Genomic DNA, 60,000 nt, shown 5'->3' with positions numbered 1-60,000 from the left:
ATTCATTTTTCATTTCATTTCAAGCTAGAAGTTTCAGTTTTCTGAACTATTTCTTACATTCTTCATATTTATATATGTATGTATGTGTGTATGTGTGTATATGTACGCATGTATGTGTATATATATATATATATATATATATATATATATATATATATATATATATATATATATATATATATATATATATATATATATATATATATATTTTATCCCTAGGGATAGGGGTGAAAGAATACTTCCCACGCATTCCTCGCGTGTCGTAGAAGGCGACTAGAGGGGACGGGAGCGGGGGGCCAGAAATCCTCCCCTCCTTGTATTTTTTAACTTTCTAAAATGGGAAACAGAAGAAGGAGTCACGCGGGGAGTGTTCATCCTCCTCGAATGCTCAGACTGGGGTGTCTAAATGTGTGTGGATGTAACCAAGATGTAAAAAAAAAGAGAGATACGTAGCATGTTTGAGGAAAGGAACCTGGATGTTTTGGCTCTGAGTAAAACGAAGCTGAAGGGTAAAGGGGAAGAGTGGTTTGGGAATGTCTTGGGAGTAAAGTCAGGGGTTAGTGAGAGGACAAGAGCAAGGGAAGGAGTAGCAGTACTCTTGAAACGGGAGTTGTGGGAGTATGTGATAGAATGTAAGAAAGTAAATTCTCGATTAATATGGGTAAAACTGAAAGTTGATGGAGAGAGATGGGTGATTATTGGTGCATATGCACCTGGGCATGAGAAGAAAGATCATGAGAGGCAAGTGTTTTGGGAGCAGCTGAATGAGTGTGTTAGTGGTTTTGATGCACGAGACCGGGTTATAGTGATGGGTGATTTGAATGCAAAGGTGAGTAATGTGGCAGTTGAGGGAATAATTGGTATACATGGGGTGTTCAGTGTTGTAAATGGAAATGGTGAAGAGCTTGTAGATTTATGTGCTGAAAAAGGACTGGTGATTGGGAATACCTGGTTTAAAAAGCGAGATATACATAAGTATACGTATGTAAGTAGGAGAGATGGCCAGAGAGCGTTATTGGATTATGTGTTAATTGACAGGCGCGCGAAAGAGAGACTTTTGGGTGTTAATGTGCTGAGAGGTGCAACTGGAGGGATGTCTGATCATTATCTTGTGGAGGCTAAGGTGAAGATTTGTATGTGTTTTCAGAAAAGAAGAGTGAATGTTGGGGTGAAGAGGGTGGTGAGAGTAAGTGAGCTTGGGAAGGAGACTTGTGTGAGGAAGTACCAGGAGAGACTGAGTACAGAATGGAAAAAGGTGAGATCAATGGAAGTAAGGGGAGTGGGGGAGGAATGGGATGTATTTAGGGAATCAGTGATGGATTGCACAAAAGATGCTTGTGGCATGAGAAGAGTTTGGGAAAATGAAACACGAAAAGTTCCCAAGTGCACTTTCGTGTAATAGTCACATTATCTGGGGAGACACAAGAGAGAAATATAACATTCAGTTGATATATATCGAAGATACGAAGCTAGGACGCCATTTGGTAAACATGTGATTGTCCAAAAAATAAAACGAGCGTTCATAAACTCATCATTTTACAAATCTTATCAACAATAAAGTTATCTAATTTGTACAGACCATCACTAATATTATGATTATAATTCTTTGTGTATTTGATAATAGAAGATTCAATGATATTTCTCTTGGTAATAGAGTTAGAGTTAACAACTGAGATGGCGTTACTCCAGTCAATACAATGATCATAGTTTTTAACATGATTAAACAAGGCATTTGATTCTTGTCCCGTTTTTATACTATATCTATGTTGCTTAACTATAACAGAAAGATCCTTACCGGTCTGACCAACATGAAATTTATCACAGTTTCCACAAGGAACTTTATAGATGCAACCAAGAGAATTTTCTGGTGAATTCCTGATTAAGATATTCTTTATAGTATTATTATTGCTAAAGGCAACATTTACATTGAAGGATTTAAGCAACGTGGGAAGCAAAGTGAAATTATTATTAAAAGGGAGAACTAAAAGATTCTTGGTGTCGATGGGAGGTTTGGGCTCAACTCTATAAAATGATTTCTTTGCTAACTTAAGGGATTCATCAATGAAAGATCTAGGGTACTTTAACTTAGATCTGATAGAATATATCTTCTCAAACTCATCATCAATAAACTCTGGACTGCAAATTCGTAATGCCCTTAGGAACATAGATTGAAATGAGGATAATTTAACTCTGTCATGTTGAGATGAGTAATAATGGATATATGAGCATACATTGGTGGGTTGTCTGTATATGCTAAACTTAAACTAATTTCCTTGTCTGTGGATCATGCAATCTAAAAAGGGTAGCATACCATTATTTTCATTTTCTACAGTAAATTTGATGGAAGGTACTAAATTCTTAAGTAAAGGGAGAAATATTTGTAAATTTTCATTTGTTGGCGAAACACAAACAACATCATCTACATACCTAAACCAAATTGCATTAGATGGTAAGATATCCTTTAGTAATTTTGTTTCAAAAATTTCATATAAAGATTACTTAGTACAGGTGACAGAGGGTTACACATTGCCATACCAAATTTTTGAGCATAATAATCTCCATTAAATTGAAATATACAGTCTTTTATACACAATTTTTTCAGTTCAATGAAATTAGACTTTGAAACAGGTAAATGAATATCATCTAAGACATCAAATAAATATTCTAAAAGGTCATCAACCGGAGCTTTAGTGAAAAATGAGGAAACATCAAAGCTAACTAGTTTGAAATCAAAATTAATATTGATATTGTTTAGCTTGTTGACTAAATCTACATTGTTCATGATATTAGAATTTGATACCTTACCCACTAAAGGGCTTAATAAGGAAACTAACCATTTTGATAATTTATATGTGATGGAGCCTACTGAACTCACTATAGGTCTTGCTGGAAAATTTTGGTTATGTGTTTTGATAAGTCCATGCATATATGGCAATGAAGGGGACAAAGATGACAAATTTTTGATAAGAGAAATGTTACCTTTCAACAACAACTTTATTTCTGTGTTGAAGTGAGAATTAACTGCTTCTAAGGGATTTTTACTAAGTTTAGAATATGTTGTCTTATCATTTAGAAAATCATTCATTTTAGATAAATAGTTACTTTTGTCTAAAATCACAACAGGGTTAGCCTTATCTGCTTTAGTAATATGTATATCCTTCTCTTTTTTAAGGTGTTAATATCTCTTATGAATCTTTTAGGGCAATTAGCTTCCACTGCTTTTGACAAACTGGTATACACTAAACCCTTGCAAAGATTAATATCATCATTACTTAAATTACTGTATTTTTCTAAATTACAAAAGGACTTTGTGACATCAACACAGCCGGCTTCTCTGTTAGAGCACACAAAGCTTAAACAATAGCCTAATGCACACAAGGAATCTTTATCTAGTTGTTTATTAGACAGGTTTACCACAAAAGATGGGTTTGTGTTCTTGGTCCAGTCGCTGTTTTCAATAAGATGGTCCAACTTACGATTTAGTGACACTTGTAGCCTATTGCGTTCTTTCCTTAATTCATCATAGCAGTAGCGAAAGAGAAGAGAGAGGCATTTGGACAATTTTTGCAGGGAAAAAATGCAAATGAGTGGGAGATGTATAAAAGAAAGAGGCAGGAGGTCAAGAGAAAGGTGCAAGAGGTGAAAAAGAGGGCAAATGAGAGTTGGGGTGGGAGAGTATCATTAAATTTTAGGGAGAATAAAATGATGTTTTGGAAGGAGATAAATAAAGTGCGTAAGACAAGGGAGCAAATGGGAACTTCAGTGAAGGGGGCTAAAGGGGAGGTGATAACAAGTAGTGGTGATGTGAGAAGGGTATGGCGTGAGTATTTTGAAGGTTTCTTGAATGTGTTTGATGATATAGTGGCAGATATGGGGTGTTTTGGTCGAGGTGGTGTGCAAAGTGAGAGGGTTACGGAAAATGAGTTAGTAAACAGACAAGAGGTACTAAAGGCTTTACGGAAGATGAAAGCCGGCAAGGCAGCAGGTTTGGATGGTATTGCAGTGGAATTTATTAAAAAAGGGGTGACCTGTACTGTTGACTGGCTGTTAAGGTTATTTAATGTATGTATGATTCATGGTGAGGTGCATGAGGATTGGCGGAATGCTTACATAGTGCCATTGTACAAAGGCAAAGGGGATAAGAGTAAGTGCTCAAATTACAGACGTATAAGTTTGTTGAGTATTCCTGGGAAATGATATGGGAGGGTATTGATTGAGAGGGTGAAGGCATGTGCAGAGCATCAGACTGGGAAAGAGCAGTGTTGTTTCAGAAGTGGTAGAGGATGTGTAGATCAGGTGTTTGCTTTGAAGAATGTATGTGAGAAATACTTAGAAAAGCAAATGGATTTGTATGTAGCATTTATGGATCTGAAGAAGGCATATGATAGAGTTGATAGAGATGCTGTGTGGAAGGTATTAAGAATATATGGTGTGGGAGGCAAGTTGTTAGAAGCAGTTTTTATCGAGGATGTAAGGCATGTGTACGTGTAGGAAGAGATGAAAGTGATTGGTTCTCAGTGAATGTAGGTTTGAGGCAGGCGTGTGTGATGTCTCCATGGTTGTTTAATTTGTTTATGGATGGGGTTGTTAGGGAGGTGAATGCAAGAGTTTTGGAAAGAGGTGCAAGTATGCAGTCTGTTGTGGATGAGAGAGCTTGGGAGAGCTGATGATACAGCGCTGGTGGCCGATTCATGTGAGGAACTGCAGAAGCTGGTATCTGAGTTTGGTAAAGTGTGTGAAAGAAGAAAGTTAAGAGTAAATGTGAATAAGAGCAAGGTTATTAGGTACAATAGGGTTGACGGTCAAGTAAATTAGGAGGTAAGTTTGAATGGAGAAAAACTGGACGAAGTAAAGTGTTTTAGATATCTGGGAGTGGATCTGGCAGCGGATGGAACCATGGAAGAAGAAGTGATTCATAGAGTGGGGGAAGGGGGTGAAAATTCTGGGAGCCATGAAGAATGTTTGGAAGTCGAGAACATTATCTCTGAAAGCAAATATTTTTATGTTTGAAGGAACAGTGGTCTCAACAATGTTGTATGTCTGCGAGGCGTGCGCTACGGATAGAGTTGTGCGCAGGAGGGTGGATGTGCTGGAAATGAGATGTTTGAGGACAATGTGTGGTGTGAGGTGGTTTGATCGAGTAAGTAATGTTAGGGTAAGAGAGATGTGTGGAAATAAAAGAGTGTGGTTGAGAGCGCAGAGGAGGGTGTTTTGAAATGGTTTTGTCACATGGAGAGAATGAGTGAGGAAAGATTGACCAAGAGGATATATGTGTCAGAGGTGGAGGGAACGAGTAGAAGTTAGAGACCAAATTGGAGGATGGAGTGAAAAAGATTTTGAGTGATCGGGGAATGAACATGCAGGAGGGTGAAAGGCGTGCAAGGAATAGAGTGAATTGGAACGATGTGGTATACCGGGGTGGACGTGCTGTTAATGGATTGAACTAGGGCATGTGAAGCGTCATGGGTAAACCATGGAAAGTTCTGTGGGGCCGGGATGTGGAAAGGGAGCTGTAGTTTCGGTGCATTATTACATGACAGCTAGAGACTGAGTGTGAACGAATGGGGCCTTTGTTGTTCTTCTCCTAGCGCTACCTCGCACACATGAGGGGGAGAAGGGGTTGTTATTCCATGTGTGGCGGGGTGACGATGGGAATAAATAAAGGCAGACAGTATGAATTATGTACATATATATATATATATATATATATATATATATATATATATATATATATATATATATATATATATATATATATATATATATATATATATATATATATATATATATATATTATCCCTGGGGATGGGGAGCAAAAATACTTCCCACGTATTCCCTGCGTGTCGTAGAAGGCGACTAAAAGGGGAGGGAGCGGGGGACTGGAAATCCTCCCCTCTCATTTTTTTTTCATTTAATTAAATAACCTTACCAACCAGTCAACAATACAGTCACCCCCATTTTTTAATAAATTCCACTGCAATCCCATCCAAACCAGCTGCCTTGCCGGCTTTCATCTTCCGCAAAGCTTTTACTACCTCTTCTCTGTTTACCAAATCATTTTCCCTAACCCTCGCACTTTGCACACCACCTCGACCAAAACACCCTATATCTGCCACTCTATCATCAAACACATTAAACAAACATTCAAAATACTCACTCCATCTCCTTCTCACATCACCACTACTTGTTATCACCTCCCCATTTCCGCCCTTCACTGAAGTTCCCATTTGCTCCCTTGTCTTACGCACTTTATTTACCTCCTTCCAGAACATCTTTTTATTCTCCTTAAAATTTAATGATACTCTCTCCACCCCAACTCTCATTTGCCATTTTTTTCACCTCTTGCACCTTTCTCTTGACCTCCTGTCTCTTTCTTTTATACGTCTCCCACACAATTGCATTTTTTCCCTGCAAAAATCGTCCAAATGCCTCTCTCTTCTCTTTCACTAATACTCTTACTTCTTCATCCCACCTTTCACTACCCTTTCTAATCAACCCACCTCCCACTCTTCTTATGCCACAAGCATCTTTTGCGCAATCCATCGCTGATTCCCTAAATACATCCCATTCCTCCCCCACTCCCCTTACCTCCATTGTCTGTCACCTTTTTCCATTCTGTACTCAGTCTCTCCTGGTACTTCCTCACACAAGTCTCCTTCCCAAGGTCACTTACTCTCACCACCCTCTTCACCCCAACATACATATATATATATATATATATATATATATATATATATATATATATATATATATATATATATATATATATATATATATATATATATATATATATATATTTTTTTTTCTTTTTTTTTTGCCGCTGTCTCCCACGTTTGCGAGGTAGCGCAAGGAAACAGACATATATATATATATATATATATATATATATATATATATATATATATATATATATATATATATATATAAATATATATATATATATATATAATATATATATATATATATATATATATATATATATATATATATATATATATATATATATATATATATATATATATATATATATATATATATTTGCAGGGAAAAATTGAAATTGAGTGGGAGATGTATAAAAGAAAGAGACAGGAGGTCAAGAGAAAGGTGCAAGAGGTGATAAAAATGGCAAATGAGGGTTGGGGTGAGAGAGTATCATTAAATTTTAAGGAGAATAAAAAGATGTTCTGGAAGGAGGTAAATAAAGTGCGTAAGACAAGGGAGCAAATGGGAACTTCAGTGAAGGGCGCAAATGGGGAGGTGATAACAAGTAGTGGTGATGTGAGAAGGAGATGGAGTGACTATTTTGAAGGTTTGTCGAATGTGTTTGATGATAGAGTGGCAGATATAGGGTGTTTTGGTCGAGGTGGTGTGCAAAGTGAGAGGGTTAGGGAAAATGACTTGGTAAACAGAGAAGAGGTAGTAAAAGCTTTGCGGAAGATGAAAGCAGGCAAGGCAGCAGGTTTGGATGGTATTTCAGTGGAATTTATTAAAAAAGGGAGTGACTGTATTGTTGACTGGTTGGTAAGGTTATTTAATGTATGTATGACTCATGGTGAGGTGCCTGAGGATTGGCGGAATGCGTGCATAGTACCATTGTACAAAGGCAAAGGGGATAAGAGTGAGTGCTCAAATTACAGAGGTATAAGTTTGTTGAGTATTCCTGGTAAATCATATGGGAGGATATTGATTGATAGGGTGAAAGCATGTACAGAGCATCAGATTGGGGAAGTGCAGTGTGGTTTCAGAAATGGTAGAGGATATGTGGATCAGGTGTTTGCTTTGAAGAATGTATGTGAGAAATAATTAGAAAAGCAAATGGATATGTATGTAGCATTTATGGATCTGGAGAAGGCATATGATAGAGTTGATAGAGATGCTCTGTGGAAGGTATTAAGAATATATGGTGTGGGAGGCAAGTTGTTAGAAGCAGTGAAAAGTTCTTATCGAGGATGTAAGGCATGTGTACGTGTAGGAAGAGAGGAAAGTGATTTGTTCCCAGTGAATGTAGGTTTGCGGCTGGTGTGTGTGATGTCTCCATGGTTGTTTAATTTGTTTATGGATGGGGTTGTTAGGGAGGTGAATGCAAGAGTTTTCGAAAGAGGGGCAAGTATGAAGTCTGTTGGGGATGAGAGAGCTTGGGAATTGAGTCAGTTGTTGTTCGCTGATGATACAGCGCTGGTGGCTGATTCATGTGAGAAACTGCAGAAGCTGGTGACTGAGTTTGGTAAAGTGTGTGAAAGAAGAAAGTTAAGAATAAATGTGAATAAGAGCAAGGAAATTAGGTACAGTAGGGTTGACGGGTCAAGTCAATTGGGAGGTGAGTTTGAATGGAGAAAAACTGGAGGAAGTGAAGTGTTTTAGATATCTGGGAGTGGATCTGGCAGCGGATGGAACCATGGAAGCGGAAGTGGATCATAGGGTGGGGGAGTGGGCGAAAATCCAGGGAGCCTTGAAGAATGTGTGGAAGTCGAGAACATTAACTCGGAGAGCAAAAATGGGTATGTTTGAAGGAATAGTGGTTCCAACAATGTTGTATGGTTGCGAGGCGTGGACTATGGATAGAGTTGTGCGTAGGAGGATGGATGTGCTGGAAATGAGATGTTTGAGGACAATATGTGGTGTGAGGTGGTTTGATCGAGTAAGTAACGTAAGGGTAAGAGAGATGTGTGGAAATAAAAAGAGTGTGGTTGAGAGAGCAGAAGAGGGTGTTTTGAAATGGTTTGGTCACATGGAGAGAATGAGTGAGGAAAGATTGACCAAGAGAATATATGTGTCGGAGGTGGAGGGAACGAGGAGAAGAGGGAGACCAAATTGGAGGTGGAAAGATGGAGTGAAAAAGATTTTGTGTGATCGGGGCCTGAACATGCAGGAGGGTGAAAGGAGGGCAAGGAATAGAGTAAATTGGAACGATGTGGTATACCGGGGTTGACGTGCTGTCAGTGGATTGAATCAGGGCATGTGAAGCGTCTGGGGTAAACCATGGAAAGCTGTGTAGGTATGTATATTTGCGTTTGTGGACGTATGTATATACATGTGTATGGGGTGTGTTGGGCCATTTCTTTCGTCTCTTTCCTTGCGCTACCTCGCAAACGCGGGAGACAGCGACAAAAAAAAAAATATATATATATATTTATATGTATTTATATTTATATATATATATATATATATATATATATATATATATATATATATATATATACATATATATATATATATATATATATATATATATATATATATATATATATATATATATATATATTTATTTTATATTTTTTTATTATGTATATATATATATATATATATATATATATATATATATATATATATATATATATATATATATATATATATATATATATATATATATATATATATATATATATATATATATATATATATATATATATATATATATATATATATATATATATATATGTATATATATATATATATATATATATATATATATATATATATATATATATATATATGTATATATATATATATATATATATATATATATATATATATATATATATTATTTTTATCATTATACTCTGTCGCGGGAGACAGCGACACTTTTCACTGCTTCTAACAACTTTCCTCCCACACCATATATTCTTAATTCCTTCCACAGAGCATCTCTATCAACTCTATCATATGCCTTCTCCAGATCCATAAATGCTACATACAAATCCATTTGCTTTTCTAAGTATTTCTCACATACATTCTTCAAATCAAACACCTGATCCACACATCCTCTACCACTTCTGAAACCACACTGCTCTTCCCCAGTCTGATGCTCTGTACATGCCTTCACCCTCTCAATCAATACCCTCCCATATAATTTACCAGGAATACTCAACAAACTTATACCTCTGTAATTTGAGCACTCACTCTTATCCCCTTTGCCTTTGTACAATGGCACTATGCACGCATTCCGCCAATCCTCAGGCACCTCACCATGAGTCATACATACATTAAATAACCTTACCAACCAGTCAACAATACAGTCAGCCCCTTTTTTAATAAATCCCACTGCAATACCATCCAAACCTGCTGCCTTGCCGGCTTTCATCTTCCGCAAAGCTTTCACTACCTCTTCTCTGTTTACCAAATCATTTTCCCTAACCCTCTCACTTTGCACACCACCTCGACCAAAACACCCTATATCTGCCACACTATCATCAAACACATTCAACAAATCTTCAAAATACTCACTCCATCTCCTTCTCACATCAACACTACTTGTTATCACCTCCCCATTTCCGCCCTTCACTGAAGTTCCCATTTGCTCCCTTGTCTTACGCACTTTATTTACCTCCTTCCAGAACATCTTTTTATTCTCCCTAAAATTTAATGATACTCTCTCAACCCAACTCTCATTTGCCCTTTTTTTCACCTCTTGCACCTTTCTCTTGACCTCCTGTCTCTTTCTTTTATACATCTCCCACTCAGTTGCATTTTTTCCCTGCAAAAATCGTCCAAATGCCTCTCTCTTCTCTTTCACTAATACTCTTACTTCTTCATCCCACCACTCACTACCCTTTCTAATCAACCCACCTCCCACTCTTCTCATGCCACAAGCATCTTTTGCGTAATCCATTACTGATTCCCTTAATACATCCCATTCTTCCCCCACTCCCCTTACTTCCATTGTTCTCACCTTTTTCCATTCTGTACTCAGTCTCTCCTGGTACTTCCTCACACAGGTCTCCTTCCCAAGCTCACTTACTCTCACCACCCTCTTCACCCCAACATTCACTCTTCTTTTCTGAAAACCCATACAAATCTTCACCTTAGCGTCCACAAGATAATGATCAGACATCCCTCCAGTTGCACCTCTCATCACATTAACATCCAAAAGTCTCTCTTTCGCACGCCTGTCAATTAACACGTAATCCAATAACGCTCTCTGGCCATCTCTCCTACTTACATAAGTATACTTATGTATATCTCGCTTTTTAAACCAGGTATTCCCAATCATCAGTCCTTTTTCAGCACATAAATCTACAAGCTCTTCACCATTTCCATTTACAACACTGAACACCCCATGTATACCAATTATTCCCTCAACTGCCACATTACTCACCTTTGCATTCAAATCACCCATCACTATAACCCGGTCTCGTGCATCAAAACCACTAACACACTTATTCAGCTGCTCCCAAAACACTTGCCTGTCGTGATCTTTCTTCTCATGCCCGGGTGCATATGCACCAATAATCACCCACCTCTCTCCATCAACTTTCAGTTTTACCCATATTAATCGAGAATTTACTTTCTTACATTCTATCACATACTCCCACAACTCCTGTTTCAGGAGTATTGCTACTCCTTCCCTTGCTCTTGTCCTCTCACTAACCCCTGACTTTACTTCCCAGACATTCCCAAACCACTCTTCCCCTTTACCCTTGAGCTTCGTTTCACTCAGAGCCAAAACATCCAGGTTCCTTTCCTCAAACATACTACCTATCTCTCCTTTTTTCACATCTTGGTTACATCCACACACATTTAGGCACCCCACTCTGAGCCTTCGAGGAGGATGAGCACTCCCCGCGTGACTCCTTCTTCTGTTTCCCATTTTAGAAAGTTAATACAAGGAGTGGAGGATTTCTGGCCCCCCGCTCCCGTCCCCTCTAGTCGCTTTCTACGACACGCGAGGAATACGTGGGAAGTATTCTTTCACCCCTATCCCCAGGGATAATATACATATATATATACATATACACATACACACACATACACATACATACGCACATATACACACACACACACACATACATATATATACATATGAAAAATGTAAGAAACAATTTAGAAAACTGAAACTTCTAGCTTGAAATGAATGAAAAAATGAATGTCACATAATAGTTCAACCTCTGGCTATGGAAAAAGGAAATGCATAATTTATTTACACAAACGTCAATAGCAGTTCTCATCAATTTAACCACTGTATCAATAAGCTTTAATGTCTAAGCTACATTTTTCTCCAATTTCACTATTTTCTTGTCAAAACACCATGTATGAAAACCATTGCAACACAAACCTCACCAGGTGGTAGAGTTTCCCGCAGTGTATCGAGACAGACTTCCCCAGAACTTTTTTTTAAAGGGGAAGTAAATGTTTATAGTTGTGTTACTGGAGTAATAGTTTTCATACATATATATATATATATATATATATATATATATATATATATATATATATATATATATATATATATATATATATATATATATATATATATATATATATATATATATATATATATATATTATCCCTGGGGATAGGGGAGCAAGAGTACTTCCCACGTATTCCCTGCGTGTCGTAGAAGGCGACTAAAAGGGGAGGGAGCGGGGGGCTGGAAATCCTCCCCTCTCATTTTTTTTTTTAATTTTCCAAAAGAAGGAACAGAGAATTGGGCCAGGTGAGGGTAGTCCCTCAAAGGCCCAGTCATCTGTTTTTAACGCTACCTCGCTAATGCGGGAAATGGCGAATAGTTTGAAAGAAAGAAAGAATATATATATATGTATATATATATATATATATATATATATATATATATATATATATATATATATATATATATATATATATATATATATATATATATATATATATATATATATATATATATATATATATATATATATTATATATATATATATATATATATATATATATATATATATATATATATATATATATATATATATATATATATATATATATATATATATATATATATATATATATATATATATATATATATATATATATATATATATATATATATATATATATATATATATATATATATATATATACGCCCATACACGCACATATCCACAAGCATATAGTTTCATATACATATATACATCCGTACTCGCTTGCCTTCATCCATTCCTGGCTTTACCCCGCTACGCAGGAAACATCATCGCTCCCCATCAGTGAGGTAGTGCTAGGGAAACAGACAAAATACAGTCCAGATTCCTTTTCTCTGTCTCTAGCTGTCATGTGTAATGTACCGAAACCCTAGCAATCCATATCCAACCCCCACAGACCTTTCCTTGGTTTACCCAAGACGTGTTACATCTCCTGGCTCAGTCCATTGACAGCACTTCGTCCACAGTATACCACATCGTTCTAATTCACTCCATTTCTTGCACGCCTATGAACCTCTTCTATGTTCTGGTCCGATATCTCAAAAACCTTTTCGCTTCATCGTTTCTCCTTAAATTTGGTCTCCTGCTTCTCCTTGTTCCCTCCACCTTTGACACATATATCCTCTTTGTCGCTCTTTCCTCACTCATTTTCTCCATATGTCTAAACCATTTGAAAATACCGGCTTATGCTTGTTTAACGACACTCATTTTATTTCCTCACACCTCTCGTAACCTTTCATTACTCACTTGATCAAAACACATCACACCACATATTGTCCTCTAGCATTTAATTTCCGGCACATCCACCCTCCTCCTTACAACCATATAGTATTGTTGGAACCACTGTTCCTTCAAACATACCCATTTTTGCTCTCCGGGGCAACGCTCTCTCCTTCCACACCTTTCATCGCTCCCAGAAACTTCGCCCCCTCCCTCACCCTGTAACTCACTTACGCTTAAATGGTTTCATTCGCTGCTATGTCCACTCCCAAATATCTAAAACACTTCACTTCCTTCAATTTTTCTCCTATTAATCTTACATCCCAACAAATTATCCCTAAACCCTACTGAACCTAATAACTCTCCTCTTATTCACATTTACTCTCAAGTTTCTCCTCTCATACACTTTTCCAAACACAATCATCAAGTTCTTCAGTTTCTCACTCGAATCAACCTCCAGAGTTGTATCATCGGCGAACAGCAACTGACTCTTCCCAGGCCCTCTCATTCCCAATAGATTGCATACTCGCGCCTCTCTCCAGAACCCTTGCATTTACCTCCCTAACCACCCCATCCATAAAAAAATTAAACAACCATGGGGACATCATACACCCCTGCCGCAGACCGACTTTCACTGGGAACCAATGACTATCCTAACGTATGTACACATACGTTACATCCTTCGTGAAACTTTCACTGCTTCTAACAACTTACCCCTCACGCCATATATTCTTAAGACCTTCCATAAAACATCTCTATCAACTCTATCATATGCCTTCTCCTGATCCATAAATGCTACATACAAATCCATCTGTTTTTGTAAGTATTTCTCACACACATTTTTCAAAGCAAACACTTGATCCACATATCCTCTACCACGTTTGAAACCACACTGCTCTTCCCCAATCTGATGCTCTGTACATGGCCTCACACTCAATCAATGTCCTCCCATACAATTTCACAGGAATACTCAACAAACTTATACCTCTCTACTAGTTTGAACTCTCACGTATATCCACTTTCACTTTTTACAATGGTTCTATATGTGCAGTCCGCCAATCCTCAGGCACTTTACCATGATCCATACATACAATGAATATCCTTACCAACCAATCAGCGACACAGTCATCCCCTTTCTTAATAAATTCTACTGCAACACCATCCAAACCCGCCGCCTTGCCGGATTTCATCCTCCGCAAAGCTTCCACTACCTTTCCTTTCTTAACCAAACTATCCTCCCTGATCCTCTCACTTGGCAAACCACTCCGACCATAACACTCTACAACAAACCTTCAAAACACTCACTCCATCTTCTCTTTTCATCACTGCCTCTTATTACTTACCCCTTTGCCCCTCTTCACCGATGTTCCCCTTTGTTCTCTTGCCTTACTCACGTTATTTACCTCCTAAAACATCTTTTATTCTCCCAAAAGTTAAGTGATACAATCTCTCCCCAACTCTCATTTGCCCGATTTTTCAACCTTGTACCTTCCTCTTGACCTGCCGCTTTCCCTTATACATCTCTCAGTCACTGCTCTCCTTCCTTGTAAGTATCGTCCAAACACCTCTGTTTTCTCTTTCACGAACAACTTTATTCTTCATCCATCCACTCACTACCCTTTCTAATCCGCCCACCTCCCACCTTTCTCATGCCACATGCATCTTTTGCACATGCCACCTAAATAGATCCCATTCCTCACCCACTCCCATCACACTAGCTCACACTTTTTACCATTTACCATTCTACACTCAATCTCTTCACACAAGCCTCCCTTTTCAAGCTCACTTACTCTCATCACTCTCTTCTCTCTAACATTCTCTCTTCTTTTTTGAAAACCTCTGCAAATCTTCACCTTCGCCTCCACAAGATAGTGATCAGACATCCCTCCCGCTGCCCCTCTCAACACATTTGCGTCCAAAATTCTCTCTTTTACACGCCATCAATTAACAAGTAATCTGATTATGCCCTTTCAGCATATCTCCTACTCGCAAAGGTATAGTTATGTCTACCTCTCTTTCTAAACCAGGTATAGAACTACCTGACGCTTATATGATCAGGTTTAAGAGTGATGCAGTATTATGTGACCATCCATCGCCAGTATCATCATTGCTGTTAAATATCTTGGAGGTTAACTCCATGAAAATACCTGGGGAGGAAGAGAACCTCATCTCACGGGGTGTAACGATGCATTTCATACACTTGATATCCCTGAGGGATGATAAAGGGAAAGCCAAAGAATTATGGAGGCCTGGACGGATATTGATTTAGGCTACAATTGTATTTTATGCATGATGGAAGTGAGCGAGGGAGGAAAAGAGGAAGGGAGTGTGAGAGATAGAGTACCAAATATCAACTTCTTAAAACTATATTGCAAATTTTCTTATTTCAAAAAGTCTTAAATTACTGGCAGCACCCTTTATCCACAGAAAGAATATGCACTTCTCTTATCATAACAAAGGATGTAGTTTGAGAAGATGAAACGCCTTGGATAAACCTGAGGTATGTCAGCTAATGTACATTGCTCCACCGTGGGCATATTTCTTGATAACATTTCCAGGGCGTCATAAATGCCATTACACTCTTCCCATCCGAACGCACATGCAATATCCCATACGTTTCTTGACGCAATAGAAAGCTCCCTTGTGCAAACAGCATACAGCATATTTGATATGTTTTTATGGACACTTGAATACGGAGGCAGCAGCTGTGGTGGTTGCTGTTCTCAGTGTTAAGATCTCTCAACCCAGGCACATCTACATGCAACAACGCACTCCAGAGCTGCATATGATAGTATGAAGCAATAGTTACTGGGATTATTATTTTTCTTTCCTTGGGTTTCTTTGCCTTACCTATTGACGTTTTCTTTGTATCACCAATATATCAGTTGGGGTGAAAGAGGGAAGGACTTTATCTTTTTTGCAATGTTGACCTAAACTTTGCGTATCTTACTTTTGAAAATATGATTTTACGATACAAGTTCATGCAAGTGACTTTGTGTTCTTTATATCATCCTAGAAAATCATCTATTAGACTAATGATTCGAATGTCATGTTCATTGTGGTAACAATCTGGAGTGACTCATTTTTCCGTTGAGATACGAATATCTATCAATGATGATATAACTCTTGAAATGGTATAAAATTGTTAACGATTTTCGTACTTACACTGAAATCCAATAACCTATTCTGATACCGTTACTCAGTTTGGAATAATGATATCTTAAAAGTATCTACATACAACATTTTCTATGCGTTTAGAGTATCAACCTTGAAATACTCTAACGTAAAGCCGAAATTAAATGAAACCATTCCATATAGTTCACGCACGCAAGGTAATATTTACTGAGGGTGTGGAACAACTGCCAGCATCACCAGGTATTATTATGAATATTTCTTTCCTGACTTACATACACTGATGTCTTGCCTGGACTGGCATAACCACTCATCTCAGATACTGTCACCGTTGTCTCACTCATGCTAGTGTTCTGGTGTTTTCTGTCCTACAACGCCAACTACTTGGCCTTCAATTTCAAAACATTACTGTAACACACAGTCGTCGGAATGCGACACACGAGACACAAAAATCCTAACAAAGGAATTTCAGATATACTGTCGCTGTCATCAGACCCCCATAGCATGACACACTCACAGCTGGACTGCTTCAAATATCAAAAAGTAATCCTGACATACACAGTTATAGGGAAATGACCCATGAGCTCAGAGCGATTAAATGGGGATCTTCAGATATTCTGGCCGCTGTGATCAGAACCCTTACAACTCATAATGATTTCTGTGTTAAAGACACGTCAGAAATTCCTTCTGCATTATTACAAGAAAACCTCATAGATTCCGATGATGAAATGAAGAGGACCATAAACATCAGAAATTAAATCGAAAGAAGAGCAGAGAATAGGTTTGATAGCTAGAAAACTCATATGAGAGGAGGAGGAGAGATTACATAAGATACACAGAGTAGAGGGACAATACCTAGAGGGAAAAAATTCGGAGAAAAATCCTTAAGAGACGTTGAAGAATCATTGGCGTCGTGAATACCTCTTTATACGACACAAGATATGGTTCAGCGTTTACGATCCAAACAGAAGTGACATACAAGACTAAGGAAGAATTTGCTTGGCCAGAGATCTCTCTGTTCTTCTTACTGACTGTCTGACATGACAATACTATCATGATATGTACTTGTTTCTACCTTAGACAAAGCAGAGAGACACGACACATAAACAATAGTTTGAACTTGAACAGATTCCTGCCAGTGTTGGTAGATGGGACCACCCCATCCAGGACCTGGTGACACTTCCGACAACCACAGCGATCTGAATATTATAAGTGATATGTTCATGTTCCTCTGTCACACTCGCTGTCGCTCATGTACAAGCGTTGCGAGGATTGTAACTATCAGTGGGAAATGTAAATAACGTATATGTAAATCTCTATTAAGATTTAAACTGCATTTTTCTCCTGTTTACTTACCCTTTTTTGTTAGTAGTTATTGAAAACAAGTTTAGGTCCATGATCCACAAAGAGTTGATGATCGTGCATCCAACACAAAAGAATGAGAATAACTCTGTTCATCAATAAAAGATACATTACAATGGCGCAGCATTATTCTATTCGTCCTGTTAGTGTGAGTGTTGAAATAGGTTCAAACAACTAGACGAAAAAATATGGTTGAGTTAAGAGTGAAGTTTTATAGCTTTCGGGAAAAAATCAAGGACAAAAGAAAATCGTTTGTCACATTTTTTTCCAAATAAGAATTGATTTTTCGATTGCGCTTTAAAAAAGCTAAAAGAAAGTATACTACACATAAATGTAATGATATTCCCAATATTGTTAATAATACAGAAATCCTGATGGATAACTTTATAAATATATGCTTGAGGCATCGGAATTAATTGTGAAGCTGTTTAATCTAGCAGATATGATCATCCTCCTGCCTTCCATTTTCAAATTGATATTAACTCTTTCTTGTCCTCACAAGTATTGCGTTGAGAAAGAGAGAGGAAAAAAGGGACTGTGTATTGCTGACCAGCGGCGATAGACACAATGTAATTATAAAAGCATGCCTAAGAATAAGAATATAGACATTATGGGACCCACGTATATTGGCACTAAATATTACCAATGAGCATTTTCTGACTGGGTAATGTTTATATAGCAGTGTTGGTCTACCCTTTGGTGCTACTTCTTCATCCGTTACCGTTGTTCAACTCTCTCATTACAGATGTATCTTTCGCTTGCCTCTCTGTCAAAGTCCTGTGACTGGCTGATGTGACCTTACCTGACCTGTTCATTATTTCATTCCGATCCCTTGCCCACCCGAAGCTTTGAAGTTTGACACCGGTCCCAGTTCATTTCCTTCTCAGCCATCGACTTTTCCTTTGCTACCTTCTACCTACTCGTTATTGTACGTCGCTCCATACCCTTACCTCCTCCCTCTATTTTTTTTTTCTACCTCACCCTTTGCTCTCTTACTGTATATTTAACATCCTGTTTCTCCCTGTATATTTTCCCATCCCATCAGTTCACTTTTTCATAAATAAGTTTTCATAATTGCTGTCCTCGTTGTTTATCACTGAATATCATTATTCTTTTAGCATCTGAAGCACCTGTGTAGCATAATCTCTAATATCTTTTCTTCCTTTTCTTTCAACTGTTCCCTCGAACACCACTGAGATATAGTAGGGGTCCAGTGCTGTGGCTACAGTGATAAGTGGGTGCAATGCCTGGTAGGTGGAGCGTACTCACTCAAACGTGGGTTCCATCAAACACACTTCCTTCGCTCCCATCTTCCATCCAAATCATCCTTATGAATTTTAAATGAGAGGTGTAGATATATAGATATATCTAATCGTATCTGAATAGTTTTGTCTTTTAAGCTGGTGATCATTGGTTGCCTCGCATGGGTTATGCAAATACTCTGAGGACAGGCCTCGTAAAAACATATAGTTACACATTCTCTCACTCTCTGTCTCAATAACATTATATATATATATATATATATATATATATATATATATATATATATATATATATATATATATATATATATATATATATATATATATATATATATATATATATATATATATATATATATATATATATATATATATATATATATATATATATATATATATATATATATATATATATATATATATATATATATATATATATATATATATATATATATATATATATATATATATATATATATATATATAAATATATATATATATATATATATATATATATATATATATATATATATATATATATATATATATATATATATATATACATATATATATATGTTTATATATATATATATATATATTTTTTTTTTTCCTTTGTCGCTGTCTCCCGCGTTTGCGAGGTAGCGGAAGGAAACAGACGAAAGAAATGGCCCAACCCACCCCCATACACAATGTATACACACACAAGTCCACACACACAAATATACATACCTACACAGCTTTCCATGGTTCACCCCAGACGCTTCACATGCCCTGATTCAATCCACTGACAGCACGTTAACCCCGGTATACCACATCGATCCAATTCACTCTATTCCTTGCATGTTCAGGCCCCGATCACACAAAATCTTTTTCACTCCATCTTTCCACCTCTAATTTGGTCTCCCACTTCTCGTTCCCTCCAACCCCGACACATATATCGTCTTGGTTAATCTTTCCTCACTCATTCTCTCCATGTGCCCAAACCATTTCAAAACACCCTCTTCTGCTTCTCAACCACGCTCTTTTTATTTCCACATATCTCTCTTACTCCTACGTTATTTACTCGATCAAACCACCTCACACCACGCATTGCCCTCAAACATCTCATATCCAGCACATCCATCCTCCTGCGCACAACTCTATCCATAGCCCCCGCCTCGCAACCATACAACATTGTTGGAACCACTATTCCTTCAAACATACCCATTTTTGCTTTCCGAGATAATGTTCTCGACTTCCACACATTCTTCAAGTCTCCCAGAATTTTCGCCCCCTCCCCCACCCTATGACCTACTTCCGCTTCCATGGTTACATCCGCTGCCAGATCCACTCCCACATATCTAAAACACTTTACTTCCTCCAGTTTTTCTCCATTCAAACTTACCTCCCAATTGACTTGACCCTCAACCCTACTGTACCTAATTACCTTGCTCTTATTCACATTTACTCTTAACTTTCTTCTTTCACACACTTTACCAAACTCAGTCACCAGCTTCTGCAGTTTCTCACATGAATCAGCCACCAGCGCTGTATCATCAGCGAACAACAACTGACTCACTTCCCAAGCTCTCTCATCCACAACAGACTTCATACTTGCCCCTCTTTCCAAAAGTCTTGCATTTACCTTACTAACAACCCCATCCATAAACAAATTAAACAACCATGGAGACATCACACACCCCTGCCGCAAACCTACATTCACTGAGAACCAATCACTTTCCTCTCTTCCTACACGTACACATGCCTTACATCCTCGATAAAAACTTTTCACTGCTTATAACAACTTTCCTCCCACACCATATATTCTTAATACCTTCCATAGAGCATCTCTACCAACTCTATCATATGCCTTCTCCAGATCCATAAATGCTACATACAAATCCATTTCCTTTTCTAAGTATTTCTCACATACATTCTTCAAAGCAAACACCTGATCCACACATCCTCTACCACTTCTGAAACCACACTGCTCTTCCCAAATCTGATGCTCTGTACATGCCTTCACCCTCTCAATCAATACCCTCCCATATAATTTACCAGGAATACTCAACAAACTTATACCTCTGTAATTTGAGCACTCACTCTTATCCCCTTTGCCTTTGTACAATGGCACTATGCACGCATTCCGCCAATCCTCAGGCACCTCACCATGAGTCATATTTACATTAAATAATCTTACCAACCAGTCAATAATACAGTCACCCCCTTTTTTGATAAATTCCACTGCAATACCATCCAAACCTGCTGCCTTGCCGGCTCTCATCTTCCGCAAAGCTTTTACTACCTCTTCTCTGTTTACCAAATCATTTTCCCTAACCCTCTCACTTTGCAAACCACCTCGACCAAAACACCCTATATCTGCCACTCTATCATCAATATATATATATATCAATATATATTTTTTTATTATACTTTGTCGCTGTCTCCCGCGTTTGCGAGGTAGCGCAAGGAAACAGACGAAAGAAATGGCCCAACCCCCCCCCCCATACACATGTATATACATACGTCCACACACGCAAATATACATACCTACACAGCTCTCCATGGTTTACCCCAGACGCTTGACATGCCTTGATTCAATCCACTGACAACACGTCAACCCCGGTATACCACATCGCTCCAATTCACTCTATTCCTTGCCCTCCTTTCACCCTCCTGCATGTTCAGGCCCCGATCACACAAAATCTTTTTCACTCATCTTTCCACCTCCAATTTGGTCTCCCTCTTGTCCTCGTTCCCTCCACCTCCGACACATATATCCTCTTGGTCAATCTTTCCTCACTCATTCTCTCCATGTGCCCAAACCACTTCAAAACACCCTCTTCTGCTCTCTCAACCACGCTCTTTTTATTTCCACACATCTCTCTTACCCTTACGTTACTCACTCGATCAAACCACCTCACACCACACATTGTCCTCAAACATCTCATTTCCAGCACATCCATCCTCCTGCGCACATCTCTATCCATAGCCCACGCCTCGCAACCATACAACATTGTTGGAACCACTATTCCTTCAAACATACCCATTTTTGCTTTCCGAGATAATGTTCTCGACTTCCACACATTTTCAAGGCTCCCAAAATTTTCGCCCCCTCCCCCACCCTATGATCCACTTCCGCTTCCATGGTTCCATCCGCTGACAGATCCACTCCCAGATATCTAAAACACTTCACTTCCTCCAGTTTTTCTCCATTCAAACTCACCTCCCAATTGACTTGACCCTCACCCCTACTGTACCTAATAACCTTGCTCTTATTCACATTTACTCTTAACTTTCTTCTTCCACACACTTTACCAAACTCAGTCACCAGCTTCTGCAGTGTCTCACATGAATCAGCCACCAGCGCTGTATCATCAGCGAAGAACAACTGACTCACTTCCCAAGCTCTCTCATCCCCAACAGACTTCATACTTGCCCCTCTTTCCAGGACTCTTGCATTTACCTCCCTAACAACCCCATCCATAAACAAATTAAACAACCATGGAGACATCACACACCCCTGCCGCAAACCTACATTCACTGAGAACCAATCACTTTCCTCTCTTCCTACACGTACACATGCCTTACATCCTCGATAAAAACTTTTCACTGCTTCTAACAACTTGCCTCCCACACCATATATTCTTAATACCTTCCACAGAGCATCTCTATCAACTCTATATATATATATATATATATATATATATATATATATATTTTTTTTATTTTTTTTTTTTATTATACTTTGTAGCTGTCTCCCGCGTTTGCGAGGTAGCGCAAGGAAACAGACGAAAGAAATGGCCCAACCCCCCCCCCATACACATGTATATACATACGTCCACACACGCAAATATACATACCTACACAGCTTTCCATGGCGCTTCACATGCATTGATTCAATCCACTGACAGCACGTCAACCCCGGTATACCACATCGCTCCAATTCACTCTATTCCTTGCCCTCCTTTCACCCTCCTGCATGTTCAGGCCCCGATCACACAAAATATTTTTCACTCCATCTTTCCACCTCCAATTTGCTCTCCCTCTTCTCCTTGTTCCCTCCACCTCCGACACATATATCCTCTTGGTCAATCTTTCCTCACTCATCCTCTCCATGTGCCCAAACCACTTCAAAACACCCTCTTCTGCTCTCTCAACCACGCTCTTTTTATTTCCACACATCTCTCTTACCCTTACGTTAATCACTCGATCAAACCACCTCACACCACACATTGTCCTCAAACATCTCATTTCCAGCACATCCATCCTCCTGCGCACAACTCTATCCATAGCCCACGCCTCGCAACCATACAACATTGTTGGAACCACTATTCCTTCAAACATACCCATTTTTGCTTTCCGAGATAATGTTCTCGACTTCCACACATTCTTCAAGGCCCCCAGAATTTTCGCCCCCTCCCCCACCCTATGATCCACTTCCGCTTCCATGGTTCCATCCGCTGCCAGATCCACTCCCAGATATCTAAAACACTTCACTTCCTCCAGTTTTTCTCCATTCAAACTCACCTCCCAATTGACTTGACCCTCAACCCTACTGGACCTAATAACCTTGCTCTTATTCACATTTACTCTTAACTTTCTTCTTCCACACACTTTACCAAACTCAGTCTCCAGTTTCTGCAGTTTCTCACATGAATCAGCCACCAGCGCTGTATCATCAGCGAACAACAACTGACTCACTTCCCAAGCTCTCTCATCCCCAACAGACTTCATACTTGCCCCTCTTTCCAAAACTCTTGCATTTACCTCCCTAACAACCCCATCCATAAACAAATTAAACAACCATGGAGACATCACACACCCCTGCCGCAAACCTACATTCACTGAGAACCAATCACTTTCCTCTCTTCCTACACGTACACATGCCTTACATCATCGATAAAAACTTTTCACTGCTTCTAACAACTTTCCTCCCACACCACATATTCTTAATACCTTCCACAGAGCATCTCTATCAACTCTATCATATGCCTTCTCCAGATCCATAAATGCTACATACAAATCCATTTGCTTTTCTAAGTATTTCTCACATACATTCTTCAAAGCAAACACCTGATCCACACATCCTCTACCACTTCTGAAACCACACTGCTCTTCCCCAATCTGATGCTCTGTACATGCCTTCACCCTCTCAATCAATACCCTCCCTATTAATTTACCAGGAATACTCAACAAACTTATACCTCTGTAATTTGAGCACTCACTCTTATCCCCTTTGCCTTTGTACAATGGCACTATGCACGCATTCCGCCAATCCTCAGGCACCTCACCATGAGTCATACATACATTAAATAACCTTACCAACCAGTCAACAATACAGTCACCCCCTTTTTTAATAAATTCCACTGCAATACCATCCAAACCTGCTGCCTTGCCGGCTTTCATCTTCCGCAAAGCTTTCACTACCTCTTCTCTGTTTACCAAATCATTTTCCCTAACCCTCTCACTTTGCACACCACCTCGACCAAAACACCCTATATCTGCCACTCTATCATCAAACACATTCAGCAAACCTTCAAAATACTCACTCCATCTCCTTCTCACATCACCACTACTTGTTATCACCTCCCCATTTGCGCCCTTCACTGAAGTTCCCATTTGCTCCCTTGTCTTACGCACTTTATTTACCTCTTTCCAGAACATCTTTTTATTCTCCCTAAAATTTAATGATACTCTCTCACCCCAACTCTCATTTGCCCTTTTTTTCACCTCTTGCACCTTTCTCTTGACCTCCTGTCTCTTTCTTTTATACATCTCCCACTCAATTGCATTTTTTCCCTGCAAAAATCGTCCAAATGCCTCTCTCTTCTCTTTCACTAATACTCTTACTTCTTCATCCCACCACTCACTACCCTTTCTAATCAACCCACCTCCCACTCTTCTCATGCCACAAGCATCTTTTGCGCAATCCATCACTGATTCCCTAAATACATCCCATTCCTCCCCCACTCCCCTTGCTTCCATTGTTCTCACCTTTTTCCATTCTGTACTCAGTCTCTCCTGGTACTTCCTCACACAGGTCTCCTTCTCAAGCTCACTTACTCTCACCACCCTCTTCACCCCAACATACACTCTTCTTTTCTGAAAACCCATACAAATCTTCACCTTAGCCTCCACAAGATAATGATCAGACATCCCTCCAGTTGCACCTCTCAGCACATTAACATCCAAAAGTCTCTCTTTCGCACGCCTGTCAATTAACACGTAATCCAATAACGCTCTCTGGCCATCTCTCCTACTTACATAAGTATACTTATGTATATCTCGCTTTTTAAACCAGGTATTCCCAATCATCAGTCCTTTTTCAGCACATAAATCTACAAGCTCTTCACCATTTATATATATATATATATATATATATATATATATATATATATATATATATTTATTTATTTATTTTGCTTTGTCGCTGTCTCCCGCATTTGCGAGGTAGCGCAAGGAAGCAGAAGAAAGAAATGGCCCAACCCACCCCCATACACATGTATATACACACACGTCCACACACGCAAATATACATACCTATACATCTCAATGTACACATATATATACACACACAGACACATACATATATACCCATGCACACAATTCACACTGTCTGCCTTTATTCATTCCCATCGCCACCTTGCCACACATGGAATACCATCCCCCTCCCCCCTTATGTGTGCGAGGTAGTCGCTAGAAAAAGATAACAAAGGCCCCATTCGTTCACACTCAGTCTCCAGCTGTCATGCAACAATACCCGAAACCACAGCTCCCTTTCCACATCCAAGCCCCACACAACTTTCCATGGTTTACCCCAGACGCTTCACATGCCCTGATTCAATCCACTGACAGCAAGTCAACCCCGGTATACCACATCGATCCAATTCACTCTATTCCTTGCCCGCCATTCACCCTCCTGCATGTTCAGGCCCCGATCACTCAAAATCTTTTTCACTCCATCTTTCCACCTCCAATTTGGTCTCCCACTTCTCCTCGTTCCCTCCACCTCCGACATATATATCCTCTTGGTCAATCTTTCCTCACTCATTCTCTCCAATTGCCCAAACCATTTCAAAACACCCTCTTCTGCTCTCTCAACCACACTCTTTTTATTTCCACACATCTCTCTTACCCTTACATTACTTACTCGATCAAACCACCTCACACCACACATTGTCCTCAAACATCTCATTTTCAGTACATCCACCCTCCTGCGCACAACTCTATCCATAGCCCACGCCTCGCAACCATACAACATTGTTGGAAAGTTTTGGAAAGAGGGGCAAGTATGAAATCTGTTGAGGATGAGAGAGCTTTTTTTTTTTTTTTTTTTCCCAAGAGAAGGAACAGAGAGGGGGGCCGGGTGAGGATGTTCCCTCAGAGGCCCAGTCCTCTGTTCTTGGCGCTACCTCGCTGATGCGGGAAATGGCGAATAGTATGAAAAAAAAAAAGAAAAAAAATATATATATATATATACATACATATATATATATATATATATATATATATATATATATATATATATTTTTTTTTTTGTCGCTGTCTCCCGCGTTTGCGAGGTAGCGCAAGGAAACAGACGAAAGAAATGGCCCAACAGCCCCCCCCCCCCATACACATGTATATACATACGTCCACACACGCAAATATACATACCTACACAGCTTTCCATGGTTTTTTTTTTTTTTTTTTTTTTTTTTTTTTTTTTTTGTAATTTTCCAAAAGAAGGAACAGAGAAGGGGGCCAGGTGAGGATATTCCCTCAGTGGCCCAGTTCTCTGTTCTTAACGCTACCTCGCTAACGCGGGAAATGGCGAATAGTTTGAAAAAAAAAAAAAAAAAAATATATATATATATATATATATATATATATATATATATATATATACATATATATATATATATATATATATATATATATATATATATATATATATATATATATATATATATATATATATATATATATATGTATATATATATATATATATATATATATATATATATATATATATATATATATATATATATATATATATATATATATATATATATATATATATATATATATATATATATATATATATATATATATATATATATATATATATATATATATATATATATATATATATATATATATATATATATATATATATATATATATATATATATATATATATATATATATATATATATATATATATATATATATATATTATGACACTGTCTCTCGCATTAGTGAGGTAGCGCAAGGAAACAGACGAAACAATGGGCCAACCCACCCCCATACACATGTATTATGTGTATATATATGTGTATGTGGGTGGGTTGGGCCATGGTTTCTTCTGTTTCCTTGCGCTACCTCACTAATGCGAGAGACTCTGTCATAGTATAATATATAATATATACATATATAATATATACATACACGTCCACACACGCACATATACATACCTATACATCTCGACGTATACATATATATACACACACAGACATATATATATATACACATGTACATAATTCATGCTGTCTGCCCTTATTCACTCCCGTCGCCACCCCGTCAATATGAAATGACAACAACCTCCACCACGCATGTGTGCGAGGTAGCGCTATCAAAAGACAACAAAGGCCACATTCGTTCACACTCAGTCTCTAGCTGTCATGTATAATGCACCGAAACCACAGCTCCCTTTCCACAACCTGACCCACAAAACTTTCCATGGTTTACCCCAGACGCTTCACATGCCCTGGTTCAATCCACTGACAGCACGTCGACCCCGGTATACAACATCGTTCCATTTCACTCTATTTTCTGCACGCCTTTCACCCTCCTGCACGTTCAGGCCCCGATCGCTCATGATCTTATTCACTCCATCTTTCCACCTCCAATTTCGTCTCCCGCTTTCCTTCTTCCCTTCACCTTTGTCAATCCACCATGTGACCAAACCATTTCAAAACAATCTCTTCTGCTCTCTCACCCACACTCTTTTAATACAACACATCTCTCTTACCCTTTCAATAGTTATTCGATCAAACCACCTCACACGACATATTGTCCTCAAACATCTCAATTCCAACATATCTACCCTCCTCCGCACAACCCTACCTATAGCCTACGCCTCGAACCATATAACATTGTTGGAACCACTATTCCTTCAAACATATCCATTTTTGCTTTCCCAGATACTGTTCTCGCCTTCCACACATTTTTCAACGCTCCTAAAACTTTCGCCCCCTTCCCCACCATGAGACTCATTTCCGCTTCCAAGGTTCCATCCACTGCCAAATCCACTCCCAGATGTCTAAAACACTTTATTACCTCCAGTTTTTCTCCATTCAAACTTGCCTCCCAATTTACTTGTCCCTCAACCCTACTGTACCATATGATATTCCTTTTATTCACATTTATTTTCAGCTTTCTTTTTCACACACTTTACCAAACTCAGTCATCCACTTCTCCAGTTTCTCACCCGTATCAGCCACCAGGGTTGTATCATCAACAAACAACAACTGACTCACTTGCCAAGCCCTCTCATTAACAACAGACTGCATACTTGCCCCTCTCTCCAAAACTCTTGCATTCACCTCCCTTACAACCCCATCCATAAACATATTAAACAACCATTGAGACATCACGCAACCTTACCGCAAACCGATATTCCCTGAGAACTAATCACTTTCCTCTCTGCCTACTCGCACACATGCCTTACGTCCGCGATAAATACTTTTCACTGTTTTTACCAACTTACCTCCCATACCATAAATTCACAATGCCTTTCACAGAGCATCTCTATCAACTCCATCATATGCCTTCTCCAGATTCATAAATGCTACATATAGATCCATTTGTTTTTCTAAGTATTTCTCACATGCATTCTTTAAAGCAAGCACCTTTTCCACACATCCTCTACCACTTCTGGAACCACACTGCTCTTCCCCAGTCTGATGCACTGTACATGTCTTTACCCTCTCAATTAATATCCTCCCATACAATTTCACAAGAATAGTCAATAAACTTATACCTCTGTAATTTGAACACTCACCTTTATCCTCTTTGCCTTTGTACAATGGACTATGCAAGCATTCCGCCAATCCTCAGGCACTTCGCCATGAGCCATACATACATTAAATATCCTTACCAGCCAGTCAACGACACAGTCACCTATTTTTTGATAGATTCCACTGCATTACCATCCACACCCGCTGCCTTGTAGGCTTTCATTTTTCGCAAAGCTTTCACCACTTCTCTGTTTACAAAATCATTCTCCACAACCCTCTCTCTTTGCACACCACTTGGACCAAAACAACCTATATCTACCACTCTAACATCTAACATATTCAAGAATCCTTCAAAATACTCATTCCATCTCCTTCTCATATCAGCACTACTTGTTATTACCTCTCCATTAGCCCCCTTCACCGATGTTCACATTTGTTCTCTTCTCTTACGCACTATATTTACCTCCTTCCAAAACATCTTTTTATTCTCCCTAAAATGTAATGATAATCTCTCACTCCAACTCTCATTCTCCCTCTTTTTTCACCTCTAGCAACGTTCTCTTGACCTCCTTCCTCTTTCCTTTGTACATCTCCCAGTCTTTTGCACTATCTCGCTGTAAAAATCGTCCAAATGTCTCTCTCTTCTCTTTCACTAATAATCTTACTTCTTCATCCTACCACCCACTACCCATTCTAATTTGCCCACCTCTCACGCTTCACATGCCACAAGCATCTTTTGCCCAAACCATCACTGCTTCCCTAAATACACCACATTCCTTCCCCAATTCCATTACGTACTTTGCTCTCACCATTTTCCATTCTGTACTCAGTCTCTCCTAGTACTTCCCCACACAAGTCTCCTTCTCAAGCTCACTTACTCTCACCACTCTCTTCACCCCAACATTCTCACTTCTTTTCTGAAAACCTCTAAAAATCTTCACCTTCGCCTCCACAAGAAAATGATCAGACATCCCTCCAGTTGCACCTTTCACCACATTAACATCCAAAAGTCTCTCTTTCACACGCTTTTCACTTAACATGCAATCCAATAACGCTTTCTGGCCATCTCTCTTACTTACGTACTAATACTTATGTATAAGTCTATTATTAAACCAAGTATTCCCAATCAAGAGTCCTTTTTCAGCACAGAAATCTAAAAGCTCGACCATTTTCACTTACAGCACTGAAAACCCCATGTACACCGAATATTCCCTCAACTGCTACATTACGCACCTTTGCATTCAAATCACCGATCATTATAACCCGAATTCGTGCATCAAAACTTCTAAAACAGTCACTCAGCTGCTCCTAAAACACTTGCCTCTCATGATCTTTCTTCTATGCCCAGGTGCATGGCCACTAATAATCACCCGTCTCTCTCAATCCATTTTCAGTTTTAACCATATCAATCTCGAGTCTACTTTCTTATAGTATATCATATACTCCCACAACTCCTGTTTCAGTAGTCCTACTACTTCCTATGCTCTTGTTCTCTCACCAACCCCTGACTTTACTCCCAAAACATTCCCAAACCACTCTTCCCCTTTCCCCTTGAGCTTCGTCTCACTCGGAGCAAAAACATCCAGGCTACTTACCTGAAACATAATACATCTCTCTCCATTTTATTCATCTTGGTTACATTCACATACATTTAGACACCCCAGTCTGAGCCTTCGAGGAGGATGAGCCCTCCCCGCGTGGTTTCCCCTTAAAAAAGGGGATAACTGTATTGTTGACTGGTTGGTAAGGTTATTTAATGTATGAATGATTCATGGTGAGGTGCCTGAGGATTGGTGGAATGCTTGCATAGCGCCATTGAACAAAGGCAAAGGGGATAAGAGTGAGTGCTCAAATTACAGAGGTATAAGTTTTTTGAGTATTCCTGGTAAATCATATGGGAGGGTATTGACTGAGGGGGTGAGGGCATGTACAGAGCATCAGATTGGGGAAGAGCAGTGTGGATTCAGAAGTGGTAGAGGATGTGTGGATCAGGAGTTTGCTTTCAAGAATGTAGGTGAAAAATACTTAGAAAAGCAGACGGATTTGTATGTAGCATCTATGGATCTGGAGAAGGCATATGATAGAGTTAATAGAGATGTTCTGTGGAAGGTATTTAGAATATATGGTGTGGGAGGCAAGTTGTTAGAAGCAGTGAAAAGTTTTTATCGAGGATGTAAGGCATGTGTACGTGTAGGAAGAGAGGAAAGTGATTGGTTCTCAGTGAATGTAGGTTTGCGGCAGGGGTGTGTGATGTCTCCATGGTTATTTAATTTGTTGATGGATGGGGTTGTTAGGGAGGTGAATGCACGAGTTTTGGAAAGACGGGCAAGTATGCAGTCTGTTGGGGATGAGAGAGCTTGGGAAGTGAGTCAGTTGTTGTTCGCTGATGATACGGCGCTGGTGGCTGATTCATGTGAGAAACTGCAGAAGCTGGTGACTGACTTTGGTAAAGTTTATGTAAGAAGAGATTTGAGAGTAAATGTGTTTAAGACCAAGGTTGTTAGGTACAATTGGGTTGAGGGTGAAGTTAATTGGGAGGTGAGTTTGAATGGAGAAAAACTGGAGGAAGTGAAGTGTTTTTGATATCTGGGTGTGGATTTGGCAGCGGATGGAACCATGGAAGCGGAAGTGAATCATAGGGTGGGGGAGGGGGCGTTAATTCTGTGAGCCATGAAGAATGTGTGGAAGTTGAGAACATTATCTCGGAAAGAAAAATGGGTATGTTTGAAAGAATAGTGGTTTCCAACAATGTTGTATGTTTGCGAGGCGTGGCTATGGATAGAGTTGTGCGCAGGAGGGCGGATGTGCTGGAAATGAGGTGTTTGAGGACAGTATGTGGTGTGAGGTGGTTTGATCGAGTAAGTAATGTAAGGGTGAGAGATATGTGTGGGTATAAAAAGAGTGTGGTTGAGAGAGCAGAGGAGGGTGTTTTGAAATGGTTTGGTCACATGGAGAGAATGAGTGAGGAAAGATTGACCAAAAGTATATATATGTCAGAGGTGGAGGGAACGAGGAGAAGTGGAAGACCAAATTGGAGGTGGAAAGATGGAGGGAAAAAGATTTTGAGTGATCGGGGCCTGAACATGAAGGAGGGTGAAAGGCGGGCAAGGAATAGAGTGAATTGGAATGATGTGGTATACCGGGATCGATGTGCTGTCAATGGATTGAACCAGGGCATGTGAAGTGTCTGGGGTAAACCATGGAAAGTTCTGTGGGGCCTGGATGTGGAAAGGGAGCTGTAGTTTCGGTGCATTATTACATGACAGCTAGAGACTGAGTTTGAACGAATGGGGCCTTTGTTGTCTTTTCCTAGCGATACCTCGCACACATAAGGGGAGAGGGGTATGTTATTCCATGTGTGGCAAGGTGGCGAGGGGAATGAATAAAGGCAGACAGTGTGAATTGTGTGCATGTGTATATATGTATGTGTCTGTGTGTGCATATATATGTGTACATTGAGATGTATGGGTATGTATATTTGTGCGTGTGGACGTGTATGTATATACATGTGTATATACATATATACATGTATGTACGTGTATGTATATACATGTATATACATACACGTGTATGTATATACATATGTAAAGGCCCCATTCGTTCATACTCAGTCTCTAGCTGTCATGCAATAATGCCCGAAACTACAGCTCCCTTTCCACATCCAGGCCCCACACAACTTTCCATGGCTTACCCCAGACGCTTCACATGCCCTGATTCAATCCATTGACAGCACGTCGACTCCAGTATACCACATCAATCCAATTCACTCTATTCCTTGCCCGCCTTTCCCCCTCCTGCATGTTCAGGCTCCGATCATTCAAAATCTTTTTCACTCCATCTTTCCACCTCCAATTTGGTCTCCCGCTTCTCCTCGTTCCCTCCACCTCCGACATATATATCCCCTTTGGTCAATTTTTCCTCACTTATTCTCTCCATGGGCCCAAACCATTTCAAAACGCCCTCTTCTGCTGTCTCAACCATACTCTTTTTATTTCCACCCATCTCTCATACCCTTACATTACTTACTTGATCAAACCACCTCTCACCACATATTGTCCTCAAACATCTCATTTCCAGCACATCCACCCTCCTGCGCACACCTTTATCCATAGCCCACGCCTCGCAACCATACAATATTGTTGGAACCACTATATATATATATATATATATATATATATATATATATATATATATATATATATATATATATATATATATATATATATATATATATATATACATATATATATATATATATATATATATATATATATATATATATATATATATATATATATATATATATATATATATATATATATATATATATATAAATATATATATATTGGAGTCATAATGGATCTATACGGTCCATTGCTTGGGATGTAGACCGTCAGCCCCTTTTTTCTGGATCTTTTGACCAGTCGGTCATAGTATATGACATTGGTCGTGGGATGGGAACTGCTTTTGAACTTCAGGGACACACGAGGAAAGTCTCTTCCGTTTTGTATGGAAAGAAAGGTCATCAGCTGATCTCTGGTGGTGAAGATGCATCTGTTGTGTTTTGGGACATGAATGCAAGCTGAGAGGAGACTCCAGAGTGGGTAGAAGCTGATTCATGTCAGTACTGTGGCCGTCCATTCTTCTGGAACATTAGAGCTATGGTAGACCAAAAGCAAATAGGTCTACGTCAGCACCATTGCAGTAAATGTGGAAAAACAATATGTGATAGTTGCAGCAGCAAAAGGTCTTGCATCCCTGTCATGGGCTTTGAGTTTGATGTTAGAGTCTGTGACAGTTGCCACTCAATCATATCTGATCAAGATCGGTCTTTCCTTGCCAAGTTCCATGAGGCAAAACACAACATAGTCAGCATGGATCTGGATGAGGAAGCTGGTCTTCTACTTACCGTTGGACAAGACAGACTGATGAAAATCTGGGATATGTCGAGCATGCTGAACTGATTAAAGGAAAATCATGTGGAAACATGGCATCCACAAGTCTTACTAGTTGCCAATCATTGAAGGAAATTCTACTGTTGTTAGCAAAGGCATTGCATTCCATGACAACTTTGGTGATCATAATATGATCAGAGTGGAGGAACATATCTACTAAGGCTATAATAGTATTATATACATATGATATATAATTTGCATATGTTTTTTTTTTTTTTTTATACCTCGTCGCTGTCTCCCGCGTTTGCGAGGTAGCGCAAGGAAACAGACGAAAAGAAATGGCCCAACCCCCACCATACACATGTACATACACACGTCCACACACGCAAATATACATACCTACACAGCTTTCCATGGTTTACCCCGGACGCTTCACATGCCCTGATTCAATCCACTGACAGCACGTCAACCCCTGTATACCACATCGCTCCAATTCACTCTATTCCTTGCCCTCCTTTCACCCTCCTGCATGTTCAGGCCCCGATCACACAAAATCCTTTTCACTCCATCTTTCCAACTCCAATTTGGTCTCCCTCTTCTCCTCGTTCCCTCCACCTCCGACACATATATCCTCTTGGTCAATCTTTCCTCACTCATTCTCTCCATGTGCCCAAACCACTTCAAAACACCCTCTTCTGCTCTCTCAACCACGCTCTTTTTATTTCCACACATCTCTCTTACCCTTACGTTACTTACTCGATCAAACCACCTCACACAACACATTGTCCTCAAACATCTCATTTCCAGCACATCCATCCTCCTGCGCACAACTCTATCCATAGCCCACGCCTCGCAACCATACAACGTTGTTGGCACCACTATTCCTTCAAACATACCCATTTTTGCTTTCCGGGATAATGTTCTCGACTTCCACACATTTTTCAAGGCTCCCAAAATTTTCGCCCCCTCCCCCACCCTATGATCCACTTCCGCTTCCATGGTTCTATCCGCTGACAGATCCACTCCCAGATATCTAAAACACTTCACTTCCTCCAGTTTTTCTCCATTCAAACTCACCTCCCAATTAACTTGACCCTCAACCCTACTGTACCTAATAACCTTGCTCTTCTTCACATTTACTCTCAACTTTCTTCTTCCACACACTTTACCAAACTCCGTCACCAGCTTCTGCAGTTTCTCACATGAATCCGCCACAAGCGCTGTATCATATATATATATATATATATATATATATATATATATATATATATATATATATATATATATATATATATATATATATATATATATTTTTTTTTTTTTTTTTTTTTTTTTTTATACTTTGTCGCTGTCTCCCGCGTTTGCGAGGTAGCGCAAGGAAACAGACGAAAGAAATGGCCCAACCCCCCCCCCCCCATACACATGTACATACACACGTCCACACACGCAAATATACATACCTACACAGCTTTCCATGATTTACCCCAGACGCTTCACATGCCCTGATTCAATCCACTGACAGCACGTCAACCCCTGTATACCACATGACTCCAATTCACTCTATTTCTTGCCCTCCTTTCACCCTCCTGCATGTTCAGGCCCCGATCACACAAAATCTTTTTCACTCCATCTTTCCACCTCCAATTTGGTCTCCCTCTTCTCCTCGTTCCCTCCACCTCCGACACATATATCCTCTTGGTCAATCTCTCCTCACTCATTCTCTCCATGTGCCCAAACCATTTCAAAACACCCTCTTCTGCTCTCTCAACCACGCTCTTTTTATTTCCACACATCTCTCTTACCCTTACGTTACTTACTCGATCAAACCACCTCACACCACACATTGTCCTCAAACATCTCATTTCCAGCACATCCATCCTCCTGCGCACATCTCTATCCATAGCCCACGCCTCGCAACCATACAACATTGTTGGAACCGCTATTCCCTCAAACATACCCATTTTTGCTTTCCGAGATAATGTTCTCGACTTCCACACATTTTTCAAGGCTCCCAAAATTTTCGCCCCCTCCCCCACCCTATGATCCACTTCCGCTTCCATGGTTCCATCCGCTGACAGATCCACTCCCAGATATCTAAAACACTTCACTTCCTCCAGTTTTTCTCCATTCAAACTCACCTCCCAATTGACTTGACCCTCACCCCTACTGTACCTAATAACCTTGCTCTTATTCACATTTACTCTCAACTTTCTTCTTCCACACACTTTACCAAACTCAGTCACCAGCTTCTGCAGTTTCTCACATGAATCAGCCACCAGCGCTGTATCATCAGCGAACAACAACTGACTCACTTCCCAAGCTCTCTCATCCCCAACAGACTTCATACTTGCCCCTCTTTCCAGGACTCTTGCATTTACCTCCCTTACAACCCCATCCATAAACAAATTAAACAACCATGGAGACATCACACACCCCTGCCGCAAACCTACATTCACTGAGAACCAATCACTTTCCTCTCTTCCTACACGTACACATGCCTTACATCCTCGATAAAAACTTTTCACTGCTTCTAACAACTTGCCTCCCACACCATATATTCTTAATACCTTCCACAGAGCATCTCTATCAACTCTATCATATGCCTTCTCCAGATCCATAAATGCTACATACAAATCCATTTGCTTTTCTAAGTATTTCTCACATACATTCTTCAAAGCAAACACCTGATCCACACATCCTCTACCACTTCTGAAACCGCACTGCTCTTCCCCAATCTGATGCTCTGTACATGCCTTCACCCTCTCAATCAATACCCTCCCATATAATTTACCAGGAATACTCAACAAACTTATACCTCTGTAATTTGAGCACTCACTCTTATCCCCTTTGCCTTTGTACAATGGCACTATGCACGCATTCCGCCAATCCTCAGGCACCTCACCATGAGTCATACATACATTAAATAACCTTACCAACCAGTCAATAATACAGTCACCCCCTTTTTTAATAAATTCCACTGCAATACCATCCAAACCTGCTGCCTTGCCGGCTTTCATCTTCCGGAAAGCTTTTACTACCTCTTCTCTGTTTACCAAATCATTTTTCCTAACCCTTTCACTTTGCACACCACCTCGACCAAAACACCCTATATCTGCCACTCTATCATCAAACACATTCAACAAACCTTCAAAATACTCACTCCATCTCCTTCTCACATCACCACTACTTGTCATCACCACCCCATTTGCGCCCTTCACTGAAGTTACCATTTGCTCCCTTGTCTTACGCACTTTATTTACCTCCTTCCAGAACATCTTTTTATTCTCCCTAAAACTTAATGATACTTAATTGGATGGCATTGCAGTGGAATTTATTAAGAAAGGGGGTGACTGTATTGTTGACTGGTTGGTAAGGTTATTTAATGTATGTATGACTCATGGTGAGGTGCCTGAGGATTGGCGGAATGCGTGCATAGTGCCATTGTACAAAGGCAAAGGGGATAAGAGTGAGTGCTCAAATTACAGAGGTATAAGTTTGTTGAGTATTCCTGGTAAATTATATGGGAGGGTATTGATTGAGAGGGTGAAGGCATGTACAGAGCATCAGATTGGGGAAGAGCAGTGTGGTTTCAGAAGTGGTAGAGGATGTGTGGATGAGGTGTTTGCTTTGAAGAATGTATGTGAGAAATACTTAGAAAAGCAAATGGATTTGTATATAGCATTTATGGATCTGGTGAAGGCATATGATAGAGTTGATAGAGATGCTCTGTGGAAGGTATTAAGAATTTATGGTGTGGGAGGCAAGTTGTTAGAAGCAGTGAAAAGTTTTTATCGAGGATGTAAGGCATGTGTACGTGTAGGAAGAGAGGAAAGTGATTGGTTCTCAGTGAATGTAGGTTTGCGGTAGGGGTGTGTGATGTCTCCATGGTTGTTTAAATTGTTTATGGATGGGGTTTTTAGGGAGGTGAATGCAAGAGTTTTGGAAAAAGGGAAAAGTATGAAGTCTGTTGGGGATGAGAGAGCTTGGGAAGTGAGTCAGTTGTTGTTTGCTGATGATACAGCGCTGTTGGCTGATTCATGTGAGAAACTGCAGAAGCTGGTGACTGAGTTTGGTTAAGTGTGTGAAAGAAGAAAGTTAAGAGTAAATGTGAATAAGAGCAAGGTAATTAGGTACAGTAGGGTTGAGGGTCAAGTCAACTGTGAGGTAAGTTTGAATGGAGAAAAACTGGAGGAAGTAAAGTGTTTTAGATATCTGGGAGTGGATCTGGCAGCGGATGGAACCATGGATGGGGAAGTGGGTCATAGGGTGGGGGAGGGGGCGGAAATCCTGGGAGCCTTGAAGAATATGTGGAAGTCGAGAACATTATCTCGGAAAGCAAAAATGGGTATGTTTGAAGGAATAGTGGTTCCAACAATGTTGTATGGTTGCGAAGCGTGTTCTATGGAGAGAGTTGTGCGCAGGAGGATGGATGTGCTGGAAATGAGATCTTTGAGGACAATATATGTTGTGAAGTGGTTTGATCGAGTAAGTAACGTAAGGGTAAGAGAGATGTGTGGAAATAAAAAGAGCGTGGTTGAGAGAGCAGAAGAGGGTGTTTTGAAATGGTTTGGGCACATGGAGAGAATGAGTGAGGAAAGATTGACCAAGAGGATATATGTGTCGGAGGTGAAGGGAAGGAGGAGAAGTGGGAGACCAAATTGGAGGTGGAAAGATGGAGTGAAAAAGATTTTGTGTGATCGGGGCCTTAACATGCAGGAGGGTGAAAGTATTGCAAGGAATAGAGTGAATTGGATCGATGTGGTATACCGGGGTTGACGTGCTGTCAGTGCATTGAATCAGGGCATGTGAAGCGTCTGGGGTAAACCATGGAAAGCTGTGTAGGTATGTATATTTGCGTGTGTGGACGTATGTATATACATGTGTATGGGGGTGGGTTGGGCCATTTCTTTCGTCTGTTTCCTTGCGCTACCTCGCAAACGCGGGAGACAGCGACAAAGAAAAAAAAAAAAAAAAAAATATATATATATATATATATATATATATATATATATATATATATATATATATATATATATATATATATATATATATTATATTTATTCATTTATATATTTTTTTTTGTCGTTGTTTCCCGCGTTACCGAGATAGCGCAATGAAACACACGAAAGAATGGCCTAACCCCTCAACATACACATGTATATACATACACGTCCACACACGCAAATATACATACCTATATATATCAGCGTATACACACATATACTGACAGAGACACATACATATATACACATGTACCCAATTCTTACTGTCTACTCTTATTCATTCTAGTCGTCACCCCACCGAACATGAAATAACAACTACCTCGCTCCGCTTGTGCACGAGGTAGCGCTAGGAAAAGATAACTAAGGCCACATTCGTTCACACTCAGTCTCTAGCTGTCATATATAATGCACCGAAAATACAGCTCCCTTTCCACATCCAGGCCCCACAGAACATTCCATGGTTTACCCCAGACGCTTCACATGTCATGGTTCAATCCATTGGCAGCACTTCGACCCCGGTATACCACATCGTTCCAATTCACTCTATTCCTTGCACGCCTTTCACCCTCCTGCATGTTCAGGTCACGATCAGTCAAAATCTTTTTAACTCCATCTTTCCACCTCCAATTTGGTCTCCCACTTCTCCTCGTTCCCTCCATCTCTGACACATATATCCTCTTTGTCAAACTTTCGTCACTCATTCTCTCCATGTTTCCAAACCATTTCAAAACACCCTTCTCTGATCTCTCAACCACACTCTTTTTATTACCACACATCTCTCTTGCCCTATTATTACTTACTCGATCAAACCACCTCACAGCACATATTCTCCTCATACATCTCATTTCCAGCACATCCACCATCAACAACACATCTCTATCAATAGCACACTCCTCGTAACCATATAATATTCTTGGAACCACTATTCCTTCAAACATACACATTTTTTCTTTCCGAGATAATGTTCTCGACTTCCAAAAATTCTTCAAGGCTCCCAGAACTTTCGCCCCCTACCCCACCCTATGATTCACTTCTTCTTCCATGGTTCTATCCGCTGCCAAATCCACTCCCAGATATCTAAAACACTTCACTTCATTCAGTTTTTCTCCAATCAAACTTACCTCCCAATTGACTTGACCCCCAACACTACTGTACCTAATAACCTTGTCCTTACTCACATATACTCTCAGCTTCCTTTTTCCACACACTTTACCAAACTCAATCACCAGCTTCTGCAGCTTCTCACACGAATCAGCCACCAGCGCTTTATCATCAACGAACAAACTGACTCACTTCACAAGCTCTCTCATCGACGACAGACTGCGTACTTGCCTCTCTTTCCAAAACTCTTATATTCACCTCCATTAGAAACCCATCCATAAACAAATTAAACAACCATGGAGACATCACATACCACTTCCGCGAACCAACATTCACTGAGAACCAATCATTTTTCTTTCTTCCTACACGTACACATGCCTTACATCATCGATAAAAACTTTTCACTGCTTCTAACAACTTCCCTCCCACACCATGTATTCTTAATACCTTCCACAGAGCATCTCTATCAACTCTATCATATGCCTTCTCCAGATCCATAAATGCCACATACAAATCCCTCTGCTTTTCTAAGTATTTCTCACATACATTCTTCAAAGCAAACATCTGATCCACACATCCTCTACCACTTCTGAAACCACACTGCTCTTCCCCAATCTGTACATGCCTTCACCCTCTCTATCAAAACCCTCTCATATAATTTCCCAGGAATACTCAACAAACTTATACCTCTGTAATTTGAGCACTCACTCTTATCACCTTTGCCTTTGTACAATGGCACTATGCAAGCATTCCGCCAATCCTCAGGCACCTCACCATGAGCCATACATACATTAAATAACCTTACCAACCAGCCAACAATACAGTCACCCCCTTTTTTAATAAATTCCACTGCAATTGGGGGAAAAAGGTGCTTGGGCCCATTGTACAAAGGCAAAGGGGATAAGAGGGGTAAATTTAACGGGGGTATAAGTTTGTTGATATTTCCTTTTTAAATTAAAAAGGGGGGGAATTGATTGAGGGGTAAAGGGCATGTACAGAGCATAAATTGGGGGAAAGACCCCTTTTGGGTTTCCCAGAAGTGGTGGGGGATGTGTGGAAAGGTGTTTTGCTTTGAAGAATGTATGGGGAAAATACTTAAAAAAGCAAAGGATTTTGTAATGGGCATTTTTTGGATCGGGGAAAAGGCCCATATGATAGGTTGATAAGATGCTCTGGGGAAGGAAATTAAGAATTTAGGGTGGGGGAGGAAAATTTGTTGGAAGATAAAAAAGTTTTTAACGGGGATGAAAGGGCATGTGCCCTTGTGGGAAGAGGGAAAGGGGGTTTGGTTCCATTGAATGTGGGTTTTTGCGGAGGGGGTTTTGATGCCCTCCTTTTTTTTTTTAAAATTTTTTAGGGAAATGGGGTTTTTTAGGGAGGTAAGGGCAAAAAATTTTTTTGGGAAAAAAGGGGGGAAAAGTATGAAGTCTTTTGGGGGATGAGAGAGTTTGGGAAGTGGGGTCAGTTGTTGTTCGCTGATGATACAGCGCTGGGGGCCCGTTTCCCATGGGAAAAAAACTGCAGAAGTTTGGGGGACTGATTTTGGGAAAAGTGTGGGGAAAGAAAAAAGAAAAGAGAAAAAGGGAAAAATAAGGGAAAGGGTTTAATTAGGTCGTAGGGTTGGGGCAAGCCCAATTGGGAAAAGTATTAATGGAAAAAAACTGGGGAAGTAAAGTGTTTAGTATCGGGGGAGGGGAAACCCGGCAGGGGTTTGGAACCCATGGAGGGGAGGGGGGTTCATAGGGTGGGGGAGGGGGAAAAAAATTTGGGGGGGGGGCCTTGAAAAATGTGGGAAGTCGAAAACCCTTTCTCGGAAAGAAAAATGGGAATTTTAAAAGGGAAATGTGGTTCCAACAATGTTGTAGGTTTTCAAAGGGGGGGCTAGGAAGAGTTGTGCGCAGGAGGAGGGCCCTTGGAAAAAGAATTTTGGGGAAAAATTGTTTAAAGGGGGGTTTGATCGAGTAAGTAACGAAAAGGGGAAGGAGATGGTGGAAATAAAAAGGGGCGTGGTTAGAGAGCAAAAAGGGGGGTGTTTTGAAAGGGTTTTTGGAGCACATGGAGGAATGAGTGGGGAAAAGTTTGCCCAAGGGATATATGTGTCGGAGGGGGAAGGGAAGGAGGAGAAGTGGGGACCAAATTGGGGGTGGAAAGATGGGTAAAAAAGTTTTGGTTTGGGGATCGGGGCCTAAAAATCGGGGGGTAAAAGGGGGGGGAAAGGGAAAATAGAGTAAATTGGACGATTTTGATACCGGGGTTGACTTGCTGCCCAGGATTAAAATGGGGGGCATGTGAAGCGTCGGGGGGTAAACCAGGGAAAGCGTGTGGGAAAGTAAATTTTTTTTTTTGCGTGTGGGGATGTGTATTACAGTGAAAGGGGGGGGGGGGGGAGGGCCCCTTTTCCCTTTCTTCTTTTCCCCCCTTGCGCTCCCTCGCAAACGCGGGGGAAAAGCGCCCAAAGAAAAAAAAAAAAAAAAAAAATTTTTATATAAAAAATTTTTTATATAAATAAAAAATAATATAATATATTTTATTATAAATATAAAATTAAATTTTCCCTAAAAAAAAAATATTAATATTTTTTATTTAAAAAAAAAATTTAAATTTTTTTTTTTTTTGGGGGTCGGTTTTGGGTTTTCCCGCCCGTTCCCCGAGGGATAGGCAATGTAAAAAAAAAAAAATCCTAAACCCTAAATAAATGTATATACAAAAAATTAAAAAAAATTTTAAAATTTTTTTATTTTTTTATTTTTTTAAAAGGCCTATACACCAAAAGCCCCCCTTGACAAAGGAACCAATACATATATACAAAAGGGTCCCAATTTTTCTTACTGCTCCCTTTTTATTCTTTCCCATCCCCCCACCGAAATTTTGAAATAAAAACCCTCCCCCTGTCACGAGTAGGGGCTGGGAAAAAAGAAAACAAGGCCCATTCGTTAAACACTCAGTCCAGCTTAATAAAAATTGCCCCGGGAAAAACGTTTTCCCTTTTCCAAAATCCACCCCCCAAAGGGGAACTTTCCCTTGGGTTTTACCCCAGCCGTTCACATGCCGGGTTTAAACCCCCTTGGGAAAGCACTGCCCCCCGGTTTATACCACTTTGGTCCAAAATTTTAAAACCCTTTTTTCCTTGAAACCCCTTTCCCCCTTTCCTGATTTCAGGCCCCGCACCCCAAAACCCCCCTTTTAATTTCCTTTTTCCCCCCTCCAATTTGGTCCCCCCATTTCCCCCCTTTGTTCCCTCCACCTTGAACTTTTCCCTTTTTTTGGTAAAATTTTCCCTCACTCATTCTCTCCATTTTTCCAAAAACCTTTTCAAAACCCCCTTCTTTGTCCCCCCCAACCCACTTTTTTTATTACCAAAACATCTCTCTTCCCTTTAATTACTTACTCAATAAAACCCACCTCACACCACATATTTTCCTCAAACATCCATTTCCAGCCATCCACCATCCCAAAACCCCTACCAATACCCCACCCCTCGAACCATAAAATTTTGGAACCCCCCTATTCCTTAAAACTTTACCTTTTTTTCTTTCCGAGATAAGGGTTCTGACTTAAAAAATTCCTTCAAGCTCCCAGAATTTCCCCCCCTCCCCCCACCCTTTTTTCCCTTTTAAAAAACCTTCCAGGGTTCCCTTTTCCGCTGCCAAATCCCCTCCCAGATACTAAAAAAATTCATTTCCCTTCAGTTTTTCTCCTTTTTAAATTTTACCCCCCAAATTAAATTCCCCCCAAACCCCACTGTACCTAAAAACCCTTGCCTTATTCAAATTTACTCTCACCTTTTTCCCACCCTTTACCAAACTAAATCACCAGCTTCTGCGTTTTTTACCGAATCAGCCCCCCAGCGCTTAAATAAACAAAACAAATTGACTCATTTCCCAAAAAGCTCTTAACCCACAAAGACTGCTTCTTCCCCTTTTCTTTAAAACTCTTATTTCCCTCCTTAAAAACCCCCATCCATAAACAAATTAAAAAATTTTTGGGGGCATAAAAACCCCCCCTTTCCCAAACCCAACTTTCACGGGGAAACCAATCTTTTTCCTTTTTTCTCCTCCCACATGCCTTACTTTTCCCCGAAAAAAATTTTTCACGGGTTTCTAAAAAACTTCCCTCCCACCCCATTTTTCCCTTTAATCCTTCCACAAAAGCTCTCTATAAAACCTATAAAATTTTCCTTCTCCAGACCCAAAAAAAATCCCACAAAAAAACCCCTTTGTTTTTCTAAGAATTTTTTAACATCCCCCCTTCAAAGCAAACCCCTAAATCCACACATCCTCTACCACTTTGAAACCAAAAACCTGCTTTTCCCCCAAAATTTTTTGTACATGCCTTCACCCTCTCAATAAAAACCCCTTTTCCCATAAAAATTTCCCAGGAATCCTAACAAATTAAAACCTCTGAAATTTTGGGGCACCCCACTTTTATCCCCTTTGCCTTTGTAAAAATGGCCTTTTTAAAAGCTTTCCCGGGCCAATCCTCAGGCCCCTCCCCTACCATAAAATAAAATAACCTTAAAAACCAGAAACAAAAACAGCCCCCCCCCTTTTTTTAAAAAATTTCCCAATGCAATACCTTTCCAAAAACCCCCCGAATTTGAAAATTTTTGTCATCTTCCAAACCTTTTTTTAACCCCCCCCTTACCCCCCTGAAAAAATACCCAAAACATCAAACAAAACCCTTCAAAATACTCACCAACCCCCTTCTCCATCACCACAAACTTTTATCACCCCCCCCTTACCCCCTTAAACTAAATTTCCCATTTTTTCCCTTTTGTTTTACGCACTTTATTTATTTTCCTTCCAAAAAACTTTTTATTCTCCCTAAAATTTAATAAATACCCCTCCCCCCCAATTTCCCCTTTTGGCCCTCTTTTTTCCCCCTTTGCCCCTTTTCTTTGGGGACCCTGCCTTTTCTTTTTCCCTTCCCCAACCTTTTGGGATTTTCCCTGAAAAACGCCCAAAATTTCCACTCTTTTCCTCTTTTAATAATTTTCTTCTTCCCCCCCACACTCACTACCTTTTTAATCCCCCCTCCCATTTTTTCCTCATGCCACAAGATTTTTTTGGGCGCAAGCCTCATTTGTTTCCCCTAAATCACCCCTTTTCCCCCCCCATTTCCCCTTCCTCCTTTTTTTCTCAACCTTTTTCCCTTCTGTACTCACCCCCTCTCCGGGACTTCCCACACAAGTCTCCTTCCCAAGCTCTTTTTACTCTCACCACTCCTTCCCCCCCAAATTCTTTTCCTTTTTCTAAAAACCCCCCACAATCTTCACCTTTCCTTTCCAACAAGTTAATTTTAAAGACACCCCTCATTTGGCATTTTTCACACTTTAACATCCAAAAGTCTTCTTTGGGGCCCCTTATCAATTAAAAAGAAATCCAAAAACCCCTTTTGGCCTTCTCTCTATTAAACTATATTTTTTAAATATCTCAATTTTAAAAACCCAGGTTTTCCCCAATCACCTTTCCTTTTTCAGCACAAAAATCTAAAGGCCCCTTCCCCTTTTTTCCCTTTAAAACCACTGAAAAAACCAGTATACCTTTAATTCCCTCAATTTGGCCACATTACTCACCTTTGTTTTTAAATCCCCCATCATAAAAACCCCGGGGTTTTGTGATAAAAAACCCGAAACCCCCTTTCAGTGCTAAAAAAACCCCCTTGCCTCTCATAAATTTTCTTTCATGCCCAAAGGGCATATGGACCAAAAAATTCCCCCAATTTTCCCCCATAAATTTTTCGTTTTACCCATATCAATCTAGAATTTACTTTCTTACACTCTATCACATACTCCCACAACTCCTGATTCAGGAGTAGTTGTACTTACCTTGCTCTTGTCCTCTCACTAACCACTGACTTTACTCCCTAGACATTCCCAAACCACTCTTCCTCTTTACCCTTGAGCTTCGTTTCACTCAGAGCCAAAACATCCATGTTCCTTTCCTCAAACATACTACCTATCACTCCTTTTTTCTCATGTTGGTTACATCCACACACATTTAGACACCCCGATCTGAGCTTTCGAGGAGGATGAGCACTCCTCGCGTGACTCCTTCTGTTTCCCCTTTTAAAAAGTTAAAATACAAGGAGGGGAGGGTTTCTGGCCCCCCGCTCCCGTCCCCTTTAGTCGCCTTCTATGAGACGTGAGGAATGCGTGGGAAGTATTCTTTCTCCCCTATCCCCAGGGATATATATATATATATATTTTTTTTTTTTCAAACTATTCGCCATTTCCCGCATTAGCGAGGTAGCGTTAAGAACAGAGGACTGGGCCTTTGAGGGAATACCCTCACCTGGCCCAATTCTCTGTTCCTTCTTTTGGAAAATTAAAAGAAAAACCGAGAGGGGAGGATTTATATTTTTTTTTTTTTTTTTTTTGCTTTTTCGCTGTCTCCCGCGTTTGCGAGGTAGCGCAAGGAAACAGACGAAAGAAATGGCCCAACCCACCCCCATACACATGTATATACATACGTCCACACACGCAAATATACATACCTAACCAGCTTTCCATGGTTTACCCCAGACGCTTCACATGCCCCGATTCAATCCACTGACAGCACGTCAACCCCGGTATACCACATCGCTCCAATTCACTCTATTCCTTGCCCTCCTTTCACCCTCCTGCATGTTCAGGCCCCGATCTCACAAAATCTTTTTCACTCCATCTTTCCACCTCCAATTTGGTCTCCCTCTTCTCCTCGTTCCCTTCACCTCCGACACATATATCCTCTTGGTCAATCTTTCCTCACTCATTCTCTCCATGTGCCCAAACCATTTCAAAACACCCTCTTCTGCTCTCTAAACCACGTTCTTTTTATTTCCACACATCTGTCTTACCCTTACGTTACTTACTCGATCAAACCACCTTGCACCACACATTGTCCTCAAACATCTCATTTCCAGCACATCCATAGCCCACGCCTCGCGACCATACAACATTGTTGGAACCACTATTCCTTCAAACATACCCATTTTTGCTTTCCGAGATAATGTTCTCGACTTCCACACATTCTTCAAGGCTCCCAGAATTTTCGCCCCTCCCCCACCCTATGATCCACTTCCGCTTCCATGGTTCCATCCGCTGCCAGATCCACTCCCAGATATCTAAAACACTTCACTTCCTCCAGTTTTTCTCCATTCAAACTCACCTCCCAATTGACTTGACCCTCAACCCTACTGTACCTAATAACCTTGCTCTTATTCACATTTACTCTTAACTTTCTTCTTTCACACACTTTACCAAACTCAGTCACCAGCTTCTGCAGTTTCTCACATGAATCAGCCACCAGCACTGTATCATCAGCGAACAACAACTGACTCACTTCCCAAGCTCTCTCATCCCCAAAAGACTTCATACTTGCCCCTCTTTCCAAAACTCTTGTATTCACCTCCCTAACAACCCCATCCATAAACAAATTAAACAACCATGAAGACATCACACACCCCTGCCGTAAACCTACATTCACTGAGAACCAATCACTTTCCTCTCTTCCTACACATACACATGCCTTACATCCTCGATAAAAACTTTTCACTGCTTCTAACATCTTGCCTCCCACACCATATATTCTTAATACCTTCTACAGAGCATCTCTATCAACTCTATCATATGCCTTCTCCAGATCCATAAATGCTACATACAAATCCATTTGCTTTTCTAAGTATTTCTCACATACATTCTTCAAAGCAAACACCTGATCCACACATCCTCTGCCACTTCTGAAACCACACTGCTCTTCCCCAATCTGATGCTCTGTACATGCCTTCACCCTCTCAATCAATACCCTCCCATATAATTTACCAGGAATACTCAACAAACTTATACCTCTGTAATTTGAGCACTCACTCTTATCCCCTTTGCCTTTATACAATGGCACTATGCGCGCATTCCACCAATCCTCAGGCACCTCACCGTGAGTCATACATACATTAAATAACCTTACCAACCAGTCAAAAATACAGTCATCCCCTTTTTTAATAAATTCCACTGCAATACCATCCACACCTGTTGCCTTGCCGGCTTTCATCTTCCGCAAAGCTTTTACTACCTCTTCTCTGTTTACCAAATCATTTTCCCTAACCCTCTCACTTTGCACACCACCTCGACCAAAACACCCTATATCTGCCACTCTATCATCAAACATATTCAACAAATCTTCAAAATACTCACTCCATCTCCTTCTCACATCACCACTACTTGTTATCACCTCCCCATTTGCGCCCTTCACTGAAGTTCCCATTTGCTCCCTTGTCTTACGCACTTTATTTACCTCTTTCCAGAACATCTTTTTATTCTCCCTAAAATTTAATGATACTTAATGATATATATATATATATATATATATATATATATATATATATATATATATATATATATATATATATATATATATATATATATATATATATATATATATAGCATTTGCTTTGGAAGCAGCTGAATGAGTGTGTTAGTGGTTTTGATGCACGAGACCGGGTTATAGTGATGGTTGATTTGAATGCAAAAGTGAGTAATGTGGCAGTTGAGGGAATAATTGGTATACATAGGGTGTTCAGTGTTGTAAATGGAAATGGTGAAGAGCTTGTAGATTTATGTGCTGACAAAGGACTGGTGATTGGGAATACCTTATTTAAAACGATAGATATACATAAGTATACATATGTAAATAGGAGAGATGGCCAGAGAGCGTTATAGGATTACGTGTTAATTGACAGGCGTGCGAAAGAGAGACGTTTGGATGTTAATGTGCTGAGAGATGCAACTGGAGGGATGTCTGATTATTATCTTGTGGAGGCGAAGGTGAAGATTTGTAGAGGTTTTCAGAAAAAAAGAGAGAATTTGGGGTGAAGAGAGTGGTGAGGGTAAAGAGCTTGGGAAGGAGACATGTGTGAGGAAATACCAGGAGAGACTGAGTAGAGAATTGAAAAAGGTGACAAAAAAGAAGGTAAGGGTAGTGGGGGAGGAATTGGATGTATTTAAGGAAGCAGTTGTGGCTTGCGGAAAAGATGCTTGTGGCAAGAGAAGCGTGGAGGGTGGGCAGATTAGAAAGGGTAGTGAGTGGTGGGATGAAGAAGTAAGATTATTAGTGAAAGAGAAGAGAGAGGCATTTGGACGATTTTTGTAGGAAAAATGCAAATGAATGGGAGATGTATAAAAGAAAGAGGCAGGAGGTCAAGAGAAAGGTGCAAGAGATGAAAAAGAGGGCAATTGAGAGTTGGGGTCAGAGAGAGTATCATTAAATTCTGGGGAGAATATAACGATGTTTTGGAGGGAGTTAATTAAAGTGCGTAAGACACAAGGGAGCAAATGGGAACTTCAGTGAAGCGGGCTAATGGGGAGGTGATAAAAAGTAATGGTAATATGAGAAAGAGAAGGAGTGAGTACTTTGAAGGTTTGATGAATGTGTTTGATGATAGAGTGGTAGATATAGGGTGGTTTGGTCGAGGTAGTATGCAAAGTGAGAGGGTAAGGGAAAATGATTTGGTAAACAGGGAAGAGGTAGTAAAAGCTTTGCTGAAGATGAAAGCCAGCAAGGCAGCATGTTTGGTTGGTATTACAGTGGAATTAATTAAAAAAGGGGGTGACTGTATTGTTGACAGATTGGTAAGGTTATTTAATGTATGTATGATTCATGGTGAGGTGCCTGAGGATTGGCGGAATCCGTGCATAGTGTCATTATCCAAAGGCAAAAGGGATAAGAGTGAGTGCTCAAAGTACAGACGTATAAGTTTGTAGAGTATTCCTGGTAAATTATATGGGAGGGTATTGATTGAGAGGGTGAAGGCATTTACAGAGCATCAGATTGGGGAAGAGCATTGTGGTTTCAGAAGTGGTAGAGGATGTGTGGATCAGGTGTTTGCTTTGAAGAATGTATGTGAGAAATACTTAGAAAAGCAAATGGATTGGTATGTAGCATTTATGGATCTGGAGAAGGCATATGATAGAGTTGATAGAGACGCTCTGTGGAAGGTATTAAGAATATATGGTGTGGGAGGCAAGTTGCAAGAAGCAGTGAAAAGTTTTGATCGAGGATGTAAGGCATGTGTACCTGTAGGAAGAGAGGAAAGTGATTGGTTCTCAGTAAATGTAGGTTTGCGGCAGGGGTGTGTGATGTCTCCAATGGTTGTTTACTTTGTTTATGGATGGGTTTGTTAGGAAGGTGAAGGAAAGAGTTTTGGAAAGAGGGGCAAGTATGTAGTCTGTTATGGATGAGAGAGCTTGGAAAGTGAGTCAGTTGTTGTTCGATGATGATACAGCGCTGGTGGCAGATTGATGTGAGAAACTGCAGAAGCTGGTGACTGACTTTGGTAAGGTGTGTGAAAGAAAAAGTTGAGAGTAAAGATGAATAAGTGCAAGGTTATTAGGTTCAGTAGGGTTGAAGGTCAAGTCAGTTGGGAGGTAAGTTTGAATGGAAAAAAACTTGAGGAAGTGAAGTGTTTTAGATATCTGGGAGTTTATTTGGCAGTGGATGGAACCACTGAAACGGAAGTGAATCATAGGGTGGGGAAGGGGGCAAAAATTCTGGGAGTCTTGAAGAATGTGTGGAAGTCGAGAACATTATCTCGGAAAGCAAAAATGGGTATGTTTGAAGGAATAATGGTTCCAACAATGTTGTATGGTTGCGATTCGTGAGCTATGAAAAGAGTTGTGCGCAGGAAGGTGGATGTGCTGGAAATGAGATGTTTGAGGACAATATCTGATGTGAGGTGGTTTGATCGAGTAAGTAATGTAAGGGTAAGAGAAATGTGTGGTAAGAGTGTGGTTGAGAGAGCTGAAGAGGGTGCTATGAAATGGTTTGGTCACATGGAGAGAATGAGTGAGGAAAGATTAACCAAGAGGATATATGTGTCGGAGGTGGAGGGAACGAGAAGAAGTTGGAGACCAAATTGGAGGTGGAAAGATGGAGTGAAAGAGATTTTTAGTGATCGGGGCCTGAACATGCAGGAGGGTGAAAGGCGTGAAAGGAATACAGTGAATTAGAACGATATGGTATACCGTGGACGAATCGCTGTCAATGGATTGAACCACGGCTTGTGAAGCGCCTGGGGTAAACCATGGAAAGTTGTGTGGGGCGTCGATGTGGAAAGGGAGCTGTGGTTATATATAATTATATATATATATATATATATATATATATATATATATATATATATATATATATATATATATATATATATATATATATATATATATATATATATATATATATATATATATATATATATATATATATATATATATATATATATATATATATATATATATGTACATATGTATATATATATTATTCCCTGGGGATAGGGGAGAAAGAATACTTCCCACGTATCCCCTGCGTGTCGTAGAAGGCGACTAAAAGGGAAGGGAGCGGGGGGCTGGAAATCCTCCCCTCTCGTTTTTTTTTTTTTTTTTTTCTTTTTTTTTTTTTCCAAAAGAAGGAACAGAGAAGAGGTCCAGGTGAGGATATTCCCTCAAAGGCCCAGTCCTCTGTTCTTAACGCTACCTCGCTATCGCGGGAAATAGCGAATAGTATAAAAAAAAAAGAAAAAAAAAAAAATGTATATATATATATATATATATATATATATATATATATATATATATATATATATATATATATATATATATATATACATATGTATATATATATATATATATATATATATATATATATATATATATATATATATATATATATATATATATATAATTCCCTGGGGATAGGGGAGAAAGAATACTTCCCACATATTCCCTGCGTGTCGTAGAAGGCGACTAAAAGGGAAGGGAGCGGGGGGGCTGGAAATCCTCCCCTCTCTTTCTTTTTTTTTTTTTTTTCCAAAGTAAGGAACAGAGAAGGGGGCTGGATGAGGATGTTTCCTCAGAGGCAATGTCCTCTGTTCTTAACGCTACCTCGCTGACGCGAGAAATGACGAATAGTATGGAAGAAAAGATAATATATATATATATATATATTGTTACGAACTCAGCACTTATTATCGCAAGGTCGCCAGTAACATATGTATGTTACAAATACTCTACTGGTCCTCGTCTTTGCAAGGACGGTAGATTTGTAATATAGCACAACTCAGGATAACGCTATCTTAAAGTTATAGGGTTAAAACAAACACCAAGGTTAGAATTACTTATAATGAAAAGAATTCAAATGTACAAGGTGAACACATAAATCAGGCACGAATCATTTACGTTAACACTGAACATGAGTTTAACATTGAACATATGTTAACAATTCCAGATAAGATTTCGAACCAGGAGATCTCTTTCCGTTGACACTTTGTTCGATAGCATTACATTCAGTTAGATTCTGACGTGACACAGTAAACATAATCGTTGCACTTAGCTAACCTGGCGCAACACAGTAACATCATTGTTGTACTTAGTTAAGCTTGACTTGACACAGTAACATATCATTACACTTAGTTAAGCTTGGCATGACACAGTAAACATCTTACAACCTAGTCAAACTTGACGGGGCACAGTAACATCTTACAACCTAGTCAAACTTGACGGGTCACAGTAACATCTTACAACCTAGTCAAACTTGACGGGGCACAGTAACATCTTACAACCTAGTCAAACTTGACGGGACACAGTAACATCTTACAACCTAGGGCAGCGGTGGCTACGGGGTTCGAGACAGGGAAAGCCTACATTACCTTGCTGGGCTCGAGATTGGTGAAGGAATCAAGGTTTCAGACGATCGTCTAAGCTTTTATCTGAATGACCAGCAAGGCAGGAACAGCTGGCCACGCCTCGACCCGCCACCTAGTTCTACTATAGGTCACAATGACACAATTGCCCTTGATAGGTCAAGAGACTGGTTGTCACGCCCTCTTCTCGACGCGATTGGCTGAAGGAGGCCTATGGTCCGGCCTACACATGTGGCGTGCATCCCGCCTCCTCTGTTCCTTTGTCCACGCCGGCAGCGAGCGCACGTGACGACATACCGTAGCAGTTCCCATGGTTGGACCTGACGCCGTTGACCTGACGTCGTCGACCTGACGTTTGGGTGCTACAAGACTGGTCAAGACATAATTACTAAGGCAATCAACACGGTCAGGGAGGGTGAGATACGGGCCGATAGAAGCCGCTCCCTACACCCAGGACACGTCATACACAGCGATACACCAAGACACATATACGAACCATGTGGACACAAACACATGTATTCGTAACACCCCCCTCCTTAAAGGAGAAAATTCCTAGAAGAGGAATTTTCTAGCGTTAAGAGCGGGATAAACAATCGGCTAACACATTATGTGCGCCAGCAATATGGTGAATATCTAACTGTACTCTTGAAAAAAGAAACAAGGCCCACCTGATTAATATCTGACTCCGATCCCATAACTTCTTAACATTTTGAAGGGTTGGTAGTCAGTACACTAAAATGATTGCCTGAAGGACACAAATATATAAAGTGTTATAACACAAATAACAGACAAAGGTTCCTTCTCCATGGTGGCTATCTGTTTGGGCTCAACCTTCTGTCTGTCCCGCATGAGGACTTCAGCGTCAGCATCGCTGGCATTCACAGCTGATCTGGTTGGAGCCTGCAAAATATAATAGTTAAAACAAAAGTAGTGTTCCTAATTGATGAGAGAGACTGTCTCACACTGCTCATTCCAAACATCAATAACTCTGTCAGAGGGGATTGCGAGTGTTGCAAAATTTACAATGGCATCCTACAATGCCCAACCATATCCGAGTAACATTTCAGTACTCTCACGCCTCCGCCCGGGTCCCAGGTCTCCGAGACACTCGTAGCTAAGTCGTCGGCTTCCTCACACACGGCTACCGCTGGACGTAAGATGATGCAGACTGGCACCGTCGGTTCCAAGGGGAGAGGTTCACGACTGAAACATGGCTTAGGCATGTTGATGTGGCATAAACTCTGACTTCTGCGCCCATCGGGGGTAGAGACAAGGTAATTTGAGTCTCCTACACTCCAGATGATGGTGTAGGGACCCTGAAACCGGGCAACCAAGGGTTGACCTGGCTGCGGTAGTAGAAGTAACACCTCGTCGCCCTCCTCAAACCTTCTCCAACGAGATCGTTTGTCAGGCCATATTGTCCTCCGTTCCTGAGTCTCTCTTGAATGGATGCGAGACAAATCCTCATTCGCATCTGCTGCTTCTTGTACGGACTCGTAACCAGCACAAGAAGTATCACACATCTTCTCACTAATTTTGTCCTCAAGGAGAATCTTCTCTCTTGAATGGGAGCGAGACAAATCCACAGTCTCACCCACCAAATCTCGTTCAGACTCGAGATCAGCACGGGAGGTATCACACATCTCCTCCCTCATCTCATCCTCATGGAGAGTCTTCTCTCTTGAATGGGCGTGAGACAAATCCTCAGTCTCACTGAGTCTCGTTCGGACTCGAAATCAGCATGGGACGTATCCCACAGCTTATCCTCACCAATTTCATCCTCATGGAGAGTCTTCTCTCTTGAATGGGTGCGAGACAAATACTCAGTCTCACTCACTGAATCTCGTTCGGGCTCGAAACTAGCACAGGAGGCATCACACAGCTTATCCTCACCAATTTCATCCTCATGGAGAGTCTTCTCTCTTGAATGGGTACGAGACAAACCCTCAGTCTCAACGGAGTCCACACCAGGGGAGAGGGTCTCACACAGCTCCCTCTCACTAGACTCACTCGTAGGGAGAGACTTCACTTCCTCCGTCTCAACGGAGTCTACCCCAGGGGAGAAGGTATCACACAGCTTCTCGCTGGCCTCACTCTCATGCAGAGTCTTTAAGTCCGCCGTCTCAGCGGAGGCTACGCTACCGGAGAGGGTATCACACAGCTTCCTCTCGCTGTCCTCACTCGCATGAAGAGTCTTTAAGTCCACTGTCTCAACGGAGACTATACCAGGAGAGAGGGTATCACACAGCTTCCTTTCGCTGGCCTTACTCGGGGGGAGAGTCTTTAAATCCACTGTTTCAACGGAGGCAACTCCAGGGGAGAGGGTATCACACAGCTTCCTCTCGCTGGTCTTCACTTCCTCCGTCTTAACGGCTATGTCCTCAGGCACACGGCCTGCCGTGCCAGCTGTCATAGGCCTGGCACCATCGTGGTTGTAGACTATCTCTGGTACCTCTTCCTCAAGCTGCACTGCCTTCGTGGACTCCACCGGGCCCGTAGGCAACACCGGCACTGGGTTCATCTTCCCACCCGCTAGGTCACTGCCTAACACAACGTCCACGTCTAAGACAGGTAACTTATCTACAGTCCTTACAAGGGCATGGTCCGTAAAGAGATCTGTTCCTACTCTCACATCAACTAGTGGAGCTTCCTTGGGACCCGACAGTCCATCTGGCAAGACGCGGTCTCCAAACTCTTCTCGCGGCACCAAGCCATCCAACATCGGGGACTGCAGCGAACCAGAATCCCGTGATACGGTTTCTTTTCGTCGTACACCACATCTACTGACACAACCCTCAGACAGGAACGCATTGTAGTTCCCACAGAACGGATCCTTAACTACTTGATTAACACTCTCGCAACCCCTCACTTTCCTAAGAGCAGGGACAGCCTTACCTACTTCATTAAGTGGACCTAAAGCTGAGAAGAGACTTACCGACCTACTTTTGGTAAAGTCTCTGGATTCCTTCGCTCGAGCCCAGCAATCCCTCACCTGGTGCCCAGCCTTGCCACAGTGAGAACAAAACTCTACTTCCTGGGAGTATTTCCCTTGACTTCTACGAGTTACCGGCAAGGTAGCAGATTCAGGTGGGATTACATTACCATTGGTCCTCCCTCTGTCGTCAAACCCCTTTGAACGTCTGCCCACGTCAAGTTTACTGAACTTCGGTACATGTAAGTTTACAACTGAGACGACACTGGTCCTGATGGTGAAGCGTTTAGTCTAAGTCTTTCACGTTCGAAAGCTAACCTAGCTTGTTCAGTCCTCTTCCTCTGCACTTGTAACTGTGCCACTTGTGCTTGTGCATCGATCTTAGCTATCTCTAGCTGCTTTCGCCAATAACTGAGATCAACATTAATATCACTAGGGATATGGGGAAGGATAGAGACTTTGACCGACGTTAATGACAGAGCGGTATTGTCACCACTGATCAACGACATGATTAATGAATCAAGGAAAGAGATTCCGTTAAGGCAAGAAATATCCTGGCAAGGTCGCCAATTTATATCGTTACGAACTCAGCACTTATTATCGCAAGGTCGCCAGTAACATATGTATGTTACAAATACTCTACTGGTCCTCGTCTTTGCAAGGACGGTAGATTTGTAATATAGCACAACTCAGGATAACGCTATCTTAACGTTATAGGGTTAAAACAAACACCAAGGTTAGAATTACTTATAATGAAAAGAATTCAAATGTACAAGGTGAACACATAAATCAGGCACGAATAATTTACGTTAACACTGAACATGAGTTCAACATTGAACATATGTTAACAATTCCAGATAAGATTTCAAACCAGGAGATCTCTTTCCGTTGACACTTTGTTCGATAGCATTACATTCAGTTAGATTCTGACGTGACACAGTAAACATAATCGTTGCACTTAGCTAACCTGACGCAACACAGTAACATCATTGTTATACTTAGTTAAGCTTGACTTGACACAGTAACATATCATTACACTTAGTTAAGCTTGGCATGACACAGTAAACATCTTACAACCTAGTCAAACTTGACGGGACACAGTAACATCTTACAACCTAGTCAAACTTGACGGGACACAGTAACATCTTACAACCTAGTCAAACTTGACGGGACACAGTAACATCTTACAACCTAGGGCAGCGGTGGCTACGGGATTCGAGACAGGGAAAGCCTACATTACCTTGTTGGGCTCGAGATTGGTGAAGGAATCAAGGTCTCAGACGATCGTCTGAGCTTTTATCTGAATGACCAGCAAGGCAGAAACAGCTGGCCACGCCTCGACCCGCCACCTAGTTCTACTATAGGTCACAATGACACAATTGCCCTTGATAGGTCAAGAGACTGGTTGTCACGCCCTCTTCTCGACGCGATTGGCTGAAGGAGGCCTATGGTCCGGCCTACACATGTGGCGTGCATCCCGCCTCCTCTGTTCCTTTGTCCACGCCGGCAGCGAGCGCACGTGACGACATACCGTAGCAGTTCCCATGGTTGGACCAGACGCCGTTGACCTGACGCCGTCCACCTGACGTTTGGGTGCTACAAGACTGGTCAAGACATAATTACTAAGGCAATCAACACGGTCACGGAGGGTGAGATCCGGGCCGATAGAAGCCGCTCCCTACACCCAGGACACGTCATACACAGCGATACACCAAGACACATATACGAACCATGTGGACACAAACACATGTATTCGTAACAATATATATATATATATATATATATATATATATATATATATATATATATATATATATATATATATATATATATATATTCATATATATATATATATATATATATATATATATATATATATATATATATATATATATATATATATATACATATATATATATATATATATATATATATATATATATATATATATATATATATATATATATATATATATATATATATATATATGTATATATATATATATATATAGTAAATGGATTTGTATGTAGCATTTATGGATCTGGAGAAGGCATATGATAGAGTTGATAGAGATGCTCTGTGGAAGGTATTAAGAATATTTGGTGTGGGAGGAAAGTTGTTAGAAGCACTGAAAAGTTTTTATCGAGAATGTAAGGCATGTGTACGTGTAGGAAGAGAGGAAAGTGATTGGTTTTCAGTGAATGTAGGTTTGCGGCAGGGGTGTGTGATGTCTCTATGGTTGTTTAATTTGTTTATGGATGGGGTTGTTAGGGAGGTAAATGCAAGAGTTTTGGAAAGAGGGGCAAGTATGAAGTCTGTTGGGGATGAGAGAGCTTGGGAAGTGAGTCAGTTGTTCGCTGATGATACAGCGCTGGTGGCGGATTCATGTGAGAAACTGCAGAAGCTGGTGACTGAGTTTGGTAAAGTGTGTGGAAGAAGAAAGTTAAGAGTGAATGTGAATAAGAGCAAGGTTATTAGGTACAGTAGGGTTGAGGGTCAAGTCAATTGGGAGTTGAGTTTGAATGGAGAAAAACTGGAGGAAGTGAAGTGTTTTAGATATCTGGGAGTGGATCTGGCAGCGGATGGAACCATGGAAGCGGAAGTGGATCATAGGGTGGGGGAGGGGGCGAAAATTCTGGGGGCCTTGAAGAATGTGTGGAAGTCGAGAACATTATCTCGGAAAGCAAAAATGGGTATGTTTGAAGGAATAGTGGTTCCAACAATGTTGTATGGTTGCGAGGCGTGGGCTATGGATAGAGTTGTGCGCAGGAGGATGGATGTGCTGGAAATGAGATGTTTGAGGACAATGTGTGGTGTGAGGTGGTTTGATCGAGTGAGTAACGTAAGGATAAGAGAGATGTGTGGAAATAAAAAGAGCGTGGTTGAGAGAGCAGAAGAGGGTGTTTTGAAGTGGTTTGGGCACATGGAGAGGATGAGTGAGGAAAGATTGACCAAGAGGATATATGTGTCGGAGGTGGAGGGAACGAGGAGAAGAGGGAGACCAAATTAGAGGTGGAAAGATGGAGTGAAGAAGATTTTGTGTGATCGGGGCCTGAACATGCAGGAGGGTGAAAGGAGGGCAAGGAATAGAGTGAATTGGAGCGATGTGGTATACCGGGGTTGACGTGCTGTCAGTGGATTGAATCAGGGCGTGTGGGGCGTCTGGGGTAAACCATGGCGGGCTGTGTAGGTATGTATATTTGCGTGTGTGGACGTATGTATATACATGTGTATGGGGGGGGTTGGGACATTTCTTTCGTCTGTTTCCTTGCGCTACCTCGCAAACGCGGGAGACAGCGACAAAGTATAATAAAAATATAATAATAATATATATATATATATATATATATATATATATATATATATATATATATATATATATATATATATATATATATATGAGGTGAAGTGTTTTAGATAACTGGGAGTGGATTTGACAGCAGATGCAACCGTGGAAGCGAAAGTTTTTCATAGGATGGGGAGGGGGCGATAGTTCTGGAAGCGTAGAAGAATTTGTGGAAGTCGAGAACATTATCTTGGAAAGCAAAAATGGGTATGTTTGAAGGAATAGTGGTTTGAACAATGTTATATGGTTGCGAGGCGTGTGCTATGGATAGGGTTGTGTGGAGGAGAGTGAATGTTCTGGAAATGAGAAGTTTGAGGACAATATGTGGTGTGAGGTGGTTTGATCGATTAAGTAATGCAAGGGTAAGAGAGATGTTTGGTAATAAAAAGAGTGTGGTTGAGAGAGGAGAAAAATGGTGTTTTGAAATAGTTTGGTCACATCGAGAAAATGAGTGAGGAAATATTGACAGAGGATATATGTGTCAGAGGTGGAGGGAACAAGAAGTGGGAGACCAAATTGGAGGTGGAAAGATGGAGTAAAAAAGATTTTGAGCGACAGGGGCCTGAACATGCAGGAGGGTTAAAGAAGTGCAAGGATAGAGTGAATTGGGACGATGTGGTATACCCGGGTCGACGTGCTGTCCATGGATTTAACCAGGGCATGTGAAGCGTCTGGGGTAAGCCATGGAAAGTTGTGTGGGGCCTGGATGTGGAAAGGGAGCTGTGGTTTTGGTGCATTATACGTGACAGCTAGAGACTGAGTGTGAACGAATGTGGCATTTTTTTCTTTCCCTAGCGTTACCTCGCGCATATGCGGGGAGAGGGGGTTGTTATATCATATGTGGTGGAGTGGTGACGGGAATGAATAAAGGCAGACATTATGAATTATGTACATATGTATATATGTATATGTCTGTGTTTGTATATA

General features: G+C 40.4%; 1 pseudogene; it reads left to right on the top strand.

Annotated features, from left to right (window-relative positions):
- Nucleotides 1-16,690: 16,690 nt before the first annotated feature.
- LOC139753636 (WD repeat and FYVE domain-containing protein 2 pseudogene) lies at nucleotides 16,691-34,094 on the top strand (annotated as a pseudogene).
- Nucleotides 34,095-60,000: the final 25,906 nt, after the last annotated feature.

This window comes from Panulirus ornatus, chromosome 15, assembly GCF_036320965.1.
Source record: "Panulirus ornatus isolate Po-2019 chromosome 15, ASM3632096v1, whole genome shotgun sequence".
Classification (NCBI taxonomy): domain Eukaryota; kingdom Metazoa; phylum Arthropoda; class Malacostraca; order Decapoda; family Palinuridae; genus Panulirus; species Panulirus ornatus.
Note: the sequence above shows the minus strand (reverse complement) of the source record. Positions and strands in the feature narration are given on the sequence as shown.